Raw genomic sequence first — 71646 nt, 5'->3', positions numbered from 1 at the left:
GCATTGTTATGGCTAGATTCGAGGCATTCAGAGGCCGTTTCGCGAGTTGGAGTGGAGATTTGCTCGAATTGAGGTAAGTAACAGTTCTAAATTTGATTCTGAGGGTACGAAACCCCGTATTACGTGTCATACATTTGGTTTTGAGGTGACGTACATGCTAGGTGACGGGCGTGCACCGTGGAAATTGTGACTTGGTCAAATTACGTGGAACCGTGTAGTTGTTTAATCTGTTGTTATCTGTACATTCTCCATGTGGTAGAGAAATTGTACCACAAATCATGTTAGAAATCATATTTAGATTATGTGTTGGAACTGTAAGGACCCATAGAGGTCGTGTACATGTTGAATTATTTGCTAAATTGTTGTTTTGTACTCGGTGACAGTTTTACTTATTTATTATATCTTAGTCTTTAATGTTCCTTGTTGATACATTATATAATTTCTGTTGGGGTTGATTTTCATGATTACTAAAAGCCCGAGAGACTGGAGAGATTGATGATTGAGTGAGGCCAAGGGCCTGATTGTGAGTTATTATATTATAGCACGTGAGTTGTCTGTGCGGATCCAGATATTATACTATAGCACATGAGTTGTCCGTGCGGCACGTGAGTTGTCAGTGCGGATCCATATATTAAACTATAGCACGTGAGTTGTCCATGCAGATTATAGCACTTGGGCTGAAGGAGCCCCTCGAGAGTCTGCACACACCCACAGTGAGTGCGGGCACCTATTGAGTGTGAGTGCCGAGTGCCGAGTGAATGGGAGGGCTGAGTAACTGTGGTCCTGAGAGGATGCATTTGATTTCATTATTGTTGCACTTAGCTGCCATGTATCACTGTCTTGAAATTTCTGATAGATATTACACACTGTTTTACTTAAACTTGTCATGGAATAACTATTTGACCTAATTTATCGAAATTGAGAGCATGCCTACTTTCCTATGTTAAAATCACTGTAATTGAACTTTAACTAAGAAGTTTGTCATTACTTTCAGTTCTTTATTTAGTCTTGTTACTTACTGAGTTGATTGTACTCACGCTACACCCTGCACCTTGTGTGCATACCCAGGTTCTTCCGGTCACGGCGGTTACTGAGTTGTGGAGTTCGGATTCTCGGAGACTATTGAGGTAGCTACTTGGAGTTTCGCACACCTTGTTTCTCCTTCCCTATCTTTCCACTTATTGTATTTAGTTTCAGATTATCATAGACAGTATTTTCCGGACTTGTGATGTATAGATGCTCATGTACTCAGTGACACCCCGATGTTGGGAATTTCTGTGCTGTATTTTGGGTTTCTATCCCGTTTATGAAATCTGTTATTTGTTTAAACTGCTTTAATTCGCTTTCTGTTAAAAGTCTTGAAAATATTTTTAAATGCCGGCTTGCCTAGTAGCACGATAGGCGCCATCACGACATGTTAGAATTTTGGGTCATGACAAGTTGGTATCAGAGCCTAGGTTACATAGGTCTCAGGAGTCATTAACATGTTTAGTAGAGTCTTGCGGATCGGTACGGAAACGTCTATACATATTTTCGAGAGGCTGCTGAACTCTTAGGAAATTTCTCATTCATGTATTCTTGTCGTGCGGATTTGTTTGTTCCGGTAACCCACTTCGAACGTTATCGTGTTTACTACATTTATTTTTAATCTTACCGTGCTCAGAACGCCACTTGAAATATTACCGTGCCCAACATGATTTTGGAACCTAACCGTGTTCAAAGGCCACTTGGAACCTTCTCGTGTTCAGCATGACCACTTGATATCTGCTCATGCTATGCAGGACCACTTAGTACTTATTTGAACTGTGAACGGGCACTTAGAACTTACCCATACTTTGCATGATTCTACTCGTGCTCAACACGACCACTTGGAGCCTACTCGTACTGAGCACAACTACTAGAAACTTTCTCGTGCTCAACATGATACCGACTAGTACTCAGCACGACCACTTGAAATTTACCCTTGCTTATCAACGTTTATAATACCACTACATGATTAGAATACTTACTATTAGTTGTTCTAACAATGTTTTATTAGACATGTACCTTTTGAAAGTACTCTTAAATGAATTGATTATGTCAGATAGTTGGTCATCTGCGCTACAAGATTTTCTAAGTTGATAGAAGTTAAAAAGAAAAAGTAGAAAGAACAAAATTACCAATTGGATCAATCAAAACATTGAATAAACTTTACCTATTTGTATTTCTTGAGATAGAATAAACCCATAGAACAAAAGTTCTTTATCAAACACCAAACATGAAGCACCAAAACGAAATGTCCTGAAACAACAAAGGATTAAAGCCAAACATTTCAACTTATTCTGATCATATCCTAACTATAGTTACCACCAATGCCATAGCCCTGGTTTACCCCACCACCTACATGGGTGTTATGTGCAGCGGAGGCCCTTTGAGTTCTAGTGGCTGTTCCAATGGGGTGAGATTGCACCACCCCGTCTGTCACTTGACCCATTGGCTCCCCCATGCCGTGTCCTGGCAAGGCAGACATCTGGTGTGCACCAGTTGAGTATCCAGTGGCTCCGGTGGTCGAGTTGGAATAATGTGGCCTGCCTGTGCCCGTGCCCCCGCCCTGGTGAATAGCTGCATTGCGGTCGTGAGTTGCCTGCTTGCTCATCTCTGCTTGGTTGATTCTTTCTTCCTTCTTTCCTGTTGCCATCTCCTTCTGTGTTGGATCATGGGCTGTCATTCTCTCTACCTGTTGAATACGGAAAACTTACGGTAAAATGGTAACACTCTACACAAAGATGAACGAACACTACATCGAGGCGAGTTGAATTTAACTTTGATATGTTTGATCTTTAAGGTTCTTAGTATGACACTTGTTCTATAAGTTCAAATCTAACATTGACATTGAAATTTTGTTAGATTTTCACATATATAGTTATGTTCCGCGGAATTCAGATAGAACATAAAAATACTGAATTCAGATTAGCACCTTGCTCAAAAATCATAACATGATATGTTTTGGCGCCATCGACAATTCTTGAGTTTACCTACAATCCGTTCCCCACTAAGGTACCAGGTAACTTTATTATTCAACATTTAGGTAGATTATCTAACATTTTTATTTTTACTAAGATCTAAACACCAGTCTTCCCTAATTTTTCACTCACTTTATTGAATGCTATACCAAAGTATCACTGCAAACCTAAGAATATGAATGTTTTACAAGAAAAATTACAATTTTATGCTTTGTGACATTAATGGAAATGAAAGGGGAAAGAAGAATAAAAAACCTTCTCTTGGACAACAGCTTTGGTCTTTTCCACGCCAGATTTTGCCGAAGCGGCCACGTTAGAAGCTTTTTCCTTCACGGACTGCATTTTCACTCTCTTTTACTCTTAAATTTCCTTCTTTGCAATTCTTAAAAATAAAAATTCTGCAAATGTTCGAAGACAGTTATTTGTGTTCAATTTATGGAAAGGACGTTATGTAGGGCAGTTTAAATACGCTGGTCTAAGGTTAACTGTATGACACATGTCTTAATGCTGCATCTTGCATCATCGATCTTCATTCTGCTTTTAACATCTGTTAAGACAAGTGTCGGTTACATCATAATGTTAGCAAAATAGGCTTTTTTCTGTGGTTGGATAAGATATTTTAGATAAAATGAATTTGTGTACTAACGTGTCGAATAGTTATGTATCGAATATTTTTTTCACATCATCTATTCTCAATTTATTCCATATTCAATTCATACTACCCATTCCATATATGATAATTTTGCATAATAATGTATGCCTTTCTAAAAATGTTTCGTCAATTATACTAAAAGCTTGAGAAGGGTATTGACGTCTCAATAACTCACCCTAATATTAAATAGGAGTTCAAATGAAACTCATTAAAGTTCCAATCGGTGATTTGTTTTCAACCAAAAGGGCCACGTCTAACTTGTTTAATAAGATCTAGTCCGGTGTTCAGAACCAATTTAAATGCTCAGTTGGGAATTCAAATATATAGATTACTGGGCGAGTTTGCTTCGAGTAAAAATAATTTATCCGCCACCCATTGTGCACACCTAATATATGTATATACAGACACATATACACACACACGTGTGTCTGTGTTACACAGATACACGTAAATTCTTACGGTTAACCCCATCTCGTAGATTTGTAGGAGGAGAGGGCAAAAGTCAGAAGGAAGGAATTAAGAGACAAAATATAGACGATGACACAGGAAGGTTTACTTTATTTATATAATTTGGTGTCATCGATCATAAAAGCCAACACCAACATCCACATACAAGTGGGATCGTAACTCCTCTGACAATACACAAAACAAAAAAAGCCAAATACATTAATGAAAGTTGGGGGAAAACCCAGAGCTTCATTTTTCTAAAAGGTAGAGCCAGTTCCAGTTCCTCCACCAACATGGGGATGTTGAACTCCATGTCCTGCAGCTGCAGTGTGTTCTTTGGCCTCTCTCTTTTCCAGCTCTGCTGCTGCTTTCTTGTCCTCTTTCTTGTCCGTCGCCATTTCTTTCTTCAGTGGATCCCTAGTTGTCATCCTCTCCGCCTGCTCATTTTTAAGAAACAAAAAGTTTCTACATTAGATATGATTCAAAACATAAGTTCACTCGTGGAGTGATAAGTACTTCTTCATCCTTAACCAGAAAGATCGGGATCGGGTTTGAGATTCTGGGTATGAAGTCGCCTTTGGCTTTACCCATTTACCCTAACGTGGGACTTCCCGGATTTAATCAGGCCACATTATGGGGTACCGAAATGTAAGGTGAAAAACCAAAAAAAAACTTAAATTCAATAATTCTACTTTTAAAGCGTTCTTTAAGTTGAAAACTTAATACTCCGTATAGCTACTTCATATTATGTGTTTTAATTTGAATAGTCACAAACTATAGCTAGGCCCCAAGTTCAATATTAACATACATAAAGACACAAAAAGTGTGATGTCGTGTGTATATATAACATACCAAAAAAGGAAAAATACATTTTAAACACATGATCCAAGAAATATCATGTCATGTCTAAAACAGGAATATTGAAATTTAAAAATTCCCTGAAAAAGAAAGTGCAGCCATATTTTTCTTAATAGACCAGAAAAAACTAGAAGCATAAATTGAAATGAATAGTGAATATTTCAATAATTGTTTTTTATATATGTATATATATTATATTATGTTGTGTCAAAAATACTGGAATTCTTTTACTATAACTAATAAATGAACCTGAATAATGGCAGAATCAAAATAAAGAAAGTATAGGGAACCTTTTCTTGAACAGTGGCTTTGGTCTTCTCCATACCAGCCTTTGCTGAGGCTGCTCCGTCCTTTGCTGTCTGCATTTTCTTCCTTTCTTCTCTCTGATAATTAGATAAGATTGTCTTAGTAGCGTAATTTGGTTGTTGTTGTTGTTACAAGATGAGAGAAGAAGTCGAATTTGTAAGGGTTTATATAGGAGTTGGATGGAGAACCAAGTGATGCCACGAACATAATGTAACTCTACGCGTGGAGACTCGTGAGATGTAGGATTGCTGAGGTTTTGACACGTTTGCAGTAGTTGTCTAGATAAGCATGTTTTGTTGGATTTGTATCAACTGTTTAGTGGCTGAAAACTAATACTATATGAATATGTTTAGATAGTAAATATTACTCTTTTGTGCCATTTAATGTTAGATGATTTTAATTTCGAGAATCAAACTTTTTAAATTTTAATTTTAAATTTAAACGTAATTTTTTTGAAATAAAATTTATATATTTAAAAAATATATAAATAATCCATTCTATTACTTATAATAATTAATTATTTAAAAAATATATATAAAAACTCGTTTTACTCTTGAAATTTGAATGCTACATAAATAGAATAGAGAATAATATCATTTATACTACATAAATAATATATTAGGTATAATTTTATTAGTTTCACGAAATATTTTAAATCTGTGACGATATAGTTGTTTATCCGTAAAACGGTACAGTTGAACTTATACGTGGTTTCTAGATAAGTGAACTAATTTGATCCTGAAATAATTTAATAATTGAAGAAATACACAATACTTAGCCTTAGAATGTAGATGAAATAGCAAAGATGATGATTCCGTGAATATGGTTCCCGAACACAACAATGATGAGATCTAAAAGCAAGAAAGTGAAATCGTATAAACCTTTGTATAAAATATAATATATGTTCTTGCTAGAAAAGTTGTGTCCTCTACAATGGTAACTCAGCTCATTATATATTTATACCTATGCCTAGTCCTAGGATCATGCCCTCCTTTAATGCCAATTAAGAGGGTCATTGATGAAGGTGTAACATTGAGTATAAATGCCAAATTCTCTGTAACGGACCGTTTCTCTTAATGTTGTAGAATATTCCTTAGTAAATGCTCCTGTGCATAGAGCATTTAATACACTTTTATGAACGTTATCCGTTCCGGTGACAAGCGCAGTGGATGCGTTAGGTCCTCAACTATCCCATCTTGGATTCCACGTGTCCTCCTTTGAGTCAGCCGCGTGTCATATCATATTTTACCCTATACATATAGTCCCCCAGCTTTCCGGTGACATAACTTTGTGTTACCGGAAAGCTGGTAGAAACACTTTTTTTGGCGGAAATTACTATATATAACTCCCTCTGAAGGTCTCTAACAGTTGATTAGACGCACGCCTCTCCGCATTTAATGCCCCGAACACGCGTCATTCCATGATTCAATACAGCTTTTGCCGATTATCGAGGTAATCATGGCCATGAATTTAGCCACCGGAATTTTACTTATACGCAACTTTCTTTTCCTTTACGTTTCACAATTGCTTGAGTTTCTGATTTGCATCCTTGTTTTCCTATCCTTTTCCTAATTTTCTTTAAACACAAACTCTTTACCTTATTCTTTTCCAATTGCTTCTTCTTCCAAATGTAGTGGTTCTTCAAAGAATAAGAACAAAGTCGAGGACTCCATTCCTCCAACAGTGGATTCCATCATCCCAAGGAGGCTTAGTACTTCGAAATATTTTGATGAGAAATTTCCTACTGCTAACCCTCGTACATGGGCCTTTAGTAGGTACCTTTCTTCCATTCGTCCTTTCAGTATCCAAGATGTGAAGGAGGACTGTCGCTGCAATGAGTTGAAAATTATTGCTCTTGATCCATCGGAGCGAGTAACCCTTCCGAAGGAAGGTTTTACATACTTTTTCATGTATACCTTTACTTTGGGTGCGTTTTCTTTGAGCGGAGAGCTTGATTCCATGATTGCGGAGTTTTGCCTTCGCTACCAGGTATGTTTGGCACATGTAATTCCTTCGGTGTGGAAGATGATCGCTAGGAGCTAACCTTAGCTCATGTGATGAATCTCTATTCTCCCAAAATCTTCCGTGGGAGAATGATAAACCTTTGCAAGCGTGGCCACCATGCTTTGTTGTCTAGCTTGGATGATGACAATGATCGTGGGTGGATGGAACGGTTCGTTGTAGTGGCCACCAGCAACATCATTCGGACAACAACTTCATCTTTTTCGGTTACTTGGAACCGCACTCCTAAGTTCTTTGTATAATATTCCTCTTATTAGATATTCTTCTATAGCCGTATCACCTCTTCACCCTTCGCTTAAAGAACGTCATACAGTTTTTCTGCTTAAAGAAAAAAACTTTTTTTCTTTTCTTTTAAGAACCTTTTTTTTCGGGAGAGAGAAATTGTTGGAATTGAAATTAACAAGGCGTCATGCGGAAGATAACAATGCAAACCTTGGTGATGATAAATCTGACAACAAAGAGTATTATATTAAAAGATGTAAAATATATTTTATATGGTTTGGTAAATTGACCTATATATGAAAAACTAATACAAAAATATAAAAACTTATCGAGAGAATAATATCTCTCTAAACAAAATTCTCTTACGAGCTACATTGTGGATGTTATTATTTTTTTTTCTCTGTGAAGGAGAGATCCTCAATTTATAGAGGTCACAACTTTTTTCTCTTAGAAAAGGATCTATCAAATAAGAGAACTATATTTTCCTTTCAGGAAAAGTAAAAGTAATTATGGTACTTTTCTTTGAGAGAAAAGTAAAACTCAAATATGGTAAGAAAATCAGGGCAAAAAACCCTAACAAATATCCCCTTTTTGGCTTGATTCTTAGGACAAGATTTGATCCACTTTCTTCACGTGCATTATCTTCATCACTGCTGCTTGTCATGGTTAAAAATAGGTATGGGTTAAAAGTTGGAATCTCGTGCATTAAGAGTGAACACGAGTTAAAAGTATTGGAGCCCTGCATTAAAAGTAAGCACGGTTAAAAGTGAATCCCTACGTTAAAAGTGAGTAGGGTTAAAAGTGGGAGCACATACGTTAAAAGTAAACATAAGTTTAAAGTTGTAACGACCCGGCTGGTCGTTTTGAGAGAATTAGCCTCGAACCCCTATTTATTGCTTCCTCTATTTTATTTTTGGGTTTTGTGACTTGTCGGGAGGATTTGCTTTGATTTCGAAGAGAAATGGAGCACACAATCCTTAAAAGGGGGACTTTAAGTTGTAAGAATTGACCGTAGGTTGAATTGTATGAAGACAACTCCGGAATAGAGTTTTGACCGTTCCAATAGCTCCATAGTGTGATTTTGGTGTTAGGAGCATGTTCGGATGTCGAATTGGAGGTCCGTAGGTCATTTTAGCGTCAATTGGCGAAAGTTAGAAAATGGGATGATTTTTGAGAAGTTTGACAGGGAGTGGACATTTTGATATCGGGGTCGGATTCCTATTTCGGAAGTTAGAATAGGTCTGTAATGTCAATTATGACTTGTGTACAAAATTTGAGGTCAATCGGACTCCATTTGATAGGTTTCAGCGTCGGATGTAGAAGTTTGAAGTTTTAAAGTTCATTAGGCTTGAATCGATGTGCAATTCGTATTATTAGCGTTGTTTGATGTGATTTAAAGGCTCGACTAAGTCCGTATGATATTTTGGGACTTATTGGTAAGTTTGGTTGAGGTCCCAGGGTCCTCGGGTGAATTCCGGATGGTTAACAGATCAAATTTGGACTTGTGAGAATGGCTGAAGGCACCCGTTCTGGTGTAATCGCGCCTGTGCAAGATTGACCACATGTGCGAGCCCACAGAAGTGAGCAATTGGGAGTAGATGTGGGGCTGGGGGACTTGTCAAGTGGTCGCAGATGCGACGTGAATACTGCAGGAGCGAAGTCGTTTCTGCGGAGGAATGAACGCAGAAGCGGAAAGGCCTGGGAGGCATGTTGGTCGCAGAAGCGGAAGCGCAGATGCGCGTTTGTGTCCGCAGAAGCGTACGTTCCTGGACTAAATTAGAACCGAACCTGCGATGGAAATTTCGCAGGTGCGGAGTCGCAAATGCGGTTGTGGACTCGCAAAAGCGATTTTGCTGGGCAGAAAAAGGGCAATTCCGAGGGTTAATTTCATTCTTCATTTTGGACATTTTGAACTCGGTCTAGGGCGATTTTTGAGATCACTTTTGAGGGATTTCTTGAGGTAATCCACTTGTGAACATTTTTATTCAATAATTTTGTTTCCCCATTAATTTTTCCACCTAGTTAGGGTGTATTTAAGGTGAATTTTGGGAGTTTGAGGCTAGAGGTTTGAAGAGTTTGATTTGAGGTTTTGAGTGAGGACTTGGTGTCGGATTTTGGTAATTTTGGTATGGGTGAACTCGCTATCAGATGGGTGTTTGTATTTTGTGACTTCACCGAATTCCGAGACGTGGGCCCGGGTCGACTTTTTGGGGTGATATTTCGATTCTTTACTAAAGTCGTAGATTTATGATTTAAATTAGTTTCTTGTAGCTTTATGCATGATATGTAATTACTTCTGGCTAGATTTGGGCTATTCAGATTCGGAAAATCGAGGGAAAGGCATTCTTACCGATTGATTGAGCGAGATTTGAGGTAAGTGACTTATTAACTTTGAGTGGGGGAAATCCCCTTAGGATTTGGTACTGGTGTAGCACTTTATGATATGTGAGCGCCGTGTACGCGAGGTGACGAGTGCTTACACGGGTTAATTATGGAAATTTCGGTTCTTGTTGAGTTATTTTCTTTTAAATTCCTTAATTGAGTTACCTTAGCATATGTAGTGATCATGTTTAGCCTAGTACCGCATGTCTACTTGCCTTAACCCTTACTTGCAATTTTTGCGCAACATGCTTAGTTGAATTACCTGCTTCCCTTAATTTAAATTAAAAACTTTACTTGTAAGTTTTCTTGCCATAAATTCATTGTTCCTTTGGTTATCTGTTGCATATTTACTTTGGGACTACGAGGCGGTTCCTCGGGAGATCCGTTGCATTGCATATTTACTTTGGGACTACGAGACGTTTACTCGGGAGATCCCTCATGTACTGCATATTTACTTTGGGACTACGAGGCGTTTACTCGGGAGATCCCCTTGTACTGCATATTTACTTTTGGACTACGAGGCGTTTACTCGGGAGATCCTCTTGTCTTGCATATTTACTTTGGGACTATGCGGCGGTACCTCGTGAGTTTTCCCTGTCGTGCATATTTATATTTGGGATTACGATACGGTACCTCAGGAGTGCCCCTGTTGTTTACCTCTATTTACTGTGCTGATATTTTCTGAAACTTCTTATGGTTTAAATTCTCAGTCATTTCAAAATATTATTATATCTTCTGCCTTACTTTTTTTTTTAAACCAGTAGAACCCTGATCTGACCTCGTCACTACTCTACCGAGGTTAGGCTTGGCAGTTACTGGATACCGTTGTGGTGTACTCATACTACACTGTTTCACATCGTTTTGTGCAGATCCAGGTTCTTCCCACCAGACTAGAAACTAGTGAGTTGGACCGCACGTGGAGACTTCAAGGTATATTTGCCAGCGTCCGCAGACCTCGGAGTCCCCCTCTATCCTTAATATGTTGTTTTCCTTATTTTTCTTAGACTCTGATGTATAGAGACCCATAGTATTTGCTCTTAGAAGCTTGTGACTTGTTTCTACCGGGTTTTGGGAGTTGTAATTATTGAATGACAGTTTTATAATTATTTCATGTGTTGAGAATTGGGCTTCAGTTTTATATTATGTATTTCCGCAAATTTATTAGGCTTACCTAGTCTTAGAGACTAGGTGCCATCACGATATCCTACAGAGGGTGAAATGGGGTCGTGACAAAAGTATAGGAGCCTTGCGTTAAAAATCATGAATATGGTTAAAAGTGATGCCCATGCGTTAAAAGTAAGCATGAGTTGAAAGTTAATTCCCATAAACATAGGTTAAAAATGATTTTTGTTTTAAAGATGCAGCAACAGGGTATGTTGAAAATATATGGTTGATAGTGTCTCCACATATACTACTCAGACTTTGTTTTTGGATACAAATATTTTTTATCGTCAAATTGGTTATTGCTTGATCTGAATCCACCTTGAACTTGTCTCCAACATCGTTGAACCATTGACTCTGATACAACTTATTGTGATCGAAATTAATAAGGCGTCATGTGGAAGCTAAAAATACAAACCTCTGTGACGATAAATCTGACAACAAAACGTATTATACTAAAAGATGTAAAATATATTTTATATGAATTGGTCAATTGATCTTATATGAAAAAATTATAGAGGTCACAAACGTTTTCTCCAAAAAAATGATCTATCAAATAAGAGAACTATATTTTCCTTTCAAGAAAAGTAAAAGTAATAATGGTAATACCTTAGACTTTTCTTTAAAAGAAACGTAAAACTCAAATATGATAAAAAAAAAAATAAGGACAAAAAAACTAACAGAAATATGATCATATTTACTGTCATCAATTTTGCACAGTCCCACTATCCGATGATAATTTGACCACTACTGTTTTTTAGTCTTCCATTTTGAGACACCTTCTATTGATGTAAGTATAATTATGTTATCAGTGGAACTTGTGTTAGAAGTTACTTGAAAGATTTTCCCAAGTTCATTGCTTATATGTTAGCGTTAAACAAAAAACAAAACTATCTGGCATTTCCTTTTTCAATATAAGAAAAACCTTTTCCCCTCCATTTTTCTCTTATTCATAGTTAACTAGACAATGGAAAAATGCCCTGCCACATGTAAAATTGTTTCCTAAATATATAAGGTAAAATATGCTATGACACGTGTCCATCCAAAAAAGGGACACGTGAAACCCAAGACGGGGATGGCCAAAGATCGAAGACAACTGTTTTATTTGTCACTGAAAATAATAACGTTCATAAAGATGTGATAAATGCTCTTCGCCCGGTAGCATTTAATAGAGAATATTCCATGGCATTAAGAGCAATTACCCGTTATAGAGAATTTGGTATTTATGTTCACCGTTACATCTTCATCACTGTCCCTCATAATTGACATTAAAAAAGGGCACGATCCTAGGACTTCCTTCATAGCTATAAATAGTGAGCTCAGTTGTCATTGTAAAGGACACGAATTTTCTATCAAACTAATGCTACATTCTATACAAAGCTCAATACAATCTTATCTTCTTACTTTTTGATTTCATTGTTGTGCCCGGAAATCCTATTCTCGAAATTGTTGCTTCTTCCGTTTCGTCTATATCCCAAGGCTAAGTATTGCATAATTCTTCGATTATTTTATTATATCAGGATCAAATTAATTCATTCGTCTAGAAATCACATATAAATTTAACTGTACTATTTTACGGGTAAACAGTTTGGTGCCCACAGTGGGGCCTAGACAGCCGTGTAATTAAATTAATCCTTACCTTTTTTACTAACGTGTTTTTATTATTTTGTCTTAGAAAAAATCATAAGAAATGGCAGATAACACTGTTACGACATGCACTACCCCGAGATTCGAGGGGATCAATCTCATTTCGAGGACTCAATCAGTGACACCCATAATGAGAGGAATGGCGCTACACTGGTGCATGACATGCAATATCCTCGACATGTTCGGGAGACAACTTCCGATGATGTTGATGTTGAACAGATCGTTGACGCGGTAAGGGTCTTGCAAGAGCAACATGCAATCATTGTAGGCCACCTCACGCGACAATATAATGTTATGACGGAGTTAAAGTAGGCGCTGTCAGGAGCTTCAAATAATGCAAACAGACAAGATCCGGTTCCTCCCGGGGTTCCCGCGAATCAAACGACGTAGGGGGTCGATAAAGACACTCTCAGGGGTGAAATTGGATCCGATGGGGCAGCGGGAATGTATCCGGACTCAACAACGAGAATGAACCTTTAAGGAATAAACTTTTACGGTTTATGAGGGAAGTGAACGCCCGCATGGACCAGATCCCGGGCGCACCACCAATGCTGAAAGGTCCAGACTCGAAAAAGTATACTCAATTTCCATACAAGCCAAGTGCGGCACCAGAGTTAATCCCGAAGCGGTTCAAAATATTTGAAGTGCCAAAGTATGACGGAACTTCAGACCCCTAGGAGCATATTACCACTTACACAACGGTGGTAAAGGGAAATGATTTAGCTTCTCACGAAATTGAATCTGTGTTGCTAACAAAATTTGGAGATACCCTCACGAGGGGAGCCTTGACGTGGTTTTCGCTGTTACCCGAGCATTCCATAGACCCCTTTGAAATACTCACGGATTCTTTCATCAAGGCTCATACCGGGGATAGGAAAGTACATGCTCGAAAGGCTGACATATTCAGAATTGATCAAGGAGAGTCTGAGCTGCTACGAGAGTTCATTACCCGATTCTAGAAGGAGAGAATGTTGCTCCCGATTGTCCCAGATGAATGGACACCTGAATCATTCACCAAAGGATTGAATCTGAGGAGTTCAGACGCTTCCTGAAAATTGAAGGAAAGCCTACTCGAGTTTCAAGAAATGACCTGGGCGGATGTCCATAACCGGTATGAATCAAAATTAAGGTTCGAAGATGATCAAGTTGGTTTTCCATCGTCGACCAAAGGATGAGAAAAGAACAAAGAAAAATCAAAGGATGATTATGACGCAGACAGACGGACTTCGAGGGGCCGATATTTACCCTACGAACAGACCAGAGGCCAGAGTAGAGGTTTCCAGATAGAGGACAGGTCCGCCGTTGACAGAAGGACTGATCGCGGTCGGAACAATCGATCACTGTAGGATAAAGAAGTGTAAGGATCGCGGGATACTTCTTACCCCCAAGTTATCGGGATACAACTTCAACGTAAGTATAATAGAGTTGGTATCGGCCATGAGAAACATCAAAGAAACACAATTCCCGAAACCGATGAGATCTGATTCTAGTAGAGGGATATCAACTTGTGGTGTGAATAGCATGGGACGAATGGCCACTGGACAGGGGACTGTCAACACCTTCATAAAGAAGTGGCAACATTATTGAAGAATGGTCACCTAAGAGAATTCTTGAGTGACCGAGCTAAGAAATATTATGGTCGTAACCGGGACAATGCAGAACCCTTGAAAGCAGGAGAAGATCCCCCATGTCAAAAAATCAACATGATCTTCGGAGGGACCGAGATTAACAGGGTCACCTTTGAAGCAGCAAAGAAGATGAAAGTACCAATAACGCATAGCAAAAGGCTTCGGGAAGGCGATATCACTTTTACGGAGTAGGACGCAGACGGAATGCTTCTACCACACAACGACGCACTGGTAATTTCTTTAAATGTGGTAGATTTAAGATTAAACGTGTTCTAGTGGATCCAGAAAGTTCATCTAATATCATACAATGGAGAGCATTGGAGCAAGCTAAACTCACCAGAAGCATTATTCTGGCCACAAAGCTCCTTGCCGGATTCAACCTCGCTAGTGTGACAACCCGGGGAGAAATTTTATTACTCACGAACACTGAAGGGGTAATGAAAACATCTCTTTTCGAAGTAGTAGATGGTGATATGGGATACAACATCATTTTGGGAAGTCCATGGTTGCACGAGATGAAAGTTGTACCATCAACGTATCATTAGTTGCTGAAGTTTCCAACGCCCGAAGGAATTAACCAGATAAGGGGTGATCAACCGGTGGCAAGGGAGATAAATGCAATTTCGGTCTCCAGTAGCAAAGGAAAAGAACACGTGGCATAGCAATTACAGGGACAAACACCTACTCCCGAACTAGATGAAGTTAGCGCGGGAAAGAGGCATCAGAATATTATCAGGTGCCGAGATATTTCCAAGTTCCAGAAGAGACCGATGCACCGAAGTCCACAGCGGAAGAGCTGGAGAAAGTGGCATTGTTCAAAGAATTCCTAGAAAGGAAATTCCACTTGGGGACATGACTACACCCAGAACTGAGTTCCGACTTTATTAAATTCCTTAAATCTAACGCCGATTATTTTGCATGGTTGCATCAGGATATGACAGGCATCCCGACAGAGGTATCCGTACACAAGTTAAGCATGGATTCCAACATACCTCCGGTAAGACAAAATAAATGCCCGATTGCTGAAGCCAAGAATAAATTCGTCAAAGAAGAGGTAACCCTCTTACTTAATATCGGTTCGGTCCGAGAGGTAATATATCCATACTAGCTAGCCAATGTAGTAGTAGTTCCTAATAAGAACAATAAGTTTCGCATGTGTGTAGATTATAAAGATGTTAACAATGCGTGCCCGAAAGACTCGTTCCCACTGCTAAACATCGATCAAATAATTGATGCCACAGCCGGGCACGAGTTAATGAGTTTCCTTGATACTTATTCCGGGTACAACCAAATTAAGATGAACCCGTAGGATCAGCAAAAAACTTCGTTTATAACGAATTTCGGTATATATTGCTACAATGTGATGCCCTTCGAGTTGAAAAAAGCCGGAGCCACTTATCAATGGCTGGTGAACAAGATGTGTTAAAATCAAATAGGAAAAACTATGGAAGTTTATATACACGATATGCTCGTTAAGTATTTAAATGCAGGTGATCATCTTAAACATCTGCAAGAAACTTTCGACATCCTAAGGAAGCATAATATGAAGCTTAATCCCGAGAAATGTGCGTTCGAGGTCAGCTCTAGTAAGTTTCTGGGATTTCTGGTATCACAAAGGGGAATTGAGGTAAATCCCAATAAGACCAAAGCCATAGAAGACATCCCGGACTAACTATCAAACATGATGGAAGTCCAAAGTCTTACCGGGAGATTGGCAACTTTGAGCAGGTTCATTTCCCGGTCATCAGAAAAGTGTCATCGTTTCTTCGCACTTCTCAAAAAGAAAAATAATTTCAAATGGGGCCCGGAGTGTCAGCAGGCTTTGAGGGATTTAAATAAATACTTGTGAAGCGCTCCATTACTTTCAAAACCAAAAGAAGGTGAAACGTTACTGGTTTATCTTGCGATCTCAGAAGTTGCGGTAAGTACGATTTTTGTCCAAGAGAATGAAGGTACGCAATCTCCCATTTATTATGTTAGTAAAATTTTAATGGGAGCAGAAACTCGTTACCCACATTTGGAGAAACTGGCCTTAACTCTCGTAGTCACCGCTCGGAAGCTGAGGCCCTACTTCTAATGCCACCCGATAGCCGTGGTGACTACTTTCCCTTTGTGGAACATCCTACATAAACCCGAGCTCTCGGTAGATTGGCCAAATAGGCCTTCAAAATGAGTAAATTCGACATAGAATATAAACCAAGGACTGCAATTAAGTCGAAAGTCTTGGCTGACTTCGTGGTCGATTTCAGTCCGAGATTATTTCCCCCGGCAACCAAGGAGGCAGTAATGGTGTCGGAATTGACATCAGGGGTTTGGACCTTATTTACGGACAGAGCTTTTAACGTAAAAGGGTACGGGCTCGGTATAATCGTAATCACGCCTTCAAGGGAAACCCTAAGGCAAGCCATTAGGATGGTCCATTTAACTAACAATGAAGCAGAGTATGAAGATTTGATTGCAGGTCTCGAATTGGCCGGGGGACTTGACTATGAGGTCATCGAAATCAAATGCGACTCACAGCTTGTGGTAAATAAGGTCTACGGGATCTTTGAGACCAAAGAGGAGCGCATGCAACAATACGTGGTAAAGGTTCAGGCTCTGTTGGCGCGATTCCGGGAGTGGTCAATTACTCATATCCCAAGGGAAGATAATGCAGAAGTAGACGTATAGGCAAACCTAGGATCATCGACGAAAATAAAGGGATCAGAGTCCAGGACGGTAGTACAACTGATGAACTCAGTCCTGGATAGAGATAGTTACTGTGAGGTAAATTCAACTAATCTGTTCTAGGACTAGAGGAATGAAATCATCGATTATCTCAAACACGGGAGGCTACCTAAAGACCCTAAACTATCATGATCGTTGTGCACCAAAGCAGCGTGATATAGCTTCAAGAGAGGCCAATTGTATATAAATTCTTTTCAAGGCCCGTTGGCCCGATGCTTAGGGGAATCTGAAGAAAAATATGTCATGGGAGAGATTCTCGAAGGAATATGAGGCAACCATTAGGGCGCAGATTCCTTAGTGCTGAAGTTGGTAAGGGCAGGATATTATTGGCCCCGCATGGAAAAAGACACCAAAGACTTCGTACGAAAATGTGTTAAGTGTCAACGCTACGCACCACTAGTGTATTAACCGTTAAAACCCTTACATTCGATTCTATCTCCGTGGCCGTTCATGAAATGGGGAATGGACATTGTCGGACCACTGCCACCGGCTCACGGAAAGGTAAGATTTCTTTTAATTTTGAGTGACTATTTTTCTAAGTGGGTGGAAGCAGGCCCTTATCAGAAGATCGGAGAACACGAAGTTGTGGATTTCTTGTAGGAAAATATAATTTGCAGGTTCGGAATACCACAGGAGATAGCATGCGACAATGGGCCACAATTTATCGGCGCAAAAATTACAAAGTTCCTCCAAGACTTAAAAATAAAGAGGATCACATCTTCACCTTATCATCCGAGCGCAAACGGTCAAGCGGAGTCGACGAACAAAGTGATTATTCAAAACCTTAAGAAAAGGTTGTAAGCGACTAAGGGTAACTAGCCCGAGGAACTACCCGGATTTCTATGGGCATACCGAACTACGGACAAGTCAAGCATAGGGGGAACCCCTTTTTCCCTCGTGTATGGTGCAGATGCTTTAATCTCGGTGGAAGTAGGGGAATCCACCTTGAGATATTTCCAGGCAGATGAAGAATCGAACAAAGAAGCAATGTTAGTCAACTTGGAACTGCTCGATGAACGCAGGGACTTGGCGCATGTAAGAATGGTAGCTCAAAAGCAGAGAATGGAGCGGTATTATAATCGAAGAGCCAACCTCTGTTATTTCAAAGTAGGAGACTTGGTCCTAAGGAAAGTAGCTCAAAACACCTGGGAGCTCAACGCAAGGAAGCTATATCCAATATGGGAAGGCCCATACCGGGTTTCAGCTATTGCTGGGAAAGGTTCATACGAGTTGGAAAACCAAAATGGAGAAAAGTTGCCCAGTAATTGGAATGTGCCACACCTCAAAAGATATTATTGCTGATGAACATTATCCAATTAGAAAGTATGTGCTGCACTTTTTTCCTTCGTTCAGTTTTTGTCCCAATTGGTTTTTTCTGGCAAGGTTTTTAATGAGGCAACAACAGAAAGCATACTACAAAGACAGCAACAATAAGACCTTTAATATCAAGGCACACAAGAAAAGATCTACTCGGGGATGGTTAGATAATCTTTTGCTCTATAGCAAATTCCCAACGGGAAGTTAAGTTTGATATTGAGGAAAGTTTACCTGATCGCTCACGAGCACAAACCACTAGAGGGTTGTTAGATAGTCCTTCGCTCGATAGCATAAATTCCTAAGGGGAAGTAAAGTGTGTTACCAAATTTAAGGATTGTCCAGCAATGCATTAGTGAAATCTTCGAAGATACAAGACTTCCAGTGTTCCAATTCGCACTCCTCGCATTCGAACACTGGGGGGATGGGGGAATGATATGAGGATACAACAAAAATGACTACAACGCCGACCGGGAAATGAAAAACCAAAAATATATTTACATCATCGGGACTGGGGACTGCGCGGCCAGCCCCATAGAAACAAGTTGTACAAGTTAGCCACAAGTAATGGCAATTTGTTTTCAAGATAGCAAATGCTTATGTACTTTTTGAAAATAGAAGGAATAAAATGAAATCCTTTTATTTTTATCTTGTTTCTTGTCTGAACGATGAATTAACTTTGTCATTTGAAAGTTGAACAAGTACTTTAAATGCTAGTGACGTAATAAACAAGATACGTCCTCTTCAAGAGCACCATAAACATAAGAGGGCTCTCTCTTATAAAAACCCTCACGTTAAAGGGTTGGTTCCGGAAGAATTTATGTCTGGAATCAAAAATGCCTTTGGGGAAAGATACACCCGAAGTCGTATACAAAAGGACGCAAGAAGTAAACTTGCGCAAATACTTATCAAAGCCCTCACGAAAAAGGGCTGATGCCCATAGCCAAAAATTCTTTCGGGGAGAATACACCTAAGGCTTCACATAATAAAACGCAAAACAGAAAAGCTTGCGCAAAATTCTTAAGAAAAAGGAAGAAAATGCAAAGATTAAAGACTTGCATGAATATTCAAACGAAAGGAAGACTCAAACAATACTTGAGCAAGAGATGTTTTTATTTACAAAAATATGTCAAAATGGAACAGGTACAAGAATTGGAAAAAGAAAAGAAAACCTAAACTGCAGTATCTCCGGAACCAGGAAGAGAAGTGTCCGCGCCCCTGGGAGAAGTAGACGGACCCACCGATGGCTCAACATTTTCACCAGTTTGGCCTTCAGCATCATCATCCTCCAATTCTTCTTCAGTTTTCGAGAACTCGGAACCAAAACCAGAAGGACCAAGTGCATCAGACCTCATTGGGAGTCCATTTTTAGCATCTAACTCAAGTTCACGGGCCTTAGGAATTTCGGCATCAAAATCAATGACACCAGTTTTGGCCTCTTCAAGGTTTTTCTCCTCATGTTATGCATATCATAAGTTTTCTCAACAACGAGGGAAGCCACTCAGCGCTTAAGTTCTTCTTTGAGTTGGGTTACCTCAGTAGAAAGGTTTTCCCGGATGGACCTAGAAGAATTGAGGCTAACATCAAGGTCACGAATAGTTGAACTAAAAAGCCTATTATGCTCGACATATTTCCTGTACTTCTCTTCCAGCTGGGCGTGTTTCGCCCCCGTAGCAGCAAGCTCTTCAATTTTAGATTTCAATGCTGCCTCTAAGTTAATCACTCTTTCAGCGGAGGCAGCGTCGCGTTCGGTTGCAGCAAGAACGACATTATGGACTTCAGCCCATTTGGACCTGGCTTTGTCAAATCTAACCCTCAGCGGCCCAATTTATTGGCTAAGGATTCCACTTCTTGCTCGCTTTGCCGCAAACGAGACTCTAATACAATAGCCTCAGTAGCTTTGGCTTTTAGTTCTGAAAGGCGAGCGACATTTTGCTCCTGCGGCGTTGTGCATGACGTTGTTCAACAAACACTCTCACGAGAATGCTTGAATCTTTTTCGAGTCTTTTTCTGAAGCTAAAGGCTTCAGATAATATGGTAGAGACCGAAAGAGTAATATTCCTCCTCCTTTGTGGATCTTCAGAAGGGGTGGCATAATTTTGCCCCAAATTCCCATAAACTGGGGGCTGTGGAAGAGAAACACCTTCTTTATGTTCAGATGCGGCCGATGGAGGTGATGTAGCAACTGTTGGTGAAAGAGTGGATGAAGATAGAAGTGATGTAGCAATTGCTGGTGTTGGTGAAGGTGGAGATGAAGTTGATGGAGTTGAAGAGTGAGAAGCAGCTGCATCAAATATAGTGATGGTTGTTGGATGCTCGCCAATCAAAGATGGCAAGGACCCGGTACTCTGCCCTACAGTCGCGGGCAGAACAATTGGGGCCCGAAAACGGAAGTTAACATTATCTACCAAATCAAACTCTCCCCAAAGTGTCGAGGCATCGTCTTCTGTTGGTGTAACTATTTCAATAGGTCGAGCATCCTGTTGAGATGAGGAGGATCGTCGTCTTCTATGTAGAGAAGCTCCCTCATCACTAGCTTCTTCATCATCGTGGATCGTCACAGTGTCTATGAGCGGCCTAGAAGGAGGGCCAGTCACCATCACTACCGAAGATGACTCGGGGGCATCGGTCCTCGCCCTCTTATTCTTTTCCCCGGCTACGGATGAGCATCTTCTCTTTGGTTGTTTGTCTTCCGGCTGGGGACTACATAAAGAAACATTCCGGAAGCAGGCCTGGAGACACCTGTTTGAGTAAGTGCCTCCTGAAGCAGCCTCGCAACATCATGAGGATCAACCAAGACATCCTTCTTGAGAACAATAACAGATCCCACGGGTAGACTTAATTTCATAGACAGGTTAGAAAGGATCAATCAAGTTCTTCACATGAAAAATTAAAACAAGGTGAGTTTGAATTACCATGATTCTTGGCCTTCCACCCGTATTTAGGGGCCAGTTCTTTCCACAAGCGAGTCTCGAGCGTCGTAACATCCAGGATCTTTTGTACCCACCGATCCAAACCTTCAACCACCGGTGGGATCCATCGAGTTTCTGAAACAGGAAAAGGATAGAGGATCAATACGACTATAGAAAAATATTTAGTAAAAGGAAATACTAAACAAAGAGCTTACAAGTGCGGTTCCAAGTGGCCGGAAAGGATGGAGCTATTGCCGGAATGATGTCATTGGTGGCAGCTGCAAAGAACCGTTTCATACACCCTTGGTCGTTGTCATCATTCATGCCAGACAACAAAGCATGGCGGCCACGTTTGTAGAGGTTTATCATTCCCCCACGGAAGATTTTGGGAGAATAGATATTTATCATATGAGCTAAGGTTAGCTCCTCTCCATTCTCCTGGCAAAAACACCAAAGGCAAGTAACTGTCCTCCACACAGAAGAACTTACTTATGCCAAACACACTTGGTACCGGAGGCAAAAATCCGTAATCACGGAGTCATGCTCTCCGTTCATAGAGAACGCATCCAAAGTAAAGGGATATGTGTAAAAATATGTAAAACCCTCCTTGGGTAGAGTGACTCACTCCGATAGATCAAGAGCAATAATATCCAAGTCATGGCAGCGACAGTCTTCCTTCACAGCAGGAATGCTAGAAGGACGTATGGAAGAAGGGTACCTACTGACGACCCATGTACGAGAGTTAGCAGTGGGGAATTTCTCTTCGAAGTCTTTTATGGTAATAAGACTTCTAGGGATGATGGATCCCACTGTAGGAGGAGCAGAGACCTCGGCCTTGTTCTTGCTCTTTGAAAAACCGGTACACTTTGAGGAAGAAGCCATTGTATAGAAAAAAGAGAAGGTTTTTTGTTTGAAGAGAATTAGAGAAAAGATGAAGAGCAAGATGCAAGTTAGATAAGGGAAGCTTGAAAAATTATGAAGTATAAGGGAGAAGGTTGATACGTATAAGTAAAAGTTTTGGCGGCTAAATTCATGGCCATGATTACCTCGATAATCGACAAAGGTTGTGCTGAATCATAGGATGATGCGTGTTCGAGGCATTAAATGCGGAGAGACATGCGTCTAATCAACCGTCAGAAGCCTTCAGAAGGGAATTATAGTCATTCCCGCCAAAATAGTATTTTTACCAACTTTCCGTTAACACAAAGTTATGTCACTGAAAAGTAGGGTGGCTATTTGTATAGGTTAAAATATGCTATGATACGTGGCTGTTCAAAAAAGGGACACGTGGAACCCAAGACGGGGGATGGCCAAAGATCTAAGGCAACAGTTTCGTTTGTCACCGGAAAGAATAACGTTCATAAAAATGTGATAAATGTTCTTCGCCCGGTAGCATTTAATAGGGAATATTCCGTGGCATTAAGATCAATTACCTATTATAGGGTATTTGGCATTTATGTTCACCGTTACGTCTTCATCAATTTCCCTCATAATGGACATTAAAGAAGGGCACGATCCTAGGACTTCCTTCATAGTTATAAATAATGAGTTCAGTTGTCATTGTAAATGACACGAATTTTCTAGCAAACTAACGCTACATTCTATACAAAGCTCAATACAATCTTATCTTCTTACTTTTTTATTTCATTGTTGTTGTGCTCGGACACCCAATCACAAATAATCCAAAGCACGAACAATCTTCCTATTCCTAACTATTATCGTGTATTGTATTACATAATATAGACACATGACATGATCACAACAAACTAATTTTGCAACTTATTTACCAAAACAAGGAAAAATAAAAACACACTATTAACTATTCTTAGCTAGTACTCACTCATTTCAATTACTCCAAAAGCACCTCCCATCCTAATTAAAAGGCAGAACCGGTGGTAGATCCATGACGTCCACCAGTTTTAGGACCTTGAACCGTAGCACTTCCGGTTCCAGTAGTGGTCCTCGGTGGGTACTGTGACCCAACCACGCCCGTTGTTGTCCCAGTATCCGCGGTAGTGGTCCCATAGGCCCCGGTGGTGTGACCCGGAGCCACACCACCGCCGCTAGCAATATAAGCAGTAGTTCCTCCGGTGGCAGCTGCTTGTCTCGAGGCCGCGTTCTGCTCCTGCGCCGCCAGCTTATCCATCTCCACTTGATGGATCCTCTCTTCTTTTTTCTCAGTAGCCATTTGTTTTTGCACTAGATCACGTATCGTCAATTTCTCCGCCTGTTCAACAAAAGTTAAGATATAAATATAAAAATTTAAACTATACACATTTGAACGCACTAAATGTTTTTTACACTATCAATTTAATTTAATCCGCTATAACAAATTAGTACTCTCGTCGTCTTGTATCACTTAATTATACCATTAGTTTACTTTTACTTAGTACAATTATTAATTTATAAGTTAATTAGCACTAATATACTTCTAATTAGTGTAATTATCATGAATACTGTGCAACTTAGTGTAATTATTAATGAATAGGCTAACCAATCCCTAACATACCTATGTAAGCACTTATCTGGGTACTTATCGATGGTCTCCCTCGTTGTTATTTATTTATAAAAGGCAAGATAATTATATATAAAAATTATATATTTATATTGCCAACAGAAGTCTATCAGTGAAGTAAAACAAAATACAAAAATAATTGTGTACTATGTATTAGCGAAAGACTCCAGTTGACACAATGTATTTTCTATTTGTTTTTTGTTAATACACCAACAATGACCATCAGTATTTTAAAATCAAAATCCAAAATAATTATAAATGCAATAGCGTTGAGTCCGTCGGTACATTTTATTTTTTTTTTCATTTATTTTTTTAGATACACGACAGAGACCATGGATACCATAAAAATATAATTCAAAAATAATTATACCTTAAGTAGCGAGAGAGTCCCTCAATAAGTTACCGACAGAGTTCAACATTATTACCAATTAAATTTTGACCGGTCAAAGTACCGTTATTTATCCAGATCTATCTGTCAAAAAGCTTTTAAAAAGATTGAAAATTAAAATGTTCAAATGTACCGAGAGACTCTAAAGAAAAGCCCCTCGGAATAGCGATCTAGATAAGTCCGTCGATACTCCTGTATCGGTAAACAATTGATTTTTAGCAAATCAAATTGTGCTTAATGCACCTAAAATACTATTATATTCTTTAATATTTGAAAGTGTAGTAAAAACTGCTTCAAAATTCGCAAATTATCACTGAATTCACTTAAACGGCTATTAACTTAAGCTAAACTGCCCCTTAAGTTCATTAATATATGAAGAGATAAACCGAACTGCCGTTAAATGAACCTAAATTGTTACCTACATGTGCTCAGCACGGCTAGTTGAACCTACTCATGCTCATCAGCTACTTTGAACCCACTTCGAACTTAATTGTGATTACCACAATCATTTTTAATCTTACCGTGCTCAGAACACCACTTGAATATTACCGTGCTCAACATGGTTTTGGAACCTAATCGTGTTCATCATGACTACTTGCTACTTGCTCATGCTCAGTAGAACCACTTAGTACCTATTTGAGCTGTGAACGGGCACTTAGAACTTACCTTTTGCTAAAATGCTAAGATTTTGTCGCAATTATGAGCTTCAATGCTCAAGAACATTATGAGAAGAAGATAAAGAAGAGAGAGTAATTGCAAAAGGAGAAATGGAAATCCCACCATTTCATTGCTACTGACACGCGCATATATACAAAATGTCCTAACCAAGTAACAACTTGATTAACCAACTAACTATATCTCTTAACTAATTACAACTAGATTAAATTATCCTTGTTGGCATCCAGCTTGGCAACCAGTTGTACACAACTTGCCACACATCTACTACCACAGTGCATCTCGTAATACTCCCCCTCAAGCTGGAGGGTGCAAAATGTTCAACACTCCCAGCTTGCTTAATAGGTGAACATGTGCTGCATGACCTAACCCCTTAGTTAAAAGTTCTGCTAGTTGATCCCTTGTAGGAACATATACAGGCTGATCATTCCACCTTTAATTTTGTCTCTAATAAAATGGCAATCAATGTCTATATGTTTTGTCTTTTCATGAAAGATCGGATTGGCTGCTATTTGCATAGCAGCCTTGCTGTCAGTATGCACAACTACAGGTTCTCTAACTGCAATTCCCAGCTCCTTGCATAATCTCAGTAGCCAAGTAATTTATGTTATTGCTAAAGACATGCTTCTGTATTCTGCCTCTACTGAACTCCTAGATACTGTTTGTTGTTTCTTTGATTTCCAAGAGATCAAAGAATCACCAAGCTTCACGACATACCCTATCACTAACCTTCGTGTATTTGAGCATGATGCACAATCTAAATCACACCAACAGGTCAACTCACTAGCTTCTGTAGCCTACAACCAAATTCCTTGACCTGCTGTACCTTTTAGATATCTGACCAACCTTGTTGCAGCCTCCCAATGAGATTTATTTGGTGTTTGCATCAACTGACTGAGGGTCAGGACTGCATAATTGATATCAGGTCTTGTGATGGTAACATATATTAGTCTACTAATTAACTTCTGGTATTTGTTGATGTCTTCTAATATTTCATCACCTTTGATCCCAATTGCCTTATCATATTCCATAGTTGTTAGTTTTAGATTGGATTCCAAAGGTGTGTTACCCACCCTAGCACCACTCAGGCCTAGATCAGAGACTAACCCTAGGACATAATTTCTTTGAATTAAGATGACACTTGACTTAGACCTCAAAACTTCTATGCCAAAAAAGTAACTAAGCTCTCCTAGGTCTTTCAATTTGAACTTTTGGTGCAGCACCCCTTTAGCTTTATATATCAGCTCAGTACTACTTCCAGTGTTGAGTAAATCATCCACATACACTAGAACAATCACCACATCTTGTCCCCTTTTTAATGTAAATAGTGAATAGTCATAGCTTCTTTGCATGAAGCTTGCTTCCACTAATGCATCCGTTAGTTTAATATTCTATTGCCTAGATGCTTGTTTCAGCCCATATGCTTGTTTCAGCCCATATAAGGATTTAAGCAATCTGCAAACTTTTTTCTCCCCTATCTCCTGAATCCTTCTGCATCTTCATATAACACCTTGCAAGAAGGCATTATACATATCCATTTGATATAAGTTCCAGCTCTTGGAGACTGCTATTGCAATCATTGTCCTCACTATAACCATTTTGACCACAGGAGAGAAGGTGTCATGATAATCCAATCCTTCTCTTTGACTGTAGCCTTTGCAACTAACCTTGCCTTAAACCTTTCAACCTCACCATTGACCTGGTATTTGATTTTGTATACCCATTTTGAACCAACTATGTTCTTAACCTTAGGAATAGTCACCACCTCCCAAGTCTAGTTTTCTTCTAAGGCTTTAATTTCTTGCTTTATAGCTTCTACCTATCTTTCATCCTTGATTGCCTCCTTAAAAGTCTGAGGTTCAATTAAGGTGGAGAACTTGGCAAGATACCTGTGATATGTTGGTGTAATCTTATCATACAACATGTGATTGGAAATGGGATGTTTGTTGCCAGCTTTGCCACTTTGGACTACATAATCCTTCATCCAAATGGGTTGCTTGCTTGTTCTGGCAGATTTCTTGATGATTGTAGGTTGATCATATGTCATTACTTCACCCTCCTAGACCTGCAACTCTTCAAGGGATGGATCTGTATCTGCAACTGTTATTCATTAGTAGGTGAGAGTTCTTGTTCTGCACTACTGATATTCTACCATTCAACATGTTCTTCAATGACATATTCATGTTCTACAATATCAGGTTCTTGATCAGCACTGCCATTAGGCTATTCCTCACCTGCAAAATAGTCATCAAACAAGTTGTTCTGCTCCAAAGGAGCATGAATGTCGTGGTGTTTGGCCTGAGCTATCATGGATGACTTGGAAAAAGGAAATTCAGTTTCTTTGAATATGACATCTCTATTTACAAAACTGGTGTGTGTGAAGGTCCAGTAGTATGTAGCCCTTCTGAGTCTCTGAATATCCCATCAATACTGCAGCTCTAGCCCTTTATCCAAACTTGTCTCCTTTGGCAACATTTGTTGAATAACATAGACATCCAATAATTCTCAGATGTGTTAAAGAAGTCTTCTTCTTGTACAGAAGCTCATAGGGACTTCTCCCTTGAATCACAACAGAACTCAGTCTGTTCATCAAATATACTGCAGATTGAATGCAAATACCCCAGTATTTAATTAGAATTCTAGATTGGAATCTCAATGCTCTGGCTATGTTAAGAATGTGTCTTGATTCCTCTCTACCGCCCCATTGTTTTGGGGTGTATGCACATAACTACTCTGATGAACTATCCCAGATCTTGAAACAATGAATTGCATTGTAAATTGAAGAATTCTGTGCCATTATCAGTCCTGGTCACTTTCACCATGACCCCAAACTGAGTCTTAACCATGGCAAGGAAAGACTTAATACTAACTATAACTTCAATCTTAAGCTGCAACAAGTAAATCTATGTGTATCTACTATAATCATCCACCACAGTTAAAAAGTAGTACTTCTTGTCAAAGGTTGGTGTTTCATAAGGTCCCAAAGGTCCATGTGTACAAGGAAAAATATAGAATCATCTCTTGAATTACTAGTAGGGAACACCAATCTAGTCTGTTTTGCTAAGGAACACACTAAACACTTATTTATCGAAGTACTATCTACATTGCTATGTACAATTTTCATATGCTTCATTGCTGACAAGGAAGGGTGACCCAGCCTCTTGTGCCACAAGCTGCAGTCCTCCTTGTAGGCTATTGCCATTATTCTGTGTCTAGTGTCTTCTTTAATACCAAGTCCCTTCTTGAAGATGTAAAGACCACCTCTTTCTCTACCAATCCCCTTCACCCAACCACTATGAAACTCCTAAAAGATGCTGAAGTGAGGAAAAAAGGCTACTGAACACCTCCTTGGTCAGTTTTGATACAGATAGCAAATTGTACTTAAAGTCTGGGATAACTAGCGCATTTGTAATTCTCTTGTTATCAAATAGAGAAGCTTGACCAGTATGTGTTATATTTACCTTAGCTCCTGTAGGTAAGTGTACTTTGTCACATGTGTGTGATTGTGAGAAATGACCTGGTTCTAATCGATCTTTGTTTGACACTACATGATGTGATGCTCTTGAATCAACAATCCATTCATCATTGATTAACCTTGGCAAAAATCAATTTATGGCATTACGTGTCATGTTAACCTCAGTATTTTCCCCTGCATCCAAGTTCAACAAGTTGAGAATATGATTGTACTGTTCCTCAGTGAAGTGAGGAAATTTTCCTTCTAAAAACCCTTCAAGGCTGTGTTATACTTGTGTCTGCTTTTCTATGTTGCTGGAGGCATATTAACAGCAGAAAATGGTTGTCTACCATTCCCAAGTTGTCCTCCATATCTAGCTGGACCTCTATACTCAGCTTGACCTGCAGTATTTCCATTTCCATAAGCAACATTTCTATTTCCATAAGGTCCTTTCTTCCTTTGCTTGAAATCATCAGGGTATCCAACTAGTTTATAACAATTCTCCTTTGAATGCCCCTTCATGTTGCAATATTCACACACTATAAAGGACCTCTTGCCTTTATAAGCCTGTCCACAATTCATCTGCATAGCCATTGGATCTGCTTTCTCAGCAGACATATTCAAACCCACAGAGTGTTGGCTTTTATCCTCAACTATCATGGCATAAGCTTGATTAAGTGTGGGCACAGTAATTTTCAACAAAATTTGCCTTCTAGCTTGGTCGTACGAATCATCTAAACCACTAAGAAACTACAGTAACCTCTGTTGGTAGACGTGTTCAATGTAATCTTTGGACTTAGCACAATCACAACCGGGTGGAGGTACCACTGCATCATAATCAGCCCACAACTCCTTCAATTTGGAGAAATACACAGAGACTAAATTAATACCTTGTGACAGAGTCGCAATTTGCCGGTGAATTTGAAAGATCCTCATGCGATTGACCTTGTCAAATCGTTCCTGCAAGTCCTTCAAGACGGCGTGTGAGTCAGATGCATACACAATGCCACTGAGGAGGTCGACTAACACTGTGTCATGATCCATGAAAGGACTATTGCATTGCATGTGTCCTATTGCTCATGCAACTCCTTATTAAAGGATTCTCGCTTACAAGTACCAGTTACTAACCCTAATTTCCTCTTCGCCATGAGCGCAATGTGCATTGATCTGCTCCACATTCCATAATTATCCGATCCAGTAAGTTTCACAAGAATCAGCATTGTACCAGGTGTATCTCCTGGGTTCATGAATAGGGGATGAGTGTAGGTAAGTTTGTCCGCCATAGTTGAGCAAATTGAGCAAACTTCGACTCAATTTCTTCACTGCTAATCTGTAATCGTAAACTTCGAATTTCTATTTGGCAATCGATCGCTGTGATACCATGCTAAAATGCTAAGATTATTTTGCAGTTCTGAGCTTCAATGCTAGCTCTAGAACATTCTGAGAAGAAGAAGAAAAAGAGAGTCAGTGGAAAAGGAGAAATGGAAATCCCACCATTTATTGCCACTGACACGCGTATATATATATATATATATATATATATATATATATATAATGTCCTAACCGACTAACAACTTGATTAACCAACTAACTACATCTCCTAACTAATCACAACTAACTTAAATTATCCTCGTTGGCATCTAGCTGTACACAGCTTGCCATACATCCACTACCACAGTGCATCTCACAATACCCATACTCTGCATAAATCTACTCGTGCTCAGCATCATATACCAACTAGTACTCAGCACGACCACTTGAAATATACCCGTGCTTATCAACGTTTATAACACCACTACATGATTAGAATACTTACTATTAGTTAAAAAGAAAAAGTAGAAAGAACAAAACTACCAATTGGATCAATCAGAACATCGAACAAACTTAACCAGTTTGTATTTCTTGAGACAGAGAATAAACCAATAGAACATGAGTTCTTTATCAAACACCAAACACGAAGCACCAAAACCAAATGTCCTTAAACAACAAATTAAAGGCTTAGAGCCAAACATTTCTAGCTTATTCAGATCATATATATCCTAACTATAGTTACCACCAGTGCCATAGCCCTGGTTTACCCCACCACCTACATGGGTGTTATGTGCAGCGGAGGCCCTTTGAGTCCCAGTGGCCGTTCCAATGGGGTGAGATTGCACCACCCCGTCTGTCACTTGACCCATTGGCTCCCCAGTGCCGTGTCCTGGCAAGGCAGACATCTGGTGTGAACCAGTTGAGTGTCCAGTGGCTCCAGTAGTCGAGTTGGAATAATGTGGCCGGCCTGTGCCCGTGCCCCCGCCCTGGTGAATAGCTGTATTGCGGTCGTGAGTTGCCTGCTTGTTCATCTCTGCTTGGTTGATCCTTTCTTCCTTCTTTCCTGTTGCCATCTCCTTCTGTGTTGGATCATGGGATGTCATTCTCTCTACCTGTTTGAATACGAAAAACTTACGGTAAAATGGTAACACTCTAAACAAAGATGAACGAACACTACTACATCGAGGCGAGTTCAGAATTTAACTTTGATATGTTTGATCTTTAAGGTTCTTAGCATGACACTCGTTCTATAAGTTCAAATCTAACATTGACATTAAAATTTTGGTAGATTTTCACATATATAGTTATGTTCCTCGACAGAAATACTGAATTCAGATAGAACATGAAAATATTAAATTCGGATTAACACGTTGCTCAGAAATCATAACATGATATGTTTTGGCACCATTGACAATTCTTGAGTATACCTACAATCTGTTTCACTAATGCAGGTAGCTAGGTACCATGTAACCCTATTATTCAACATTTAGGCAAATTATCTAATGTTTTTGTTTTTACTAAGATCTAAACACCAGTCTCCCCTAATTTTTCACTCACTTTATTGAATGTTATTATACCAAAGTATCACTGCAAACCTAAGAATATGAATATGTTTTGCAAGAAAAATTACGTACAATTTTACGCTTTGTGACGTTAATGGAAATGAAAGGGGAAAGAAGAATAAAAAACCTTCTCTTGGACAACAGCTTTGGTCTTTTCCACGCCAGATTTTGCCGAAGCGGCCACGTTAGAAGCTTTTTCCTTCACGGACTGCATTTTCACTCTCTTTTACTCTTAAATTTCCTTCTTTGCAATTCTTAAAAATAAAAATTCTGCAAATGTTCGAAGACAGTTATTTGTGTTCAATTTATGGAAAGGACGTTATGTAGGGCAGTTTAAATACGCTGGTCTAAGGTTAACTGTATGACACATGTCTTAATGCTGCATCTTGCATCATCGATCTTCATTCTGCTTTTAACATCTGTTAAGACAAGTGTTGGTTACATCATAATGTTAGCAAAATAGGCTTAGGCTTTTTTCTGTGGTTGGATAAGATATTTTAGATAAAATGAATTTGTGTACTAACGTGTCGAATAGTTATGTATCGAATATTTTTTTCACATCATCTATTCTCAATTTATTCCATATTCAATTCATACTACCCATTCCATATATGATAATTTTTCATAATAATGTATGCCTTTCTAAAAATGTTTCGTCAATTATACTAAAAGCTTGAGTAGGGTATTGACGTCTCAATAACTCACCCTAATATTAAATAGGAGTTCAAATGAAACTCATTAAAGTTCCAATCGGTGATTTGTTTTCAACCAAAAGGGCCACGTTTAACTTGTTTAATAAGATCTAGTCCCCGGTGTTCAGAACCAAATTAAATGCTCAGTTGGGAATTCACATATATAGATTACTGGGCGAGTTTGCTTCGAGTAAAAATAATTTATCCGTCACCCATCGTGCACACCTAATATATGTATATACATGATGTTGGGCATATTTCGATATGTGTTGATGTTACTTTACCCATATTTTAACCGCTTTTTGATGCTATTTGATCTTTAAAATGCCCAACATGGTTTAATTATTGGTTTTATGACTAATTGAGTTGTGTGTGATGAATTAGGGTGTTTGGAGTACAAAAATATAAAGAAAAGGTGCTCTAGGTAGAGGAAGAGGGGTTGGATTTCGTGCACCCTTAGCAGTGAAGTCGGCCCATAGCATCCGCCATAGCATCCGCACCTAGGCAAAGCTGAGAAGGAGGAACAAAGGGTGGATGCGACGCATCCACCCTAGCATGCGAAGCTGAGAAGTGGAGGACGAGGTGGATGCGACGCATCCACCCTAGCATCAATCCCTGAAGCTGATTTGGATTAGGAATAGGAGAACTTTGGCCCACGACTTTTGTACGCAATATATAAGCTAAAAACGTCTCTTTTAGGGCATCTAACATATTGGGAAGAGGGAAAAAGCCACGACAAAGCTGTGGAGGCCGGAATTCATCAAGTTTCATCTTTCTCCTACCAAACTTAGTAATTTTTATGTTTCTTTATATGATTTGTTGTTTGGCTACCATGTCTATATGGAGCTAAACTTCACGTTCTAGGGTTGTGGTTCTTTCATGACTATTGTTATTCGGATATTGATTTTGACTTCTTGATTTATCATATTAGTTTATTTATTCAATCTTGCGCTTAATTATTTAATTGCTTGATCACCAATTGAATATTATCTACGAATCTAGAATTGAACTCGAAAGTGGGAATTCTATATTGCATACAGGATTGAGTAGGGCAAGTTCTTGAACTCGGGCATCGGGAAACAGATTCGTGGTTAGGATAGACATATACCTAATTGCCTTGCTTGGTTGATTTACAGGAATTATAAATGCGTTCTTGTTGATTCTAACTCCATAGACATATAGGCGTTAGGTTAGCTTGAATAGGCGAGTAAGAACTCGACAGATTTTTATGAGCAATATTAACCCTGTCAACCAATAAGCTAGATAAATTAGTCGGCCAATTCAATTTAAGAATACAATAGGATTGTTAGATAGCCCATAACCCTAGATCGTTTTCATTACATTGATATCATAAAAATCTGCTCTTTCTCTGTTCAAAGTTCATTATTTATATTTTTTATTTAATTAGTTTAGAATCAAATATTTTTAGGTTTAATTCTTGTTTAGATAATTGGGATAGTCTAATTTAGTTAATAGTTAATCATAAGTCCTCGTGGGTTCGACATCCGACTTTTAGTCTCTTTATTACTTGACGACCGCGTATACTTGCGTGAGTGTGTTTGGTCGCAACAAGTTTTTGGCGCCGTTGCCGGGGACTTAGAAATTAGCTATTTTTCTAGATTAGACATTTTTTTATCTATTCATTTTTTTTTAGTTTAGTTAGTATTTGTTATTTATTTTAACATGGCATCTTGGAATGAAAATTATTCGAATGATGGTTATTCTTATTTTGATGATCCTTGTCCATATTGTGGAAGACCCCACTGGTGAAAAAATTGTCAGAATATTCCCGGGACCGATTTGTGCGCACAATCTCAATCCTTTGAGTGGAATATTTGTAATATGTGTGATGGTCAAGATGGCCATTGGGATGGTTGTCCTAATTTTGTTCATCCTTCTCTGAGCCCTTATTATGATCTTTCTAATGATATTTCTGAGTTTGATAGGGGCAAAGAAGTGCAGGATATGGAGCCTGATGCATATATTAGGGATATTCTGAGGCAAGTAGCAGAGCAATAGGATGAACTCAAAAAAGATATGAAAAGAATGAGGGCAGCAATCACAAGAATGAAGGCCAATATGGAAGAATTGAATGAAGAGAGCGAGTACCAGCAAGAGAAAATTTTTGAAAAAGAGGAGATTTTGAGCCAAACTTGGCTGGCAGAACAGGCTGAAAAGTTAGAAATATATGAAGCTCAACATGAGGAACTTACTGATGGGATGAGACACTTTATAGAGGGAAGATCTAAACTGGGACAAGAGATCGATAAATTTGGTACTACTATTCACGACTTAGAGGCTCAATTGAATACAAAGGTTGATGCGTCTAACGCCCAACAAAACAGTAATGAGTTGTGTAAAGCTGAAAATGAGCTTATACGCCAAATTGAGGAGCTAAAAGTGGAGAGCCAATCACTCGAGAATATTTCTGTTGATGATGCCCATGTTGAGAAAAGTACACTAGAGCCATGCGAGGTAGCAGATAATGTTATATTTGAAGACTCTAATGTGTGCACATATGAGGATATAAATAGTAATACAATTCTAAAGTTGGGGCGTGTTGGTCCTCATTCTAAACATTTTTCGACATTGTATTTGGATGATGACATGGAAATCGAGTCATCTAAGCCTTTGGAGGAGTCAATGGAAGAGGAACATGATGCCTATATTTTTGAATTTGTCATGCCAAAAAGCAAAAAATACATTCTTCATCTAAAGGCCGAGAAGTGTAGAGTGAAAAATTTATTACTTGGCCTGGTTATCTTTGTAGCCCCACCACTGGAGCATAGCCGCAAACTGGATGCCATGTTAGGGGCTCAATTCATAAGTTCGAGGTGGAGGCAAAAAGTGGTTCACGTCGTGCCGCTACGTTAAATCAGGCGCTTGTTGGGAGGCAACCCAGCGTTACTGCTTTCTTTTATTTTTGTTTACTTTTTATTTTATTTTATTTTTATTATTTTGTAGTATTTATTTTTGTTTTGTAGGATTATGAGCATAGGAAGCAAAGCCATTAGAAGAGTGCAAAAGCGAGCTAGATGGTGAGGACTAAGTGTGGGGTGCCCACACAAAGGACGATGCCTGGGGGAAGTCTGAGTACCTCGTGAGCCGCTATTGCTTCGGCCTTTGGCCTACCAGGGAGTCTCGTTTACCCTCTTATTATTTATAATGTGCATTGAGGACATTGCAAAATTTTAAGTGTGGGGTGAGGAGATCGTTTGGATGAGTTTCTGTGCTATTTTAGCTTAGTTGTAGTACTCATTCTTAAGTGTAGTAGCTTTTGTGAAAAAAAAAAAAAAAAAGAAAAAAAACGAAAAAAGTAGAAAAATTGGACTTTTCCCGATGATTGATCTCCTAGACAATTTTCTTGAGGGATTAAAGTCTAAACAAAAATTCAAAATATGTCTTTTAGCTTTCTTTAGGTAGTAATAATCCCCTGTGGTTTTTCTTTGTGCCTCGGTTCTTTTTCATGGGATGTAGTTTGAACCGGGTAGTTTTTTTCTTTCCGAGTAGATTAGGAATTTAGGGAATAAAAGGAGCAAGAATGATGAACCTAGGCGGCGCCCTTGACTTGTTTGATAGTAACATATTTATACTTTCGCATGTGTAGTATCTTCTGTATGATTTGAATTTATTGATGATGCCTTGTTAAATTGGATAGCATGTTTTGTGGCGCCTATGTCTCGTTTACATGACTTATGTTCACCTTGTGTTTAATACTTAATATCTCGTGGCTCCGTGAATACTTGCATTGCTTGAGAGTCGGAATGTGATCGTCCTTAATGAGTCATGTGCCATGTGTGGTGAGGTTTTTTGTGTTGTCCATGTATTGTACTTGTGTCTAGAACTTGCCCGGTATGTGAGTTGAAGCGAAATTTTAGGTGATGCTCGGTTTGAAAAATGATTTTAGGATTTCTTTGATCTTTTTGAGCTTATTGCTTATCACAAATAAAATCTATCCCTAGTTAACCCTTTTGAGCCTGTAGACCTTTTATTTGGTACCCACATTACAAGCCTATACCCTTTTTATTCTTAATTGACATTGTTTTGATCCTTTTACCTCTTAAAGCACTTTAATTGTTAGATGAGCGCTAAAAGAAGTAAGAAGGGACTAAGTGTGGGGTGACTTTTGAGTGGAACCAATGAAAGAAAGAAGGGTGCACTTATTTTGTAAAATAATACACCACTAGCGGAAATTGAAAGAAAAAAAAAGAGAAAAATCTGGAAAAAAAAGAAAGAAAAATATAAATGAATAAATTGTTATCTTGTTCTTGCTAGTGGGTATGAACTAAAGTAGTGCTTAAAGAAAAAGGGACTGTTTTGGGGGTGATATTGTTTGTGAAATTGAAGTGGGGTTGAAGAAAAAAATGCTTAAAGTAATTTTGTGATGTATTAAAGTGCTTAGGAGGGTGAGTCACTATTCCTTAAATATATCATACCCGTCCCTTAGCCCACATTACAACCATGAAAAAGTCCTAATTGATTTTAGATCGAGCGAGCTTACATTAGTAGAGATTTACATTAAGGGCAAGCCTATGGTACTAATTTCATGCATGTGACTTCTTTGTGAGAGTGAGCGATTTTCTTTGATATATGTGAGTCATTAAAATATTTGATCATGAGATTCGAATGTGTGGATTGAACTCGCTCTCTTGTTCTTGTTGTGAGGGCACATGGTTTCACGAGGGATAGGTAACGTTATTAGACTTCTCTATGATGTTGGGTGTTCAAGCCATGAGTGCATTGTGACATTGAGTCGGTTTTTGAGGCTAGGATTGTTGTGAGCATGTTGTCTTTGTTTGAATATTTTTAAAAGAATGACACAAGTAAAGGTAAGTGCATATGATGCATATTCTAGAGCCTAGTTGTGGCAAATGACCATGGTCATAGGTGTAGTATGCTTTGAATGATAAGAGCTTAATTTTGTTTCGTCTACTATAGTGATGGTTTGTTCGAGGACGAACAAAGGTTTAAGTGTGGGGTGGTGATGTTGGGCATATTTCGATATGTGTTGATGTTACTTTACCCATATTTTAACCGCTTTTTGATGCTATTTGATCTTTAAAATGCCCAACATGGTTTAATTATTGGTTTTATGACTAATTGAGTTGTGTGTGATGAATTAGGGTGTTTGGAGTACAAAAATATAAAGAAAAGGTGCTCTAGGTAGAGGAAGAGGGGTTGGATTTCGTGCACCCTTAGCAGTGAAGTCGGCCCATAGCATCCGCACCTAGGCAAAGCTGAGAAGGAGGAACAAAGGGTGGATGCGTCGCATCCACCCTAGCATGCGAAGCTGAGAAGTGGAGGACGAGGTGGATGCGACGCATCCACCCTAGCATCAATCCCTGAAGCTGATTTGGATTAGGAATAGGAGAACTTTGGCCCACGACTTTTGTACGCAATATATAAGCTAAAAACGTCTCTTTTAGGGCATCTAACATATTGGGAAGAGGGAAAAAGCCACGACAAAGCTGTGGAGGCCGGAATTCATCAAGTTTCATCTTTCTCCTACCAAACTTAGTAATTTTTATGTTTCTTTATATGATTTGTTGTTTGGCTACCATGTCTATATGGAGCTAAACTTCACGTTCTAGGGTTGTGGTTCTTTCATGACTATTGTTATTCGGATATTGATTTTGACTTCTTGATTTATCATATTAGTTTATTTATTCAATCTTGCGCTTAATTATTTAATTGCTTGATCACCAATTGAATATTATCTACGAATCTAGAATTGAACTCGAAAGTGGGAATTCTATATTGCATACAGGATTGAGTAGGGCAAGTTCTTGAACTCGGGCATCGGGAAACAGATTCGTGGTTAGGATAGACATATACCTAATTGCCTTGCTTGGTTGATTTACAGGAATTATAAATGCGTTCTTGTTGATTCTAACTCCATAGACATATAGGCGTTAGGTTAGCTTGAATAGGCGAGTAAGAACTCGACAGATTTTTATGAGCAATATTAACCCTGTCAACCAATAAGCTAGATAAATTAGTCGGCCAATTCAATTTAAGAATACAATAGGATTGTTATGGGCTTTTGATATCATAAAAATCTGCTCTTTCTCTGTTCAAAGTTCATTATTTATATTTTTTATTTAATTAGTTTAGAATCAAATATTTTTAGGTTTAATTCTTGTTTAGATAATTGGGATAGTCTAATTTAGTTAATAGTTAATCATAAGTCCTCGTGGGTTCGACATCCGACTTTTAGTCTCTTTATTACTTGACGACCGCGTATACTTGCGTGAGTGTGTTTGGTCGCAACAAGTTTTTGGCGCCGTTGTCGGGGACTTAGAAATTAGCTATTTTTCTAGATTAGACGCTTAACCCCATCTCGTAGGTTTATAGGAGGATAGGGCAAATGTCAGAAGGAAAGAATTAATAGACAAAATATAGACGAAGACACAAGGTCACTTTATTTATATAATTTGGTGTCATCGATCATAAAAGCCAACACCAACATCCACATACAAGTGGTATCGCAACCCCTCTGATCATACACAAAAAAAAGAAAAGAAAAAAAAAAGAAGCCCAAATACATTAATGAAAGTTAGGGTAAAACCCAGAGCTTCATTTTTCTAAAAGGTAGAGCCAGTTCCAGTTCCTCCACCAACATGGGGATGTTGAACTCCATGTCCTGCAGCTGCATTGTGTTCTTTGGCTTCTCTCTTTTCCAGCTCTGCTGCTGCTTTCCTGTCCTCTTTCTTGTCCGTCGCCATTTCTTTCTTCAGTGGATCCCTAGTTGTCATCCTCTCCGCCTGCTCATTTTTAAGAAACAAAAAGTTTCTACATTAGATATGATTCAAAACTTAAGTTCACTCGTGGAGTGATAAGTACTTCTTCATCCTTAACCAGAAGGATCGGGATCGGGTTCGAGACTCTAGGTATGACGAGACTCTAGGTATGAAGTCGCCTTTGGCTTTACCCATTTACCCTAATGTGAGACTTCCGGATTTAATCCGGGGCCGGCTTGTTGCAACCTTCGCATTTCCTGCTGAGATCCCAAGTCTCCAAGTGGGCCCTCTTGGCCACCCACGACCTTGGCTTTTTAGAGAATCCCGCTCCTGTGTCGTAGGACTTTCCGCTCGGCAGTCCACCGGGTTATTGCTTAGGATATTTCTTGTTTTATCCCCTTTAGTGTAAAAGTATTTGGCATAAAGAGCCCTCAATAACTTGCTTGTCCTGTACGCAATAACTGAGGATAGAGGGAGTTTCAACTCGGCCTTCTACTAAGAGTGTTGCAAATTCCCTTTCTTATCCCTTCTAGTTTAAGCCTTTCCTTCCTATGTAACCAAGTCCTCCTATGAACCTATCCCCGCCTAAAGGATAGGAAAGATTACAACTAGAAAGTAAAGGCTGTCTTCGAGCAAGCTCTTAGCTTTCATCGTGAGTGAGAGAGGAATTGATGCAAGAGAATGCCCTGCTAGTCTTTACTTACACAGAAGAATAAGATGGATAGAATGGGATTTCAAGGCAAAATAGGTTTAAATCAGTGCTAGCTCCATTTCCAATCCACCATTTTGAGCCCTTAAGTATTGGTGGGGTTGCCTGAAAATAGAACTGATTTCACTCTAAGTCCTGACAACCAGGTTTGGAAGCAGCAAACCATAGGGGCTTTCAGATAGTTTCTTTTGAAAAAAGCAGTCCAAAGTATGACTCCCTCTTATTGACCAGGCCAACTCCTTTACTAGTTATTTCTCCAAAATCATAGATGTGCTTGACGCACATGGAAACTGCTTTTTCAATGATATCGAAGCATTTTTGCCTCACAGAGTGGTTTATGATATCAGGAATAGTGGTATATTCACATCTCATCAGGAGGACAGGGGGATATGGAAAAAGAATCGTAGTGAGTCATTTATTCTCAAAGCTGGAACACCAAGTGAAAAACCAAAAAAAAACTTAAAATACTTAAATTCAATAATTCAACTTTTAAAGCGTTCTTTAAGTTGAAAACTTAATACTCCGTATAGCTACTTCATATTATGTGTTTTAATTTGAATAGTCACAAACTATAGCTAGGCCCCAAGTTCAATATTAACATACATAAAGACACAAAAAGTGTGATGTCGTTTGTAAATATAACATACCAAAAAAGGAAAAATACATTTTAAACATATGATCCAAGAAATATCATATCATGTCTAAAACAGGAATATTGAAATTTAAAAATTCCCTGAAAGAGAAAGTGCAGCCATATTTTTCTTAATAGACCAGAAAAAACTAGAAGCATAAATTGAAATGAATAGTGAATATTTCAATAATTGTTTTTTATATATGTATATATATTATATTATGTTGTGTCAAAAATACTGGAATTCTTTTACTATAACTAATAAATGAACCTGAATAATGGCAGAATCAAAATAAAGAAAGTATAGGGAACCTTTTCTTGAACAGTGGCTTTGGTCTTCTCCATACCAGCCTTTGCTGAGGCTGCTCCGTCCTTTGCTGTCTGCATTTTCTTCCTTTCTTCTCTCTGATAATTAGATAAGATTGTCTTAGTAGCGTAATTTGGTTGTTGTTGTTGTTACAAGATGAGAGAAGAAGTCGAATTTGTAAGGGTTTATATAGGAGTTGGATGGAGAACCAAGTGATGCCACGAACATAATGTAACTCTACGCGTGGAGACTCGTGAGATGTAGGATTGCTGAGATTTTGACACGTTTGCAATAGTTGTCTAGATAAGTTTTTTTTTTTTCGGTAATTGTCTATTTTTTTTAGTCTGTGTAAAATAGAATGATCACTTTTTCTATTTGAAAATAATTTATATTTATGTAATAATTTATACCTATACAAAATATATGTGCTTCATTTTATACTACAAGTTCAAAAGTCTTTTCTTATTTCTTAAATTTTATGTCCAAACAAATGGATTCACATAAATTGAAACGGAAGGATTATACACGTACTATATATCAGCTCCTCATTGGGACTAATATGTTTCGGTAGCGAATATTACTCATTTCGTCAATTGTTTCAATTTAGAGTATTAAACTTCTTTAAACGTAATTTTTTAAAAATAAAATTAATATATTTAGCAAGTATATAAAAATAATTTAAATTATAATAATTAATTATCTAACATATTTAAAAGTCATACGAAAAATTTTATGATCAAAAAATAATTTATTTGACCCTTGAAATTCGAACAGAGAGAATAATATCATTATCTGCCCAATTAGATTAAATAATTTTTGGAGTGAAGAAAGCTCACTAGACCATTTTTATTTTATTTTTTTCTCTTTTAGATGTTTGTTTAATAGGTACTACTATTAGGTTTAATTTTATTAGTTTCACGAAATATTTTAAACTTGTGACGATATACTAAAGTCTCTTCTATCTTAACTTTGGGGTGGTACTGGTCCTATAAGTTTGTTGGTTAGAAAATACAGAGTACAAAATTACAGCATTTAGCTCCTAAGAAGTGGGATTTACCCTTAATTTCGCGACTGAAAAATAGTACAATATATAAAAACACATTAGGTCTCCACAGATCTTTCTGAGATGTATTTGATTTCACAACTTTTATTTTAACCGTACTTTCATTTGTCTGATATAAAGACAACATGTTATCCTAGGTAAAGTTTTGATTTGCAACATATATAAATAGTCTCTAATATATCAATTACTTCATCGTCATATTCATACGCGGTTCAGATTCCCGCATATTTTTGCTTCCCTTTACTTTAGTTCACAACGAGGTTGCCCCTTCTCCTAACATAAATTTAATATATGAACAAAATTTCAATCAATGATAGTCTATTTCTTTCTATTTAGAAATTACTCTTGATATAATTTCTGATAAATTGCAGAATGATAGAATAATTTTACCTTAAAGTTTCTAACGAGATGAGATGATGATGAAATAAAATTTATATATTTAAATAGTATATAAAAATACGTACTATTAAACATAATAATTAATTATTTAAAATATATATATAAAAAAACTCGTTTTACTCTTGAAATTTGAATGCTACATAAATTGAAGAGAGAACAATATCATTTATACCACATAAATAATATATTAGGTACAATTTTATTAGTTTCACGAAATATTTTAAGTCTGTGATGACATAGTAAAGTCTCTTCTATCTTAACTTTGGGATGGTACTGGTCCTACAAGTTTATTTTACTAGAAATTAGAAAATACGGAGTACAAAATTATAGGATTTAGCTACTATGAAGTGGAGTGTACCTTACTTTTGAGACTGAAAAAATAATACAATAAGAAATGCACATTAAGTCTCTGTCAGATCTTTCTGAAATGTATTTGATCTCACTATTTTTTATTTTAACTGTACCTTCATTTGTCTGGTATAAAGACAACATGTTTTCGTGCGGAAAGTTTTGATTTGCAACATAGGTATTATCAATCACTTCATCGTCATATTCATATGCGGTTCTTTGCAACCTATTTGCTCAATTACCCCCATATTTTTGCTTCCCTTTAGTGTTGGACCTTTTTCCAAACATAAATAGAATATTACTCCTATATGAACAAAATATCAACCAGCAATAGTCTATTTCCTTCAATTTAGCAATTAATCTTGATATAATTTATGATAAAATGCAGAACAATAGAATAATTTCACCTTAGATTTTCTAACGAGATGAGATAGATGATGATGAAAGGGTAATAAAATTTAATGGTAATTAAGTTGTTCGTCGCGAGTTGAGTTTCACTATATTGGAAACAACAAATAATTTTTCTGCTTGAAGAAAAAACTTTTTTTACTTTCTTTTGAGAACCTTACTTTTTTCTTCGTTTTCCTTTTCGGGAGAGAGAAATATGATCATATTTAGACCCCTTTTGTTGATGCAAGTATAATCATGTTCTCGGTGTTTTAGAAATTACTATTTCTCCATAAAACGGCACAGTTGAATTTGTTCGTAATTTTTAGATAAGTGAATTAATTTGATCCAAAAAGTAATGAAATAACTGATGAAATATAAAATACTCAGCCTTAAAATGTAGATGAAATGACAGAGCTGACGAGTCCGGGAACTATGTATTAAAAGCAAAATTGTATTAAAACTATGTATAGAAGTAGGTCGTGCCCTTCTTTAATGTCAATTATGAGGAGCATTGATGAAGACGTAACGGTGAACATAAATGCCAAATTCGCTGTAACGGGCCGTTGCTTTTAATGTTGTAGAATATTCCTCATTGAATGCTACTGGGCGCAGAGTAAGCAATGCCTTCATGAATGTTATCTTTTTCAGCGACACACGGGATAGCTGTGTCCGATTTTTCGTCCTCCCGGCTTGGGTTCCACGTGTCCCCTTCTTGGGTGGCCACGTGCCATAACATATTTTACCTAATACAGATAGTCCCCCTACTTTTTGGTGACATAACTTTGTGTTAACGGAAAGTTGGTAGAAACACTCTTTTGGCGGGAATTACTATAATTCCTTTTGAAGGCCACTGACGGCTGATTAGACACCTGTCTCTCCGCATTTAATGCCCCGAACACGCGTCTTCCCATGATTTAGCACGCCTTTTTCCGGTTATCGAGGTAATCTTAGCCAAGGATTTAGCCGCCAAACTTTACTTATACGTGTGATCTTCCCCCCTTATATTCCAACTTCATTCATCTTATTCGCCTACTGAGACTTCATCTTCTTCAAACAGAAAAAATCCTTTTTCTTTTTCGATGGCTTCCTCCTCAAAACGTACTGGTTCTTCAAAAGGCAAAAACAAAACTGACAACTTTGTCGCTCCAACCGTAGACTCCATCATACCAAAAAGACTTAACACCGCAAAAGATTTTGAGGAGAAATTTCCTTCTGCTAACCCTTGTACATAGGCCGTTAGCAGGTACCCTTCTTTCATTTGTACGTCCAGTATTCCCGCTGTGAAGGAAGATTGTTGTTGCCATGAATTGGAAATTATCGCTCCTAATCTATCGGAGCGAGTGACCCTTCCCAAGGAAGGTTTTACATACTTTTACACGTATCTCTTTACTTTGGGTGCGTTTTCTTTGGGTGGAGAGATTGATTCCATGATTGCGGAATTTTGCCTCCACTATCAGGTGTGTTTGGCACAGGTAAGTCCTTCTGTGTGGAGGACGGTTGCCTGCCTTCGACGCTTGTGCCATGAAACTGGAGAAGAGCTAACATTAGCTCACATGATGAATCTCTACTCCCCCAAGATTTTCCGGGGGGTATGATAAATCTCTGCAAACGAGGTCATCATGCTTTATTGACTAGCATGGATGATGATAGTGACCGCGGGTGGACGTAGCAGTTCGCCGCAGTTGCCACTAGCACTATCATTCCAACAATGACTTCATCCTTTCCGGCTGCTTGGAACGCGCTCGTAAGATCTCTAATATTCCTCCTTTCATTAAATATTCTTCTATGACCGTGTTTTCATTCTTCGTATATTTTAACAACTCGAAGGGTCCCACCGGTGGTGAAAGGCTTAGACCGATGGGCTCAGAAAATTTTGTACCTCACAATACCCGAAACTCGCTTGTGGAAAGAGCTGGCCCCGAAATACGGGTGGAAGGCCAAATATCATGGTAATTTGAACTTACCTCTCTTCCATCTTTCTCTGCTTTGCATATCGATTGAACCCTTCTGTCTTGTTTATGAAATTAGGTCTACCTGCGGGCTCTGATACTGTCCCCGAGGAGGACTTTATGGCTGATCCCGCTGATGTAGCGAGGCTGCTTCAGGAAGCTCTCACTCTAACAGGTATCTCCGGGCCTGTTTCGGGTGTAACCACATCTCCAATGAGTCATCGGCCAAAAGATAAGCAACCGAAGAGAAGACGTTCCTACGTGGCCGGGGAGATGAATAAGCGGGAAAAAACTGCTGTCCCCGAGCTATCTCCGGTGGCGATGACGCCTGGTCCTCCTTCCGGGCCGGTCATAGATACTGTGATGATTGATGACGATGAAGAAGCTAGTGATGAGGGATCTTCTCTTCATAGAAGGCGACGATCTTTATCATCTCAACAGGATGCTCAACCTGTTGAGAGAGTCATACCAACCGAGGATGATGTCTCGACACTTTGGGGAGAATTTGATTTGGTAGATAATGATAACTCCCGTTCTAGGGCCCTAATTATTGTGCCCGGTACTGCGAGGTAGAGTACTGGGTCCTTGCCGTCTTCGGTTGGCAAGTACCAAACATCCAGACCTGTTTGAATACGAAAAACTTACGGTAAAATGGTAACACTCTAAACAAAGATGAACGAACACTACTACATCGAGGCGAGTTCAGAATTTAACTTTGATATGTTTGATCTTTAAGGTTCTTAGCATGACACTCGTTTTATAAGTTCAAATCTAACATTGACATTAAAATTTTGGTAGATTTTCACATATATAGTTATGTTCCGCGACAGAAATACTGAATTCAGATAGAACATGAAAATATTAAATTCGGATTAACACGTTGCTCAGAAATCATAACATGATATGTTTTGGCACCATTGACAATTCTTGAGTATACCTACAATCTGTTTCACTAATGCAGGTAGCTAGGTACCATGTAACCCTATTATTCAACATTTAGGCAAATTATCTAATGTTTTTGTTTTTACTAAGATCTAAACACCAGTCTCCCCTAATTTTTCACTCACTTTATTGAATGTTATTATACCAAAGTATCACTGCAAACCTAAGAATATGAATATGTTTTGCAAGAAAAATTACGTACAATTTTACGCTTTGTGACGTTAATGGAAATGAAAGGGGAAAGAAGAATAAAAAACCTTCTCTTGGACAACAGCTTTGGTCTTTTCCACGCCAGATTTTGCCGAAGCGGCCACGTTAGAAGCTTTTTCCTTCACGGACTGCATTTTCACTCTCTTTTACTCTTAAATTTCCTTCTTTGCAATTCTTAAAACTAAAAATTCTGCAAATGTTCGAAGACAGTTATTTGTGTTCAATTTATGGAAAGGACGTTATGTAGGGCAGTTTAAATACGCTGGTCTAAGGTTAACTGTATGACACATGTCTTAATGCTGCATCTTGCATCATCGATCTTCATTCTGCTTTTAACATCTGTTAAGACAAGTGTCGGTTACATCATAATGTTAGCAAAATAGGCTTTTTTCTGTGGTTGGATAAGATATTTTAGATAAAATGAATTTGTGTACTAACGTGTCGAATAGTTATGTATCGAATATTTTTTTCACATCATCTATTCTCAATTTATTCCATATTCAATTCATACTACCCATTCCATATATGATAATTTTGCATAATAATGTATGCCTTTCTAAAAATGTTTCGTCAATTATACTAAAAGCTTGAGTAGGGTATTGACGTCTCAATAACTCACCCTAATATTAAATAGGAGTTCAAATGAAACTCATTAAAGTTCCAATCGGTGATTTGTTTTCAACCAAAAGGGCCACGTCTAACTTGTTTAATAAGATCTAGTCCGGTGTTCAGAACCAATTTAAATGCTCAGTTGGGAATTCAAATATATAGATTACTGGGCGAGTTTGCTTCGAGTAAAAATAATTTATCCGCCACCCATTGTGCACACCTAATATATGTATATACAGACACATATACACACACACGTGTGTCTGTGTTACACAGATGCACGTAAATTCTTACGGTTAACCCCATCTCGTAGATTTGTAGGAGGAGAGGGCAAAAGTCAGAAGGAAGGAATTAAGAGACAAAATATAGACGATGACACAGGAAGGTTTACTTTATTTATATAATTTGGTGTCATCGATCATAAAAGCCAACACCAACATCCACATACAAGTGGGATCGTAACTCCTCTGACAATACACAAAACAAAAAAAGCCAAATACATTAATGAAAGTTGGGGGAAAACCCAGAGCTTCATTTTTCTAAAAGGTAGAGCCAGTTCCAGTTCCTCCACCAACATGGGGATGTTGAACTCCATGTCCTGCAGCTGCAGTGTGTTCTTTGGCCTCTCTCTTTTCCAGCTCTGCTGCTGCTTTCTTGTCCTCTTTCTTGTCCGTCGCCATTTCTTTCTTCAGTGGATCCCTAGTTGTCATCCTCTCCGCCTGCTCATTTTTAAGAAACAAAAAGTTTCTACATTAGATATGATTCAAAACTTAAGTTCACTCGTGGAGTGATAAGTACTTCTTCATCCTTAACCAGAAGGATCGGGATCGGGTTCGAGACTCTGGGTATGAAGTCGCCTTTGGCTTTACCCATTTACCCTAACGTGGGACTTCCCGGATTTAATCAGGCCACATTATGGGGTACCGAACACCAGGTGAAAAACCAAAAAAAAACTTAAATTCAATAATTCTACTTTTAAAGCGTTCTTTAAGTTGAAAACTTAATACTCCGTATAGCTACTTCATATTATGTGTTTTAATTTGAATAGTCACAAACTATAGCTAGGCCCCAAGTTCAATATTAACATACATAAAGACACAAAAAGTGTGATGTCGTGTGTATATATAACATACCAAAAAAGGAAAAATACATTTTAAACACATGATCCAAGAAATATCATGTCATGTCTAAAACAGGAATATTGAAATTTAAAAATTCCCTGAAAAAGAAAGTGCAGCCATATTTTTCTTAATAGACCAGAAAAAACTAGAAGCATAAATTGAAATGAATAGTGAATATTTCAATAATTGTTTTTTATATATGTATATATATTATATTATGTTGTGTCAAAAATACTGGAATTCTTTTACTATAACTAATAAATGAACCTGAATAATGGCAGAATCAAAATAAAGAAAGTATAGGGAACCTTTTCTTGAACAGTGGCTTTGGGCTTCTCCATACCAGCCTTTGCTGAGGCTGCTCCGTCCTTTGCTGTCTGCATTTTCTTCCTTTCTTCTCTCTGATAATTAGATAAGATTGTCTTAGTAGCATAATTTGGTTGCTGTTGTTGTTACAAGATGAGAGAAGAAGTCGAATTTGTAAGGGTTTATATTGGAGTTGGATGGAGAGTCAAGTGATGCCACGAACATAATGTAACTCTAAGCGTGGAGACTCGTGAGATGCAGGATTGCTGAGGTTTTGACACGTTTGCAGTAGTTGTCGAGTCCGGAACCAAAATGTGGTTCTTTTGGATTCAAATAACCAAAATGTGTGAAAAAAAAAACTGGTGACAATAATATATATAACGCCCTTTTATAAGGCATTATACCTTAACGGCCGTTTGCCCAGTTGAGTATAGCGCCATTTTTTAAGGCGCTATATATATAACGCCCTAACTTACCGCGCTATATATATTATGTGGCTCACTAATGATTTTTCTGGGCTTAACTGACATAATAATAATTCAACCGGGTATAGCGCCCATTTAAGGCGCTATACCTCAAATAATTATACCCCGGACTGGTTTTTGCCTTATTTAAAGAGGTTAAGGATTTTGTAAAAATCCATCCATAAATATTCTCAAATCTTCTGAAATATTTCTTCGTTAAGTTATTTTGTATTTTGTCATAATGTCTGAAGAGAGAAGAATTAGAGTTTTATTATATTGGAGGAGGGGAGGGGGGAGAAGTGAGGTTGTGATGGCGAATAACTCAGTAAGCTATAGTTTATCTCCACAGTGTCATGTTAAGTTGCCACTTACAGTGGAGTACGATACACTGGTATTGTTGTTATGTAAAAAAAAATGAGTGTGAGCAAACGTTCAGTGAATATTAAAGTAACCGGAAGATATCTGTATTCTATCACTCCGCAAGGGGCTGCTTGGTATGCTGAGTTTAACATCGAAGACGATGTAACTCTGAGAGATTTTTTGAGGACTCCGGATGAATACAGGGAATTTCTTGTGATAAAAATGTTGGAAATGTACGTCAAGGCTGAAGACGTTCGCAATAATGAGGTTGCGCAAAGTAGGGATATCCCTCAGTCATCAGGTGGTTATTTTGGAGCAGTTTTAGCCGAACAGGTTCTGAGTGAAAGAGTTTGGCCTGATCTTAACTTATCTCCACGGGCGAATGAGGAGCGATGAAATCATTTCTCCCTTAGTTTACATAATCCACAAGCCGAGTGGTAAACTTTAATTTTTCTTTGTGTTACGATGTTTATTTTTGATGTATTGAATTTGTATTAACACTCATATATTCCACAGGGGGTACCGACCAGATATGAATTTTACAAGTTATGAACCAACGCCCAGTTGAAATATGCCTAGTTTTGGTGTGTTGGATCATGGTGGTCCATGTGGGAGTCATCACCAACAGGATAATGTCTATCATGGGATATCAACACATTATGAGTTGTAAGTGAAGTGATAAAGCTATATGTAAAGTTTGGATCAATTTGAGTAACTCATTATTTTGTTGGTTGTGCAGTGAAAACGAGCAACTTGAAGGTCCTGTCCTTACTCAATTGCCCGAAGACGGCATATTTAATCCGGATCTGGCAGATCCGCAAAGTCGAGAAGAGAATAGTGATTACGACAACAATGCCGATGAGACTTGAGATGTCACACCTTTCCCTGCTGAGGGTGATGATGTGGAGGAAGAGAATGTTGAACTTGATGTGACGAGGGAGCATGCTCCACCTCCAGTTAGACCAAGAGTATACGAGTCCCACGTGCCGTTTCATTCAAGGGAGATTTCCCACCTTGATCATTTGCCAAGTATGCCGTATGTGGATGCCCTCGCAAGGGATATTGACGAAATTCGGACACCAATGTGGGATGAATCTAGAGCAATGGTGCTGTCAAAGGGCATGCTTTTTCCTGATAAAGCGCGCCTAAGTAGGGCGGTGCGAATGTACAACGTAAAAGAGTGTCATGAGATCACGGTAGCAGAGTCATCTCCGGATGTATATAAGGTTATTTACCGTAGATGATTTACGGGTTGTAATTGGATGCTGCATGCAAGGAAGAAGAAAACAAATATGTGGGTTGTGGCTAAATACATTAGCACCCACAATTGTGAAATGGACACATTCAGTGGAAATCATTTAACTTGAATATTGACTTAATTTCTCTTGTCTTGATTCCACACATTGAAGCGTCCATAAGGTACAAGATCAAAGAGTATATAACATCTGTCTACCAGGAATATGGGTATTCCATTACCAAAAGAAAGGCATTTCTCAGGCGCAAATGTGCGTTTGAAATTATTTATGGTAGTTGGGATAAGTCCTTTGCATATCTACCCGGGTACATGGCCGCATTGCAACACTTTAACCCCAGGACTATTATTGAATGGAAGATTGAGTAGAGTCCGAAAATACCAGAACATATATTCAGATATGTGTTTTGGGCATTTAAACCAACAATTGATGGTTTTATGCATTGATGGCCGGTAATATCCATAGACGATACTCATGTCTATGGAAAGTATGATATTAAGTTGTTGATCGTCATTGCAGTAGATGCTAATGGAAGTATATTTCCCCTAGCTTTTGCTATTTGTGCCAATAAAAGCCAAGAGACATGGACACTATTTTTGAACCACTTGAAGGAGCACGTTGTCAGACAACGTTCAGGTATTTGTCTAATATCTGATCGACATGGTGGTATTTTAAGTTCTGTACATAATTTGCCTGCATCGCAGGAACCGTATGCCTACCACCTGAAGGCCAATTTCCAGAAGGCACATCCCAACAAGGGCTTGCATGATTTAATGTGGATGGTTGCAACAGATCACCAAGAGTGTAAATTCAGGAGGCACATGGAATCGATCAGGCAGGAAAACCAAGGAGCCTATCATTGGTTGATGCGACATGAGTTTGACAAGTGGACTTTTCATGCGGATGGTGGCAGAAGATGGAGAATTCTGACTACAAATGTGTCAGAGTCTTTCAACGGGTTATTGAAGTCTGCACGTGGATTGCTTGTCATTGCCATGGTGCAGATGTCATTCAAGCAGAAGGTGGAGAGGTTTGTTGAAAGGGATAGAGGTACATCGTCATTGATGGAAAGGGGTGTTGAATTTATGCCAATACCAATGAAAAAATTTGAGAAATATAGGAGGCGAGCACATTTTCATTCATATTTATAGTATTGCAACAAGCAAAATATTTTTGAAGTTCGCACCGCTATTCATCAAAATCGAGGGAATAATACACACACCGTAAATAAAGCCAGAAGGTTATGCTCTTGTGGGAAATGGTCCATCTACCACATGTCGTGCTCACATGCCATGAAGTGCTTTCAACATACAGGTCTCGCGGCAACCAGCTATATTGATAAAGAATATAGTGTTGTTGCATACTTAAACACCATTGCAGCCAGTGGGTGCTGAGTATTATTGGCCGCCGGAGCCATTTAAAATGGTGTGTAACAAAGAGTATTTGTATCAATGACAAGTGCAAAAACGAACGCGTATAAGAAACCAAATGGATGTTGGTGATACCGTTTATGCGGTAAATGTGGCATATGCTCGCAAACAGGACACAACCATCGTAAATGTCCTTCATCTGGTTTGGGTAGCGGTAGTAATTCAGCTCTTGATGGAAGTTCATGGAATGTGCCCAATTATCAAGGATACCCGTAGTGTTGTATTTCAATAATTTGTTGTAATAAGTGTATATACATGTTCATCTTGCAAAATGTATGAAATAAAATTATGTTTCCATTGGTGTTAAGTCTTATTGATATTTAGCATTAATACTTCAATACAACAATTCAACATACACCCCAAGAAAACAATAATTGGCATTCGCTATTATCGTCGCTGTCTGGCACTATTTCATTGTCACTGTCTTCATCTTCTCCGTCAACATCATGTACATAACCTTCGGGACTGAGGGCATCGTAATCTAGGCCCCAGTTGACACACATTTCTCACATTTCATCGCTATCATCAAGAAGACCACTAGCTTGATTTTTACAACAATATGGGACTCCTACGTCCAACGTTTGTGGTAGAAACTTAGGTATTCTCTCCCACTCGACAACTGTTGGGAAAACTTGATAATCATTGTCTCTATGCATTTTATCATTTTCTAATAAATCCCAGTACTGAGCCGATGTTCCTCCCAGGAAGTTAAGATCATCCATTGCATGATGAACAACTAGTGCCTTTTCCATCTCTAGAATCTTCTTCATCAAATGTCGAATTACTTCTGGTTCATCTTTGTGTGTGTTTGTTTGGAAGGTTGCAGACAGTTCTTGTGGCACAACAAGCCCATGCCAGCGACATAGTACTTCGTAATTACACCGTTTTGAGTAAAGGAGAACCCATTATAGTTTTTCACCCCAAATTCGCATACCTTCAGGCTCTGTAGAATGCGCTTCGCCCTCAATAATATGCCCTGCAACTTTAAGATCAGTGTGTATATTGATAGGCTTATTTTCCAAGGTACACAGAACACCATACTACTTGTCATCAACCAAGTCAGTATAGCAACCTAGCATATATTTTTCAAGGTAGGGATCGATAGTGTTAAGACATGTTTCATGGGTATCTGTTGAACTACCTTCACCCTTTTGCCTCTTTTTGGACCACTTGTTAAATGTTAGTGGCATTTTTTAAATGGATGTTATAATGTTTATTCAAAAGGTCTTTGAAATACAGATGACTTGGTTCAGTTTAAGAAGCTGTTTTATACCCGAAAGAATTATTATCACGCGAAATATAGCGCGGTGAAATACCACGTTATGTGTATTGTCTTGTCGACCTGAAAAAGATGAAGGGGAAGAGACAATTATTTATGTAAGTATAGCGCCTTAGGTAAGGGCCTTATACCATAGCGCCTTAAGTGAGGATTATACTATAGTGCCTTAAGTGAGGACGCTATACCTTTCCGCCCGTTTGAGTTAAATATAACGCCTTAAAAATGGGCGCTATACTTAACTGGGAAAACGACCGTTAAGGTATAGCGCCTTATAAAAGGGCGTTATATATATTATGGTCACCAGTTTGTTTTTTCACACATTTTAGTTCTTTGAGTCCAAAAGAACCACATATTGGTTCCGGACTTGTAGTTGTCTAGATAAGCATGTTTTTTTTGTAGTAGTTGTCTATTTCCTTTTTAGTCCGTGTCAAAAAGAATGACCACTTTCCCTATTTGGATACAATTTACCTTTATGGAATGGTTTATACCTACACAAAATATATGTGCCTCATTTTACACCACAAGTTCAAAAGTCTTTTCTTTTTTCTTAAACTACGTACTATATATCAGCTCCTCATTGGGACTAATATGTTTCGGTAGCGAATATTACTCATTTCGTCAATTGTTCCAATTTAGAGTATCAAACTTCTTTAAACGTAATTTTTTTAAAATAAAATTTATATATTTAACAAGTATATAAAAATAATTTAAATTATAATAATTAATTATCTAACATATTTAAAAGTCATACGAAAAAATTTATGATCAAAGAATAATTTATTTGACCCTTGAAATTCGAACGACACATAAATTTGAAACAGAGAGAATAATATCATTTATCTGCGCAATTAGATTAAAAACTTTTTGGAGTGAACAAAGTTAACTAGACCATTTTCATTTTTTTCTCTTTTAGATGTTTGTTTAATAGGTATTACTATTAGGTTTAATTTTATTAGTTTCACGAAATATTTTAAACCTGTGATGATATACTAAAGTCTCTTATATCTTAACTTTGGGGTGGTACTGGTCCTATAAGTTTGTTAACTAGAAAATACGGAGTACAAAATTATAACATTTAGCTCTTAAGAAGTGGGGTTTACCCTTAATTTCGGGACTGAAAAAATAGTACAATATAGAAAAACACATTATAAAGACAACATGTTATCCTAGGTAAAGTTTTGATTTGCAACATATATAAATAGTCTCTAATATATCAATTACTTCATCGTCATATTCATACGCGGTTCAGATTCCCGCATATTTTTGCTTCCCTTTACTTTAGTTCACAACGAGGTTGCCCCTTCTCCTAACATAAATTTAATATATGAACAAAATTTTAACGAACGATAGTCTATTTCTTTCTATTTAGAAATTACTCTTGATATAATTTCTGATAAATTGCATAATGATAGAATCGAAGGGCCAACCTTCGATACTTTAATGTCAGGGACTTAGTGCTAAGGAAAGTCACCTTAAACACCGAAATCCGAACGAAGGAAAATTTGGTCCAAACTAGGAAGGACCGTACCAGATTCTCGAGGTCACCGGGAAAGGATCCTATAAGCCCGGAATGATTAACGGAGAACAACTACCGAGCAATTGGAATATATCCCACCTAAAACGATATTACTGCTAAGGTACGACCCCATTTCATTTCCTTTTTATTTCGGACTAACACTTGCAGGTGATCAACAAGAAGCGGCATGGAGTTTTTAGGTCTGAAAGCACGCACTACACTCTTTTTTTCTTAGACCGATTTTGTCCCAAATGGGTTTTTCGGCAAGATTTTTAACGAGGCAACAATGGATCGTGCTAACTTAGAATCAAGTACGATCACGAATCGGTATCGAAGGTCAATTCAACAATATTCGAGGTCTCTCTACAATCAACCTCGAATACTGGGGGGGAGGGGGGAGTATTATCCTCGGATATGCATTACGTTCGGATATCAACTTTAGCGAGGAAATTTCTTCGTAAAGGAAGGGTCTCGATAGGTAGGATTTATTGTAAAGACCAAACGGTCAAACGAACCGTGCCCACATTGATTACTCGAACCCTGGCATAAAACATGTACGCGTGTATGATTGCTTTGCACAAGAATAAAGAGAAGTACTTTCCAGGCAATCATCTTATGTTTTAAAAAATTTCCTCTTTACATCCCTTAAAGAGTTTCGTACTTCCGATCTCCTGAAAATAACGAGCCCAATGGTAGTCTATAATTGGAATACGAACGAGCACTCTCTCACTCGGGGATCGCCGTCCGATAAACTCGAACATGCTCAAGTCAGTAGGCCTCGGGGGAATAAGACCTACTAGGCAACTCCCCGGTTTTTAAAGGCCACGACCACCCCACTCGGGGAGTGTTATCTTGGAAAAGCCCGGATAGCTCGGCAAAACAAGTCCAATGAGCAGATCCCGAACTAAAAGGCTACGACCAAATTAACCGGTTCTAAAGGCTACCTTCGGCAAACTACCATCTCGTCTACCTACTTAGGGAAAAGGTTCCGGTAACACCGAACCCCCGAGACGCCTTAAAATAAAGTAGGGCAAAGGCAAGGTTTGTTTGAACTTTTGCACACAGCCTAAATTACTTTATGTTAAGGCGTTTTGGCCCTTATGAATACAAGTAATAAAGTAAAGGAAAAATTTGAAAGCCAAAGGGGAAAGAAAGCCTTGTATATATAATCTTTTTTACAAAGGCCAGAATGGCCCGACATAGAAATGTCCAATGGCCAAAGCGACCTCAAGAAAATGCAAAAAGAAAAAACTAAAAAAATCTAAAGGCCTAAGTGGACTAAGCGGCCTGCTCCTCATCGAGGGCAGCGTCTTCATCATTGGGGTCTTTCCCACCTTCAGATTCGGTTAAGCTCTCGGAGTCTTCCTCGAGAAAGCCAACTTTCGAGCCCTGGCTTTTTGTACCTTGTCATTCTCGATTTCCGCCAGTATGTCAAAGCCCTGAACATGGACTCCCTCGAGGGCCTCCCTTCGAGCTTCCCACCTTGCATGACCCATCATGCTCTTGGCCTGTGCCTGAATAGCTTGGAAGTAAACCTCAAATTGGGCCACTTTAGCATAGGCCTTGGTAATGGCCACGATCACATCAGATTTGGCCACCTCGAGCTCTGTGGCCAGGCTCTCTTGGCCAGAAGCAGCCGAGTTAAGCTCAGATTGGAGCTCCTCAATTCTCTTGGCCTGCACCGAGGTCTTCTCCTTTGCAGCATGAAGCTGAGCCTCGGCCGACACCATTTGTGCTTGGATAACTTCCTTTTGCGAGGTTATGAGGTCCATATTTTTCTTGAACTCCTCGGCCTCAGTTTGTATCATGTGTATCTATGCCTGGAGCTGCCTGATTTGTTCAAGCCTTTGTCGAACCTGTAGGATCGGATCTTTAGCCACTGAGTCCAGTTCGTCGTCACTATCTTCAAGTACTCGATTTACCTGTTAGGCCCACTTGGTATGCTCCTTCTGAGCCGCTTCTAACTCAGTCTGAAGCTTCTAACATAGAAGCCTATAAGTATCCCTCTTCTCGGTGAGCTCCCAAACCTCAGCCTCGTGTTGGGTTAACTCTTCCCGATTTCGGAGGAAAGCCTCATGGTGCAATACCGAGGCTTGCAAGCGTAAAGAAAGGTGTTAGGATTATTTACAACTTCAAATTTAAAATAAATAATGAAGTGACACTCGAAGTTACCCGATTCAAAGAGTGTTGGGCTTCATTGAATAGGCAAGGCACTTCTACCGCATCTATCACGGCTTGGTCCTCTTCGGTCACCAAGCAACTGAGGTAGCTAGCAACCCCTACGGTGGCATAAAAAACCCGGGCATCCTCCGGGATAGATAAAACTATTGACCGTCTGCGGTCAGGGTTAATACTTGGGGCCGGGAACCTATCCACCAGCTTCGGGCTTGATGAAGACCCACTGGCACCTGATAATGGTACCTTCCTTGGCACCGGCAACTCACTAAGCCCGGTGACATCTTCTAAGGCAGTGGACTCTAACCCATCCAAGAAGTTGTGGATATCAGTCGCCCCCTGAGGCCCCTCGTAAGAAAGACCTTCTAGTATACCGGGCTCGCGTATCATGGCGTCTGAGATCTGAAGGGACCCGGTAAGGTCAATCGCTCAAGCTCGTCCTTCGGAGCATCTCCATCTGCCTGAGAAGTGTCGGCCCCAGTCTCTCTCTCGACCTCCGTGGCCTGAGGCAAAGCAGCCACACCCCGTTCCAATTCGCAGGTACCGGCCAAGGCCTTCTCAACGACTTCATCAGTTCGAGGCAAAGTGGCCCGCACTCGAGCCACTAGCTTAGAGTTATCTTCTTCTTCTTCTTCTTTTTCTTCTTCTTCATACTCATCCCTCAGTCGGCGGATCGAGTCTGATGGGAGGGCGCTGGTACTTTCCTTAGCTTTACGCGCCAACCTCCTCTTTGGTTTTTTCTTCTCCGAGTCCAGAGGACTCGGGGCCCTTTTCCTCTTATTCTCAACACCTTGCCTCGGAGTAGGGGAATCGAGAGGCACATCCTCACCCTTATATGGAGGCCTCATAGAAATGTCCTTGGGGAGACCTACAAAAAAATAGATCCGATAAGAATTCGACAACACAAGGAGAAAGTCAAAACCTTATCGAACTAGAAAAGGAAACTTACCATAATTACGGGCCTCCCACCGACCCTTCGATAATTCTATCCAAGCACACTCGGAGTATGGTCTCTGTGACACAAGGTCCTCCTCGACCTATTCCTTGAGTTGGGGAACCACATCCGACATCTGGGCCACAACTGCAACACCCAAAATACCCATAAAAAGGAGATAAGAGAAGAAACAATAGATTAAATCTTCAAGGCAAAGTAATACTTACGTTTCATGTTCCATTTCTCGGGAAATGGCTTGTCCTCCGCAGGGATCAAATCTGAAGTCTTTATTCGAACCAACGGCCCGTCCAACCTTGGTCCCGAGCCTCATCTATACTCGACAACGGGGCCCTACTATCCCGGCGAGCAAGCTTAACTAGCCCCCTTGATAGACTCGGGGACTGTAGAGATGCATAAGGTGATCGAGGGTGAAGAAATACCCTTCTATTTTGTTTACGAAGAATCGAAGAAGAATCACTATTCTCTAGAATGAAGGGTGAATCTGGTCAATAGTCACATCGTACCTCTTGTAGAAGGCAATAATGATCGGGTCTAAAGGACCCAACGTGAAGGGGTAAGTGTAAACACTTAAAAACCCCTCCATCTGGGTAGTGATTGACTCCTCAGGCGAAGGCACCACCACATGTTTATTGGCCCAGTTGCAATCTTCTTTAACCTTGGTGAGGAGACCATCGATGATTGTACATATGTACCTCGAGACCGACTCGCATCGACCCGGTACTGAGGAAGATTTTTCAATCTTAAAATCGGCAACAGTCGGGCACCCTGTAGGAACGAACTCCTCAGGGAGTGGTTCCACTGTAGCCCTGTCGCCGGCGGGCCGTGATGAAGAGGTGGCCTCCTTTTACGGGACAGTCTTAGAAGTTTTTGTCATTGTAGAATAGAAGAAAAGGAAATTAGGAAGGTATGTTTAGCGGTTTGCTAAAAACTCAAGAAATTTAGGTGCAAGAGTTGGAGAGCAAAAGGATTTTTGAAGAACAAGAATAAGAGGAGCTTTGAACGTAAAGTTTGAATAAATGAAAGTTAGGGCATTTATAGCTTGCTGATAATGGTTCAGAGCCCGTAGTGGTCGACCAGCAACTGACAGGCATTTAATGCCATGGTAACTGGGCCGATGGGATGTTTCGATATCCGTTTGTCGCTTACGTCATGGCCCATCGAGAGGGGATTCAGAAGTTCATATGGTTTCTCGTCATCTTCTCTCCGAGAAACGAGGGGACTATCTGTATACAGTCAAAATCAGGTTCGCCTCTTGTGCGACTAATCGAGACTGAAAAATGATAGGTTAAAGTTCAACCTCGAATTATATCAAACCGAGGTGCGAAGCTATATCGTAAAACTCGAGATCATGTCATCGAACAAAATTGAGATCAGACGAGATCGAGGGAAACTTACCAAGACGAATAACAGTAGGACAAATTATCCGCGATCGGTTGTAGATCACGGCGAAAATCTCGGCACGTATCAAGGATAGGCCGATTCATTAGCAAATCATGAGATTTCTTATCTTGTATAGAATTGTATCAAGAGTAGGACTCCCCTACTATATAAAGGGGGCCTGGTCATTTGTAAAGGGGACATTACGCAACATAAAGCAATATAGTGTCATTTTCTAGCTTTTATCATCTTGTAGCATAAGGCTGCTCGATTCGTGTGGTTTGCATTAATTCTATTATCGGCAATTCCAATTTTAATCTGTTTCCTTAATTTATTTCAAGTTATATCACGTATCCTTAAAACCACATATAAATTCAATTGTTATCCGATTTTTTGGGTAAACAACCTTCTTGAACGGTAAATAAATTTTATAGCCCATAAATGTAGTAACTCAAACAAAGTTCAAATCAATACTAATGCTAACAAAAGAAATTCAATTCAATACTAGGAATGACAAAAGTGTTGGATAATTATTTTAGTTTTATATTGGTTTATAATGAAAATGCATAACTTAGTTTATCTTTTTCTTTAGTGCTTAGTTATATAATTAATATTAGTACTTATTAGCTATACTTATTTTAGCATGACCTATATAGTATTTTTAGATTATGTTAATTTTCATTATGGCTTATTAACTAGCAATATTTATTTTATGTAATTTTATTATTTTATCTTTGTTATTGAATATTTTAGTATAATGTTATGACTTATCTCATATTATTGTGTTAATTTCTTGACACATTATATAGTTGTATTTTACCAGGACTTAAGAAAATTTTGGAGCACAAGTTACATATTTTATGCTATGAAGACTTTACCGGAAAAAAAAATCCGAAAACCCGAAAAAATTCGAAAAACTCGAGAAAAACCGAGATTGAAAAGCCCGACTTTGTTGGTTTGTTTTTGTTTAAAAATAAAAATCTGACACCATTGGTTTGGTTTGATAATGAAAAAATCCGAACCAACCCGACCTATATACACCCCTAGAACAATATCATTTATACCACATAAATAATATATTAGGTACAATTTTATTAGTTTCACGAAATATTTTAAATCTGTGACGATATAGTAAAGTCTCTTCTATCTTAACTTTGGGATGGTACTGGTCCTACAAGTTTTTTACTAGAAATTAGAAAATACGGAGTACAAAATTATAGGATTTAGCTACTAAGAAGTGGAGTGTACCTTAATTTTGAGACTGAAAAAATAGTACAATAAGAAATGCACATTAAGTCTCTGTTAGATCTTTCTGAGAAGTATTTGATCTCACTATTTTTTTATTTTAATTGTACGTTCATTTGTCTGATATAAAGACAACATGTTTTCGTGCGTAAAGTTTTGATTTGCAACATAGGTAGTCTCTTATATTATCAATCACTTCATCGTCATATTCATATGCGGTTCTTTGCAACCTATTTGCTCAATTTCCCCCATATTTTTGCATCCCTTTAATGTTAGACCTTTCTCTAAACATAAATAGAATATTACTCCTATATGAACAAAAAAATCAACCGGCGATAGTCTATTTCCTTCTATTTAGAAATTAATCTTGATATAATTTCTGATAAAATGCAGAACAATAGAATAATTTCACCTTAGATTTTCTAACGAGATGAGATAGATGATGATGAAAGGGGAATAAAATTTAATGGTAATTAAGTTGCTCGTTGCGAGTTGAGTTTCACTATATTGGATACATCAAACAGTTTTTCTGCTTGAAGAAAAAACTTTTTTTCTTTTCTTTTGAGAACCTTACTTTTTTCTTCTTTTTCCTTTTCGGGAGAGAGAAAAATGATCATATTTACATACCTTGTATTGATGCAAGTATAATTATGTTCTCAGTGTTAGAAATTACTATTTACCCGTAAAACGGTACTGTTGAATTTGTTCGTGGTTTCTAGATAAGTGAATAAATTTGATTCAAAAAGTAACGAAATAACTGATGAAATATAAAATACTCAGCCTTGCCATGAATTGGATATCATCGCTCCCGATCTATCGGAGCGAGTGACCCTTCCCAAGAAAGGTTTTACATACTTTTACACGTATCTCTTTACTTTAGGTGCGTTTTCTTTGGGTGGAGAGCTTGATTCCATGATTGCGGAATTTTGCCTCCGTTATCAGGTGTGTTTGGCACAGGTAAGTCCTTCTGTGTGGAGGACGGTTGCCTGCCTTCGACGCTTGTGCCAAGAAACTGGAGAATAGCTAACATTAGCTCACATGATGAATCTCTACTCCCCCAAGACGGGAGGTATGATAAATCTCTGCAAACGAGGTCATCATGCTTTGTTGACTAGCATGGATGATGACAGTGACCGCGGGTGAACGAAATGATTCGCCACGGTTGCCACTAGCAGTATCATTCCAACAACGGCGTCATCCTTTCCGGCCACTTGGAGTCGCGCTCGTAAGATCTCTAATATTTCTTCTTTCATTAAATATACTTCTATGGTTGTGTTTTCATTTTTCGTATGTTTCAGCAACTCGATGGGTTCCACCGGTGGTGGAAGGCTTAGACCAATGGGTTCAGAAAATTTTGGACGTCACAACGCCCGAAACTCCCTTGTGGAAAGAGCTGGCCCCGAAATACGAGTGGAAGGCCAAATATCGTGGTAATTTGAACTTACCTCGCTTCCATCTTTATCTTTTTGGCATATCGATTGAACCCTTCTGACTTGTTTATGAAATTAGGTCTACCTATGAGCTCTGTTACTGTCCCCAAGGAGGACGTTTTAGCTGATCCCGCTAATGCAGCAACGCTACTTCAGGAAGCTCTCACTCGAACAGGTATCTCCGAGCCTGTTTCAGGTGTAACCATATCTTCACGGAGTCCTCGCCCAGAAGATAAGCAACCAAAGAGAAGACATTCCTACGTGGAAGGGTAGAAGAATAAGCGGGCAAAGACTGATATCCCTGAGCTATCTCTGGTGGCGATGACGCCTGGTCCTCCTTCTGGGCCGGTCATAGACACTGTGATGATTGATGATGATGAAGAAGCTAGTGATGAGGGAGCTTCTCTTCATAGAAGGCGATGATCCTTATCATCTCAACAGGATGCTCAACCTGTTGAGACAGTCATACCAACCGAGGAAGATGGCTCCGCACTTCGGGGAAAATTTGATTTGGTAGATAATGCCAACTCCTGTTCTTGGGCCCCAATTGTTATGCCCGGTACTGCGAGGCAGAGTACTGGGTCCTTGCAGTCTTCGGTTGGCGAGTACCCAACATCCAATGCTGCTATTGACACAGTTGTTTCTCATTCTTCTACCCCATCAACTTCATCACCACCTTCTCCAACACCAGCAACTGCTACATCACTTCCATCTTCATCCATTCTCCCTTCAGCAACATCATCTCCAGTGGTCGCACCTGACAATGAAGAAGGCGTTCCTCTTCCATAGTCCCCAGTTCATGGGAATTTGGGAAAAAATTATGCTGCCCCTTCTGAAGATCCTCAAAGGAGGAGGAATGTCAATCTTTCGGTTTCTACCGGGTGTAATCTTCTTTCTCGGCCGGTGGTGCTTGCTAAATATCTGAAGCCTTTGGCTTCAGAGAAGGATTGGGAAAAGATTCAGATACTCTCGGGAGAGTGTGTGTTGAACAATGCTATACATAACGCGAGGAATGAATATATTTCTCCTACTTTCGGTCTCTACCAGATGCAATCTTCTTTCTTCCTCTGTTATTTCTCCTACTTTTGAATGAATGTATTTTAAGTTTTACCTCTTGTTTTGCAGGCCAACTTTCTTGCTTCTGAGGGCCTTCAAAGGTTGATTTGTGAGAAGAAAGGACTTGCTTCTGAACGTGATCAGCTTTTGGTGGAACAGGACCAAACCATTCTCCCTCTCTCAGAACTGGAAACCAAAGCCACCAAGGTTGAAGTTTTGGAAGCTTGTTTGCATCAAAGCGAGCAAGAAGTGATAACCCTCTGCCAAGAAGTTGGCCCCTGAGGGTTAGATTTGATGAAGCCAAGGCTAAATGGGCTGAATTCTAGGACGGCATTCTTGTTGCAACTGAGCGCGAGGCTGCTGCTGCTGAAAGGGTAACTAACTTGGAAGCAACCTTGAACTCCAAAGTTGAAGAGCTTGCTGCCGCGGGGACGAAACATGCCTAGCTAGAAGAGAAGTACAGGAAAACTATCGAGTATAACGGGCTCTTTAGTTCAACTGTTCGCGAGCTTGACATGAGCCTTAAATATGTTAGGTCCGCTCGGGAAAATTTTTCTGCCGAGATAACCCAACTCAAAGAAGAACTAAAGCATTGAGAAGCTTCCCTCGTTTTTGAAAACACTTATGCCATGTACAGCATGAGGAGAAAAATCTTGGAAGAAGCCAAAGTTGGTGTCACTGATATTGATGCCAAAATTGCTAAGGCACGCGAGCTTAAGTTGGCCGCTAAGACTGGCCTTCCATCGAGGTACGATGTATCTGGCCCATCTGGTTCTGGTTCCGAATTTTTGGGAACTGAAGAAGAATCGGAGGGCGACGATGTTGAAGATCAGACTGGGGAAAATCTCAAGCCATCGGTGGAACCGTCTACCACTCCCGGGGGCGTGAACACTTCTCTTTCTCTTGGGTCCATAAGTACTGCAGTTTATCTTTACTTGTCTTTTCCCATTTTGTATTTCTTTTGGCACGTTCTTGTAAATGAAGATATATTTTTGCTCAAATGTCTGTTTGAGTTTTACTTTTGGTTGAATATCCGTGCAAGTTTTTTAACCCTTGTATTCTTTTAAGGATTCTGCACATGTTTTTCGTTCACATTTTTCTGTATGTGGTCTCGGATGCATTTCCTTCGATGCACTTTGTTTCCGAGAATTATCCCTTTTACGTGAGTGTTTCAATAAGTATTTACGTAATTTTTCTTTTTGCGTCCTTTTCATATGCGACTTTGGGTGTATTTTTCCCCGATAGTATTTTTGTTTTCGGGCATAAATTCTTCCGGAACCAACCCTTTAACGTAAGGGTTTTGATAAGTATTTGCGCAAGTTTGCTTTTTGTGTCGTTTTCACATGCGGCTTCAGGTGTATTTTTCCCCGATAGAATTTTTGATTTCGGGCATAAATTCTTCTGGAACCAACCCTTTAACGTGAGGGTTTTTATAAGAGAGGGCCCTCTTATGTTTACGGTGCTCTTGAAGAGGACGTCTCCTGTTCATTACGGCAATAACATTTGAAGTACTTGTTTAACTTTCAAATGACAAAGTTAGTTCATCGTTCAGACAAGAAACAAGATAAAAGCAAAAGGATTTCATTTTATTCATTTTATTTCAAAATATACATAAGCATCTTGCTATGAAAAAAAGAAATTGCCATTACGTGTGGCTATCTTGTACAACTTATTTCTGCGGGGCTGGCTGTGCAGTCCCCGTTCCCGATGAAGCATTTTATTTTCGGATTTTCATTCCCGGTTGACGTGGAGGTCATTGTTGCCGTATCCTCATATTATTCCCCCCAGTGTTCGAAGGCGGAGAGTGCGAATTGGAACACTGGAAGTCTTGCACCCTCGAAGGTTCCACCAATGAATTTCTAGGTAATCCTCCACTCGGCAACATACTTTGCTTCCCCTTAGGAATCCATGCTATCGAGCAAAATAATACCTAACAGTTCTCTAGTGGTTTGTGCTCGTGAACGGTCAGATAACCTCTGTTCAACAGCAAACTTAACTTCCCGGTGGGAATTTTCTATCGAAGCAAAGATTATCTAATCGTCCCCGAGTGGAAACTTGTTTGTTTTCCTTGTCATCATAGGTATTATCAATGTTGTCTTCGTAGTATGATTTCCATCGCTGCCTCGTTAAAATCCTTGCCAGAAAAACCTAACTGGGACAAAACCTGAACGAAGGAAAAAAGAGTGTAGCACATATTTTCCGTTTGACTATTGTTCGCCAGCAGTAATATCTTTTGAGGTGAGCCACATTTCAGTTGCTGGGCAACTTGTCTCCGTTCTGGTTCTCCAACTCGTATGATCCTTTCCCTGTGATAGCTGAAACCCGGTAAGGGCCTTCCCATGTTGAGCCTAACTTTCCCGCATTAAGTTCCTGGGTGTTTTGAGTTACCTTCCTCAAGATCAAGTATGCTACTTTGAAATATCGGAGGTTGGATCTTCGACTATAATATCGCTTTATTCTCTGCTTCTGAGCTGCCATTCTTACATGCGCCAAGTCCCTGCGCTCCTCGAGCAGCTCCAAGTTGATTAGCATTGTTTCGTTGTTTGATTCTTCGTCCTCCTGGAGATACCTTAAGGTTAGTTCCCCTACTTCTACCTGTATCAAAGCTTCTGCGCCGTACACAATGGAAAAAAGGGTTTCTCCTATGCTTGACTTGGCCGTTGTTCGTTAGGCCCAAAGAACCCTAGGTAATTCTTCCGGCCAGTTCGATTCTTTCGCTTGACCATTTGCACTCAGATGATAAGGTGAAGAGGTGATCCTCTTTATCTTCAAATCTTCAAGGAACTTTGTAACTTTTGCGCCGATAACCTACGGCCCGTTGTCGCATGCAATCTCCTTTGGTATTCCAAACCTGTAAGTTATATTTTCCCATAGGAAGTCGACCACTTCGCGTTCTCCGATCTTCTGATAAGGACCTGCTTTCACCCATTTAGAAAAATAGTCAGTCAAAATTAAAAGAAACCTTACCTTTCCAGGAGCCGATAGTAGCTGTTCGACGATGTCCATCCTCCATTTCATGAACGGCCACGGGGACTGAACCGAATGTAGGGGTTCTGCCGGTTGATGTACTAATGGTGCGTAGCGTTGGAACTTATCATATTTTCGTACGAAGTCTTTGGCATCTTGTTCCATACGGGGCCAGTAATACCCTACTAGAACTAATTTTAGCACCAAAGAATCTGCACCCGAGTGGTTTCTGCATATCCCTTCACGGACTTCTCTCATGACATAGCTAGCTTCTGATGCTCCTAAGCACCGGGCCAACGGGCCTTGAAAGGATTTTCTGTATAATTGGCCTTTCTTGAAGCTATATCGTGCAGCTTTGGCGCATAACGCTCTTGATGCTTTGGGGTCTTAGGGAAATTTTTCATGCTCGAGATAATCGATTATATCGTTTCTCCAGTCCCAGACCAAACTAGTCGAATTCACCTCATAGTAACCATTTATGTCCAAGACTAAGTTAATCAGTTATACTACCGTCCTCTGATTCTGATCCCTGGATTTCTGTCGATGAGCCCAAATTTGCCAATGCATCTGCTTCCGCGTTATCTTCCCTCGGGATATGAGTAATTGGCCACTCCCGGATCGCGCCAATAAAGCATGAACCTTTACCACGTATTGTTGCATACGTTCCTCTTTGGTGTCAAAAATTCCGTAGACCTGATTTTCCACCAACTGCGAATCACATTTGATTTCGATGTCTTCGGAGTCAAGCCCCCGAGATAATTCGAGCCCTGCAATCAAAGCTTCATACTCTGCTTCAGTGTTAGTTAAAGGAATCGTAATGATGTCTTGCCTTAAGGTTTCCCCCGAAGGCGTGACCAAAACTATTCCGAGTCCGGACCATTTTACGTTTTAATTCTATCCGTAAATAAGGTCCAAACTCCTGATGTCAATTCTGCCACCATTATTGCCTCCTTGGCTGCCAGAGGCAATAGTCCCGGACTGAAATTGGCCACGAAGTCAGCCAAGACTTGCGACTTAATTGCAGTCCTCGATTTATACTCTATATCAAATTCGCTCATTTCGACAACCCATTTGGCCAATCTACCCGAGAGCTCGGGTTTATGGAGGATATTACTCAAAGGGAAAGTAGTCATCACAGCTATCGGGTGGCATTGAAAGTATGGCCTCAACTTTCAAGCGACGACTACGAGAGCTAAGGCCAGCTTTTCCAGATGTGGGTAGTGAGTTTCTGCTCCAGTTAAAATTTTACTAACGTAATAAGTGGGAAATTGCGTACCTTTATCCTCTCTTACTAAAACTGCACTTATCGCAACTTCTGAAACCGCGAGATAGACTAGCAATGTTTCACCTTCTTTTGGTTTTGAGAGCAACGGAGGGCTTGACAAATATATCTTCAACTCCTTCAAGGCTTGCTGACATTTCGGTGTCCATTCAAAATTGTTTTTTTTTTGAATAGTACGAAGAAGCAATGACATTTTTTCGATGTTCGGGAAATGAACCTGCTCAAAGCTGCCAATCTCCATGTGAGCCTCTAGACTTCCTTTACGTTAGACAATTGATCTCGGATGTCCTCTATGGCCTTGATTTTGTCGAGATTTACCTCAATTACCCTTTGTGAGACTAGGAATCCTAAGAACTTACCCGAACTGACCCCGAACGCACACTTCTCGGGATTAAGCTTCTTATTATGCTCCCTCAGGATGTCAAATGTTTCTTGCAAATATTTTAGGTGGTCGCCTGCATTCAAAGACTTAACGAGCATATTGTCTATATATACTTCCATATTCTTTCCTATTTGTTTTTCGAGCATCTTATTAACGAGCCGTTGATAAGTGGCTCCAGCGTTTTTTAACCCGAAGGGCATTACATTGTAACAATATGTACCAAAATTTATTATAAACAAAGTCTTTTCCTGGTCTTTTGGGTTCATCTTGATTTAATTGTACCCATAATAAGCATCGAGGAAACTCATTAACTCGTGCCCGGTCGTGACATCAATCATTTGATCAATTTTTGGCAATGGGAATGAGTCTTTCGGGTACGCCTTATTAAGATCATTATAATCTACGCACATGCAAAATTTATTATTTTTCTTAGGAACTACTACAACATTGGCTAGCCAGTCCGCATATCTTACCTCTCAGATTGAACCAATCTTAAGTAAACGGGTTACCTTTTCTTTGACGAATTTATTCCTTGCTTCAGCAATAGGACGCTTCTTTTGCCTTAATAGAGGTATGTTGGGATCCAAGCTTAACTTGTGCATGGCTATCTCTGTCGGGATTCCTGTCATATCCTCGTGCGACCATGTAAAATAATCAGCGTTAACTTTAAGGAATTCAATAAAACCAGACCTGAGCTCCGGGTGTAGTCATGTTCCCAAATGGAATTTTCTTTCTAGGAATTCTTCGAACAACGCAACTTGCTCTAGTTCTTCTACCGTGGACTTCGTCGCGTCTGTCTCTTCTAGTACTTGAAAATACCTTGGTACCCGGTATTGATCCGACTCTTCTATCCCCTGGCTAACTTCCTCTGGTTCAGGGACAGGTACCGATTCCAGTAATTGCTATGGCGCACACTCCTTTGCTTTTCTATTGGAGACCAAAATTGCATTCTTCTCTCTTGCTGCCAGTTGATCACCCCTTATTTGTTTGATTCCCTCGGGTGTCGAAAACATTAACAATTGGTGATATGTTGAAGGCACAGTTTTTATCTCGTGCAACCATGGTCTTCCCAAGATGATATTATACGCCATGTTTCCATCTACCACTTCGAAGAGAGTTGTCTTCATTACTCCCTCGGCGTTCGTGAGAAGCAAAATTTCTCCCTGGATTGTCACGCTTGCGAGGTTGAACCCAGCGAGGAGTTTGGTTGCCAGGATAATGCTTCTGGTGAGTTTAGCTTGTTTCAGTACTCTCCATTGTATAATATTAGATGAACTTCCTGGATCCACTAAAACACGTTTAATTTTAAAATCTAACACTTTAATAGAAATTACCAGTGCGTCGTTGTGTGATAGCAGTAATACATCCGCATCTTCGTCCTTTAATGTGATATCGTCTTCCCGGAACCTCTTACTATGAGTTATCGATACTTTTGTCTTCTTCGATGCCGAAAAAGTGACACCATTAATCTCATTCCCTCCGAAGATCATGTTGATCGTTTGGCGTGGGGGTTCTTCTCCTGCTTTCAAGGCTTCCTCGTCGCCCCTGTTTCGAACATAATTGTTTTTAGCTCGGTCACTCAAGAATTCTCTAAGGTGACCATTCTTTAACAGTGTTGCCACTTCTTCCCGGAGGTATCGGCAGTCCCCAGTCCGGTGGCCATTAGTGCCATGGTATTCACACCATAAATTGGGATCCCACTGGCTGGGATCAGATCTCATAGGTCTCGGGAATCGTGCCACTTTGATATTTCTCATGGCTGATACCAACTCCACCACACTGACATTGAAGTTATACTCTGATAACTTTGGGTTAGAAGAATCTCGCGACCCCGAGATTTCTTTATCCTTCATCGATCTGTTGTTCTGGACACGATCGGTCCTTCTATCAACGGTGAACTTGTCTGCTGTCCGGAAGCTCCTGCCATGACCTTATGTCCGCTCGTAGGGCAAAAATCGGCCCCTTGAAATCCGTCTATCCGTGTCAATATCATCTTTCATTTTTTCTATGTTCTTCTCCCGTCCTTTGGTCGGCGATGGAAAGCCAACTTGATCATCTTCGATCCTTATTTTCGACTCGTATCGGTTATGGGCATCCGCCCAAGTCCGAACTTCTAGGATTTAAACCTTTGGTGAACGCTTCAGTTGCCTATTCATCCGGGACTGCCAGTAGTAACATCCTTTCCTTCTGGAACTGGGTGAAGAACTCTTGTAATAACTCGGATTCTCCCTGCGCAATCCTGAATATGTCAGCCTTTAGGGCTTGTGGTTTTCTGGTACCGGCATGAGCCTTGATGAAAGAATCCGTGAGCATCTCAAAGGAATCTATAGAATGCTCGGGCAATAATGGATACCACGTTAAAGCTCCCCTCGTGAGAGTCTCACCAAATTTCTTTAGCAACACGTATACAATTTATTGAGGAGCCAAATAATTTCCTTTCACCGTTGTTGTGTAGGTGTTAATGTGCTCCTGTGGATCTGAAGTTCCGTCATACTTCGACACTTCGGGCATTTTGAACCGTTTCGTGATTTATTACGGAGCCGCACTCGGCTTGTATGGTAATTGAATAAATTTCTTCGAGTTCGGGCCTTTCAATACTGGTGGCGTGCCTGAGATTTGATCCATGCGGGCGGTTACTTCCTTCATGAACCGCAAAAATTCATCCTTGAATGGATCGTTACCGTTGTTGAATCCGGATCTACTCCCCCCGGCCCTGTTAGAGCCAACTTCGCCCCTAGGAGTGTTATTATCAACTCTCTACGTTCTGGTTCGCGGGAATATCAGGAGGAACTAGATCTCGCCTGTTTGCATTATTTGAGGCACCCGATAACGCTTGCTTCAGTTCCGTCATAACCTGATCCTGCCGTGTGAGATGGCCTAGAATGATTGCATATTGCTCTTGCAGGACCCTTACTGCATCCGCTACATGCTCCTCATCAGCATCATCAGGAGTTGCCTCTCGAACCTGTCGAGGGTACCGCCTGTTATGTACCGATGTGGCATCGTTCCCATCATTGCGAGTATCACTGATTGAATCCTCGAAATAAAGATGTTCCCCTTGAATTTCAGGGTTGCGTATACCGTTAACAGTGTTATCTGCCATTTTTTGTGATTCTTTGCTAAGACAAAGTAATCAAAACACGTTAGTAAAAAAGGCAAGGATCAATTTAATTGCACGGTTGTCTAGGTCCCGCGGTTGGTGCCAAACTGTTTACCCCTAAAAAGATACAGTTAAATTTATTCATAGTTTCTAGACAAGTGAATTAATTTGATCCCAAAAGTAACGAAATAACTGATGAAATATAAAATACTCAGCCTTAAAAATGTAGATTAAATGACAGAGCTGACGAGTCTGGAAACAGGGTTTTCGGGCACGATAATGATGAAATCAAAGAGCGAGAAAGCAAAATTATATTAAAATTTTGTATAGAATTTAGTATACGTTAGCCAGAAAATTCATGTCCCTTACAATGATCATTGAGCTTATTATTTATAGCGATGAAGAAGGTACTAAGGTCGTGCCCTTCTTTAATGTCAATTATGAGGAGAATTGATGAAGATGTAACGATGAACATAAATGCCAAATTCTCTATAACGGGCCGTTGCTTTTAATGTTGTGGAATATTTCTCATTGAATGCTACCGGGCGCAGAGTTTTCAATGCGTTCATGAACGTTATCTTTTTCGGTGACCGGGGGCCACACCACCGCCGCTAGCAGTATAAGCAGTAGTTACTCCGGTGGCAGCTGCTTGTCTCAAGGCTGCGTTCTGCTCCTGCGCCGCCAGCTTATCCATCTCCGCTTGATGGATCCTCTCTTCTTTTTCTCCGTCGCCATTTGTTTTTGCACTGGATCACGTGTCGTTAATTTCTCCGCATGTTCAATAAAAGTTAAGACATAAATATAAAAATTTAAACTATACACATTTGAATGCACTAATTTGTTTTTACACCGTTACTTATATTTAATCCGCTATAACAAATTAGTACTCTTATCATTTCGTATCATGCTTGGGCAGATGCAACATATGGATACCGAAGGTGAATCTGATACTTTCGATATGGAGCATAAATTTATGTGTACAAAGACACAAAAATAGTAATCAACAATAAATATGACCCCATAACTTTGAAAATACAATGAGTTCAATGCTAAAACCTTAAAGGTTAAATCATAGATCTTAAATTCTGAACTCCATACTTACTAATTATTATCTACTGTTACACGGTTGCAAGTTATGCTTGACTTGATGGGTAAAAAATTAATATATTGTTAATACACATAACTTAAAATTCTAAATTAATTTTTTTTTAAAAAGAAGAATATTCACAATTCGAATTTGAGTTTCCAAAAAAATTATTTGTTTGGATTGAGTGTTGTTGCAAACGATTGAAAATATTTTTTGAAATTTATATCTTAATTTTGAAGGTGTTTGGTGAAGATGAGTAAGATTAGCTATAAAACTTGGGATTTGCCATTATTTCTTATTCGTGTCCATTCTTCCTTAGTAAATTATGCTTATTTATTCTCTCCGATAGTTATTATGGATTTGCTATATTTGGATATGTTGTTGGATGATTCTGCGTGAATTGATATGTTGGATCGGGTTTCTTCCACAACAATATTATGACAAGAATCAGATTGCTCATCACAATAATAGTATGGCCATGGGATCGGGTGACCGCCGAAATGATATTTGTTTGTGATATAGACTTTTTGTGGGTTTTGGTTGTGTTCTAGAAATGTGGTTATCACTATTGCTATTACATTCGTTTACCTATTTGTGCCTTTATTCATGCTATTATTATTGTTATCTCTATTGCTATTCTGTTGCCTGTTAAATATACAGGTTTATATAGTAAGTATCTTATCATAT

General features: G+C 39.2%; 6 protein-coding genes across 7 annotated transcripts; all 6 read right to left on the bottom strand.

Annotated features, from left to right (window-relative positions):
• Positions 1-2179: 2179 nt before the first annotated feature.
• Positions 2180-4073, bottom strand: LOC107820380 (late embryogenesis abundant protein 46-like). Its single transcript, XM_075230956.1, has 3 exons — positions 3472-4073; positions 3258-3400; positions 2180-2716 (listed from the first exon to the last, which is right to left on the bottom strand). Exons 2-3 carry the CDS (start codon positions 3342-3344, stop codon positions 2333-2335), a joined length of 471 nt encoding a protein of 156 aa, XP_075087057.1. The 5' UTR covers positions 3345-3400; positions 3472-4073; the 3' UTR covers positions 2180-2332.
• A 119-nt stretch (positions 4074-4192) lies between these two features.
• Positions 4193-5417, bottom strand: LOC142169466 (protein LE25-like). The gene is made up of 2 exons (XM_075230957.1): positions 5250-5417; positions 4193-4538 (listed from the first exon to the last, which is right to left on the bottom strand). The coding sequence occupies exons 1-2, from the start codon at positions 5322-5324 to the stop codon at positions 4359-4361; spliced, it is 255 nt and encodes an 84-aa protein (XP_075087058.1). The 5' UTR covers positions 5325-5417; the 3' UTR covers positions 4193-4358.
• Positions 5418-29062: 23645 nt separating this feature from the next.
• On the bottom strand, positions 29063-29595 carry LOC142169704 (uncharacterized). Its single transcript, XM_075231606.1, has 2 exons — positions 29424-29595; positions 29063-29340 (listed from the first exon to the last, which is right to left on the bottom strand). The coding sequence occupies exons 1-2, from the start codon at positions 29593-29595 to the stop codon at positions 29063-29065; spliced, it is 450 nt and encodes a 149-aa protein (XP_075087707.1).
• A 591-nt stretch (positions 29596-30186) lies between these two features.
• On the bottom strand, positions 30187-40441 carry LOC107820379 (late embryogenesis abundant protein 46-like). 2 transcript variants are annotated; one of them, XM_075230952.1, is made up of 4 exons: positions 40270-40441; positions 31527-31604; positions 31313-31455; positions 30187-30735 (listed from the first exon to the last, which is right to left on the bottom strand). In XM_075230952.1, the coding sequence occupies exons 3-4, from the start codon at positions 31397-31399 to the stop codon at positions 30352-30354; spliced, it is 471 nt and encodes a 156-aa protein (XP_075087053.1). In that variant the 5' UTR covers positions 31400-31455; positions 31527-31604; positions 40270-40441; the 3' UTR covers positions 30187-30351. The 2 variants fall into 2 exon arrangements, with proteins under 2 accessions (XP_075087053.1, XP_075087055.1); XM_075230954.1 differs by lacking the exon at positions 31527-31604.
• LOC142169465 (11 kDa late embryogenesis abundant protein-like) lies at positions 38277-45714 on the bottom strand. The gene is made up of 2 exons (XM_075230955.1): positions 45613-45714; positions 38277-38641 (listed from the first exon to the last, which is right to left on the bottom strand). The coding sequence occupies exons 1-2, from the start codon at positions 45697-45699 to the stop codon at positions 38462-38464; spliced, it is 267 nt and encodes an 88-aa protein (XP_075087056.1). The 5' UTR covers positions 45700-45714; the 3' UTR covers positions 38277-38461.
• Positions 45715-46547: 833 nt separating this feature from the next.
• Positions 46548-47761, bottom strand: LOC142169464 (protein LE25-like). The gene is made up of 2 exons (XM_075230951.1): positions 47604-47761; positions 46548-46893 (listed from the first exon to the last, which is right to left on the bottom strand). The coding sequence occupies exons 1-2, from the start codon at positions 47676-47678 to the stop codon at positions 46714-46716; spliced, it is 255 nt and encodes an 84-aa protein (XP_075087052.1). The 5' UTR covers positions 47679-47761; the 3' UTR covers positions 46548-46713.
• Positions 47762-71646: the final 23885 nt, after the last annotated feature.

Source organism: Nicotiana tabacum, chromosome 15 (genome assembly GCF_000715075.1).
Source record: "Nicotiana tabacum cultivar K326 chromosome 15, ASM71507v2, whole genome shotgun sequence".
NCBI lineage: Eukaryota > Viridiplantae > Streptophyta > Magnoliopsida > Solanales > Solanaceae > Nicotiana > Nicotiana tabacum.
The sequence above is the reverse complement of the archived record's forward strand: the minus strand, read 5'-3'. Positions and strand labels throughout refer to the sequence as shown.

Coding starts and splice junctions, on each gene's coding strand:
- LOC107820380 (XM_075230956.1), bottom strand. CDS start 3,344: ATGCAGTCCGTGAAGGAAAAAGCTTCTAACGTGGCCGCTTCGGCAAAA. Junction 2,717..3,257: donor AAGCTGTTGTCCAAGAGAAG/GTTTTTTATTCT, acceptor CGTATTCAACAG/GTAGAGAGAATGACAGCCCA.
- LOC142169466 (XM_075230957.1), bottom strand. CDS start 5,324: ATGCAGACAGCAAAGGACGGAGCAGCCTCAGCAAAGGCTGGTATGGAG. Junction 4,539..5,249: donor AAGCCACTGTTCAAGAAAAG/GTTCCCTATACT, acceptor AAAAATGAGCAG/GCGGAGAGGATGACAACTAG.
- LOC142169704 (XM_075231606.1), bottom strand. CDS start 29,595: ATGGCGGACAAACTTACCTACACTCATCCCCTATTCATGAACCCAGGA. Junction 29,341..29,423: donor AGGGTTAGTAACTGGTACTT/GTAAGCGAGAAT, acceptor ATCATGACACAG/TGTTAGTCGACCTCCTCAGT.
- LOC107820379 (XM_075230952.1), bottom strand. CDS start 31,399: ATGCAGTCCGTGAAGGAAAAAGCTTCTAACGTGGCCGCTTCGGCAAAA. Junction 30,736..31,312: donor AAGCTGTTGTCCAAGAGAAG/GTTTTTTATTCT, acceptor GTATTCAAACAG/GTAGAGAGAATGACATCCCA.
- LOC142169465 (XM_075230955.1), bottom strand. CDS start 45,699: ATGCAGTCCGTGAAGGAAAAAGCTTCTAACGTGGCCGCTTCGGCAAAA. Junction 38,642..45,612: donor AAGCTGTTGTCCAAGAGAAG/GTTTTTTATTCT, acceptor AAAAATGAGCAG/GCGGAGAGGATGACAACTAG.
- LOC142169464 (XM_075230951.1), bottom strand. CDS start 47,678: ATGCAGACAGCAAAGGACGGAGCAGCCTCAGCAAAGGCTGGTATGGAG. Junction 46,894..47,603: donor AAGCCACTGTTCAAGAAAAG/GTTCCCTATACT, acceptor AAAAATGAGCAG/GCGGAGAGGATGACAACTAG.